This window comes from Lutra lutra, chromosome 5 (assembly GCF_902655055.1).
Source record: "Lutra lutra chromosome 5, mLutLut1.2, whole genome shotgun sequence".
Classification (NCBI taxonomy): Eukaryota; Metazoa; Chordata; class Mammalia; order Carnivora; family Mustelidae; genus Lutra; species Lutra lutra.
Window position 1 is genome coordinate 377,711 of NC_062282.1, and position 62,190 is coordinate 439,900.

The following is a 62,190-nucleotide window of genomic DNA, read 5'->3' on the forward strand; positions in this document are numbered from 1 at the left end:
TTGCTTTTTGAAAAGATTAATAAAAGTGATAAAGCCCTAACAAGACTGAGCAAAGGAAAAATAATCATAAGTTAGCGATATCAGAAATGTCTAAGAAGCTATCTCTATAAACTCTGCATATTTTAATAGGATAATATCAGAACATTATGAATAATTTTATACCGATAAATTTGACAACTTGTGTAATACATACTTTTAAAAACACAACTTACTTAAATTGACACAAGGTAAAATATAAAATTTGAAGAACTCTTTTTTTAGGTGAGGACTTTAAAGGACTGAGCACTATTCCCGACAGCCCTATGTCTAGGAAAGGAATTAAATTTGTTGCCAAATACCGTCCCCTAAAGACCACATCTGAGATAAATTCTATCAGAGTTAATGAAACATAATGCCAATATTTCACAAAAGCCTTCAAAAACTAGGGAGAAGAGAACCCTCCCCACTTGCTTTGTGACGCTAGCTCAATTCCGACATCAAAACCTGGCAAAGACATGGTAAGGAACGAAGAATTACAGAGGAACATCCTTCGTGACAAGAGACACAGCGGATGGGAATGACATCCTGGCACGTTGAACCCAGGAAGGTGACACCGTGACAAAGCAGGCTTTGTGGGAACACAGGGCTGGGTCAGCATTTGAAAGTCAAATCAATGGAATTCACCATATTGACAAAATAACGGAGAGAACCACGCAAATACCGCGACAGGGTCAGAAAGCGCTCGCCGGGACTCGAACCCGTGCGGAGGAAGGCTCCCAGTGCCCGGGTCTGCAGCCCGACACCCGCGCCGTCTCTGGGCCGCAGGACGTGAACCAACTTCGCATGTCTGAGCTGCCGCTCTGCCCTCTCGTCGCGGCCCTCCCGTTGGCGGGCGGCAGGTTCTTCTTTGATGGCCTCTGCCTGTTTGAATTTCAGCCGCTCGCTTTATGTGGTTGAAGATCCTTTTACATTTGTTCTGCCTTGTGGGGCCGTTAGGGTGACACCACACGCACGGTGCCCCCCTTGCTCTCACTTCTTCCATTTCTCCCGAGACTTCGCGTCCCCGATTCCCAAACCTTCACACGGGGTCGCGCTCCTGTTTGCTGCAGAGCTGGAGAGCAGGAGGAGGATGGACACGGCAAGGCCTTTCGTGGGGGAGCTCCGGAGGTCCTTGCCTTCAGCGCTCCGGCTCAGGGAGCTTCCTCGTGCCCAGGCCCCCCGAGCAGCGTGAGGTGTGCAGGCTCGGGGCGCTTTGCACACACGGTGGAGGAGCCGAGTGGGTGGGCGAGCTGCTGGGGTCGGAGGAAAGGCAGATACTCAGCGTGTCACTGCGCTCTTAGCCGGTTTACCACCCAAAGTCACTGCGACTTAGTAACATTGCGTGTTACCTCTTGGAATGATGCGTTTGTCCTTTTAGTTTTTAAAAAAGGATTTATTGATTTATTTATTTGAGAGAGAGAGGCAGAGAGAGCGCTGGGCATGGGGTGGGGAGACGGAGACAATCTCAGGCCGACCTGGGGCTCAGTCCCATGACCCCAAGATCATGACCTGAGCCGAAAGCAAGAGGCGGTGCTCCACCGACGGTGCCGCCCAGGCGCCCTGATGGGTTTGTTCTTTAAAGGTAAATTTTCAAGCTGCTGACAGAACTTACTTTGACACTCTGTGGTGGAGACCACGGGCAGAAACCCAGGATTGCTCCCTCTGCCACTGTGGATTTTCGAGGAAAGCCAGCTGCCGCAGAGGTGTGATGTCGGTGCGGAAGGAGGAGAAAACGCCACACACCAATGTGTGAGTCTTGCGCACATGTATTCTGGAGGGTGGACGACAAGATCTGCTCTGTGGGACTGGCCTTGTGAGAGGGCTGGGCCATGCCAGAGAGGGCCATGTCACTCCTCTGTGGTTTGAACGACTTGTCTAACACATGATCATTTTTATTACTTTCCAAAAATAAAAATAGGAGTTTCTGGACAGGGAGATCATGGTCTGCTCTTATTTTCTCCTTATGAGTCTCTGGATAAAAGTAGCTGAACCTCTGTCTCCACAAATGGCAAATGTACTACATGCCTTGACTGGAGAGTGGAAGCCATGGGCACATGACACAGTTCCTGGGACGAGTGGCAGATGTGGACATGGGCTGGACGCTGGATGACCTGAGGGATTGTATTTATTTGGTCGAGGGTGACCACGGCGCTGGGTTCCACAGGAAACTGGCTTAATTCTCTAGAAACGGCTGTTGAAGTACTGTGGGGTAAAACTCCAAGATCTCCGTGAGTTGACCAAAATCCTTCGACCAGAAGAGTAGATGAAGCAAATATAACAAAATGTTAAATTGTTAAATTGTAATACTCTTCTCTCTACCTTTGTGTATGTTAAAAACATTCATAATTAACCTTTTTTATTTTAGAAAGAGTTCCAAGCACACTGCTCCTCCCAGGGTTCAGGGGTGCCACCCGGACAGAAAGGTCGTTCCCCGCTTGGTGGTGGCGAGGCCCTGGCAGGATTGTGCAGAACCCTGTCCACTTCTCAGGCCATCTTGGAAGGGCCTCATCCCAGGAGGTGACATCTGTCCCACCGTCGGACTCAATCTCACAGTTCCCAGTTTCCCCTCCAGGGGTGAAGGTGGGGGAAACCCCCTGCGGGAGAAGACTCCTCCCCACTTCCTGACCACTCGTCCCACTCAGGCTTGTCCCCTGGTTCTTTCCGGTGTTTCCTTTCACCTTCATCTCCTCTCACATTTCTTGTTCAATGTGTAATTCTCTGTTGACTCACGTGCTGGACGCACCTTGTTTTCTTGGGTCTTCCCTGACAGGGCTTCCCTGACACCCCGCGGGGAGCATTTGCTGTCCCTGTTTCTGCAGAGGCCCGGGCGAGGGTGTCACCCAGACGAGGTGTGAGACCCCGGGCTGGGCTCTGCCCGTCGTGCCGGGGAGGGACGCCAGCTCGAGGCAGGGCAGGAAGCACTACCTCCGAGCCAGCCGGCCCAGGACGGTCTCACTGAGCCACACGCCTTCGGAGAGAGGGCTGAAACAGCGTGGGGACGTTACATTCGGGTAATTTGCCCAAGATCAGAGCTGGGGAGCAGCCAGGCTCAAGTCCCAGTGTGAGGGCTCCCTTTTGGCCTTCTAGAAGGTGCCTAGCATGGTCTCACTGTTTTGTCAGCCCCCAAAATTACCACCTTGTCGTGGGACCAGTGACTCGCACAAGTGTCCGGGCACACCATCTCACGGAACACAGCCTGCCAGTTGTCAGCGTGTGACACAGCAGGGGACCCTCCACCTCCCAGGCACCGAGCGCCTTTCAGCCCCACACACGGCTGCAGACACAAGCGTCCACGTCCATCCGGGCTCCCAAATACAGGTGCTCAGGGATCCTGGCCACAACGGAGAGCGGGCTGGCCGCCTATGCCGCAGGGAGGGGTTTTCTCCCGGGACCCCCGCACCGGGGCCATGTGGCGCAGCAGGCGTGGGGGGACAGCGTCCACACGGCCGTTTCAGAGTTGATACGTGGGCGTTCTCTTCCATGACGGCCATTCTCTATTCTCAAAGCACGATTGCACGGGCGCCTGCAAACACAGTCGTACGTGCGGGGGAGCGGGGCCACGTCCTGCTTGCAAGTCTGTTCCCGGCCGGGACAGCCCTGCTCTGACACTTTGTCCTTTCCTTCGTTAGCATGCTCTCTGGAGACCATCCTCGGTTCCCGGTGCTGCTGTCAGCGTGTGGTGACCACCGGCTGCTCGGTCAACCACACAGAGAATGGGTGAGGAGGACAGGTGCCGTCTCCGAGGGGAGCCGAGGGCTACCCTTGCTCTATCCTCCGGAGGTGAACGTCACCCCGTGGGAGTGGCGCAGAGGGGGCCGCGCATAGCCACGCCAGCTGCGGATGCAAGGCTGTCCTGGCCGCCGGGTCTGCGCCGTCCTCAGGGGCCTATGCTCACATGTTGCTTTTGGGAAGGACGTAAATTGGAGCAAAGTTTAAGGAAACACACGACAGCCAGCATACTGCTAGGCGCTGTTTCTAGGGCTGGACACGGATTAGCTCATTGACTCCACACGAAACTGCACAAAGTACAAAAGCTCCCACGAGACGGGCCACCGCTAGGCCGACAGCCCGGCTGTGGTGCAGGACAGGAGGCCGTTCTCCCTGCGGGTGCCCCGGAGCTGACTGGTGGGTCCACCCCTGCCCCAAAGCCTCGGACCCTATAACAGCCTGGATGGTGGCCGGGAGCTGTAACCTGAGATGCCAACAAGCCTTGGTGTCCCCTGCTCTCCAAGAGGAAAAGTTAAAAGACAATGACAAGGTTGAGGTGCCTGGAACCCAGACTCTCTTCTTCCCGTCTCTGCCTTGATTGTTCCCCACCAAGGGAAACCACATCAAGCTCCTTTCTCTATCTGAGTTAAGCGGACGTCAGGAAAAACGTGGGCACAGAATCTTTTCCATGGCAACCATTTCCCCCAGTAATGCCTCCGGGTTGTGTCCTCTCTGGAACGAGTGGTCTTGGGCGTCAGCTCTGAGTGGACTCAGCAAAGTGAGGCTCGTCTGTCCTCCTTCAAGTTCCTGCGTCTTTCCAGAGGAGCCTTGCTTCCCAAGCTCCCCTGACCACAGAGCCCGGCCCACCTGCCCCCTGTCCTGCAGGGCCCCCGCCGCCATCCTGACCAGAGGATGGCTGCTCCAGGACCTACTTACTTTAGACATGCTGCGGATTGTTTGTGCAGAGTGGATTTGAAAATAACGATGATGCTGTCAGCCACACCTACGGTGAAAGACTGAGACACCACACCCGTTCCAGGCCCCCCACTCCCACCCTGGCGCCCAGAACATCCAGGCAGCTCGCCTGGGAGGAGCCGGGCTGAACCACCCGGGATTCAGTGTGCAGCCAGCGCCCACGCGAGTGGCAGGGACCCATGTCCCTCCCGGCTGGGACACCAGGGAAGGCGCTGGTCGTGGTGCCCACCTCCCAACGGCAGAACGTGCCGGGATTATCTCGTGCTTCCCCAGCGTGGAGGGTTTCCACCTTCGGGAAGAGAGTGTGATCCTGTGGCACCGGTCCTAGCCTTTGGGAAGCATCTTCAGAATGTCCAGCAAGGCAGGAAGTCGCTCTCTGCGCCCCTCCTGGAGACACTGAGGTCCACGTCCCTGTCTGGCAGTCAGGCCGCTGCTTCGCCGTGTCTGTGGCTGGGCAGGGGGCCGTGCGGCTGGGCAGTCTGGGTGCTCGGGGCTCCTGTGGGGTGGCCATCCCTCTCCCGGCTGCAGCAGTGACCTCATCTCAGTCAGGGCCCGGGAAGTCCTTCCAAGCCCACTAGCCTGACTTTGGCCGGAGGCACCAGCTCCTTCCAGATGCCTCGGGAGTGCCTCCCGGAGCCACAGTCGAGAGAGGGCCCCGGGGTGCAAGGAGGGTCTTGTCGGTCAGCTCAGGGGCGATGTCCCCTCACAGCTGCCACCCCTGCTGGCTGCGCAGTCATCACCCCGTCCAAGGACCAGGGACCGGGAGTGGGCCCACGGGGGCCGTCAGCTGCTGCTGCCGGAGAAGCAGGCACAGTCGGAGCGTCTCCTTCGCTCCGTACTGGCGGCCTGCTGTGTTTCTGATGCTGGAGCAGGAAGTCACACATCTGGCAAGTCGTCTCTCTAAGCAAGACCTTAATAATTGCCCTGTCAAATCTCCAGATTTTGTCGCACAGGACCTGGCCTTCCGGAGAGCGGCAGACGCTTGCCCAGACGTGAAGACACAGGGAGCGGCGGCAGGACTGCAATCAGAGCGCGTCTCTCGCTCACGCCCTTTTCATCCCGCATGGCTCCCGGGAGAACCGCACAACCTGTGTCTCCAGGGAGAAACCGGAAACTTTCTTGGGAAGATAAGTGCCGTCCCAAGGAGTGCCTGAAGAGTCAGAGCGTCGGTCTTTCCCATAAAGCCTAGAGGAGGTTTCTGCTCTGTGGTGGAGGCCAGGGAGGAGCAACGCGACCTCAGCCCAGGAGCAGGACGCTTGTGGCCACCTGTGGACGCCTGGTCGCATGCAGGGAGGTTTCCAAGCGTCTGTTACGTGATGGAGCCCTACTTCCCACTGCGTCCAGGAGGTGGCCGGTGGCAGGTGTCCAATAGAATGTTTGTAGAGCTTATTTAACTTAATTAATGTAATTAATTAAATGACACATCCCCGTGGGGCATGATAATTCAAACAGGGTGGGTTTCTCATTAGACACCATGGAGACTAGAATATAAGGAAGAACACGTTTAGAATACGGAAGAGCCGCCACGTCGGAGGTGTGCGTCCGCAGAAGCGTCCTTCGGCGACAGGGAAACACAGCACTCTCAGGAGGGAAGCAGCTTTACACTTCCCATGACACGCTTGCCTTGAAAGCCGTGCCAGGGCCACTCGGGCAGGAAGAGAGTCTCCGGAGGGGAGCTCAGACTTCCAGAAGGAAGAAGGAGAGAAGAAGTAGACCCCAGAGCGAGTGCTCGGCTCTTCCTCCCCTGCACTCCTGCTGATGTACCCCGTTGTGATGCTGCTCTGTGTGACATCGGTGGGGCCGCCTCGCGGTTGCCAGCATGTGTGGGTGCAGCACACAGACAGCAACCCACGCGGTGATGAAGCTTCGTGCCATCGGCAAAGAGCGACAGTGTTACTGCTTCTTCACCAATTTAGATGCCTTTTATTACTTTCTGCTATCAGACCGCTGTGGCCAGGACTGCCAGATTATAATGAACAGCCGTGGTAGGACGGGACATCCCCATCTTGTTCCTGACTTTAAGGGAAATCTCTTGGGTTTTCTCCATTGAGGATGATGTCTGCTGTGGGTGTTCATAGTTGGCCTTCATTGGACTGAGGGTTGTTCCCTCTACACCTACTTTTGCAGGGTTTTATCATGAATCGATGTTATACTTTCTCCAGTGCTTCCTCCACACCTGCTGAAAGGGTCATGGGGTTTTTATCCTTTCTCTTGTCGATGTCATGTACCCCCATCGATTGATTTGCAAATATTGAACCACCCTTGCTTCCCACAGACAAATCCCACTTGGTCCTGGTGAGTTAGTTTTTGGATGTATTGTTGGATTCGCTTTGCTGGTATGTTGTTGAGAACTACTGCGTCTATGTGCATCAGGGATATCGGCCTGTAGTTCTCTTCTTTAGTGGCTTCTTTATCTGGTTTTGGAACCAGGGTCATACTGGCCTCCTAGAATGGATTTTGAAGCTTTCCTTCCTCTTCTATTTTTGGGAATAGTTTGAGAAAAATAAGTATGAGGTCTTCTTTAATTATCTGGTACAATTCACCTCAGAGGTCATCTGGTCCTGGGCTTTTGTTTGTCAGGAGATTTTCTCTCACTGATTCAATGTCTCTGCTCATTACCAGTCTGTTCAGATTTTCTGTTTCTTCCTGTGGTGACAAGGTCTAACATCTCCCTTAAGCTGGTAAAATATTAAGTCTAAGTACACTGAATAGTGCAGTGGGAAGTGACATCTGTTGTAGTTTCTAGAGTAACCACAAAGAAACTATGGAAAGAGATAGAGTAAAACAAAAAAATATGTTAATCAAACCAAAATACTAAAAACTATTGTAGTAAAGCAAAAGAAGGCAAGAAAGGGAGGAAAAGGGGGAAACAAAGGCTATAAATAGGGAACAGACGATGGAACACATCAGTGGCAGATCCGAATTCAAATGCATCAGTAATGGAGAGAGGTGTAAATCATCTCGGTCTACCAACCAGACCGGAAATTGTGAGAGCGCGTAAAAGCAACACAACCTGCCTACGTGCATCTACAAAAGATATAAAAATACAGATAGATGAAAAATAAAAGGATAGAAAAAGATATGCCAAGTAAGCAGCAATTTAAAAACTGGAAGTTCCACAGCAGACTCTAGAGCAATAAGGAGAAACACCACACAGTGATGACACAGTGAGCTCACCAAGAAGACACAGTCGCCCCAAACTGCTGGGTCCTGACAGCAGCCTCGAGAAGGGGAGCAGTCAAGCCCCTGGCCCATCTTGCCCACTCAGGCCGTGGCACCAGAGCCCACAGGCCCATGGCTCGCACACTGTTTTATCTCTCTCGTCCTGGAGGCTGGAAGTCTGAGGTCAAGGTAAGAGGCCTGTCCTTGGCATGTAGTTGGCCGCCCTCCCACTCTGTCCTCACAGGGCCTTTCCTCTGGGCTTGCGTGGAGATATGGGGATGCAGAGAGGTATCTGGTGTCTGTTCCTTCGATTATAAACACATCAGTCCATCAGGTTAGGGCCCTGCCTCCTGACCTATTTTAATCTTAATTACCTCCTTAGAGGCCCATTTCTTAATACAACCACACTGAAGGCTCAGATTTCAACATATAAATTGGGGGAGGGAGACACAATTCAGTCCTAACAAGACTTCTTTCAGCAGCAGAGAGGAAAGTCGACAGAAAGTGAGCAAGGGTAGGGAAGGGCTGAGAACGCAGAAACCCACAGGGCCCAGCTGATATTTCCTGCGCACCATACTGAACAAGACCAATGCGCACACCCTTTTGAGCACTGGCGGACACTCACCCAGACAGACCAGACTGTGGGCCATAAAACACACCTTAATGAACTTAAAACAAAAATAAAGAGCTCATGGGGAATTAAACTAGGAAACAATAATAAAAAAAAACTAGAAATTTCCCCAAATATGTGGAAATGAGGCAGAACACAACTAGATAACTCACACTCTCTGGATGATCTCTTGGAAAAACGAGACTGTTTAAACTGAATGAAAACAGAAACACAACATATCAAACCCTCGTAGTGTTCAGAGGAAAATTTATATTATATTAACATTTAATTAGAAAGAAGAAATAAATGCTTGTATCTGAACCAGAGACAGTTAGAAATCAATAATCTAAGCATCAGCCTTAAAAACATGGGAAAAGAAGAGCCGTGTGACGAGAGCAAGTGGAAGGAAGGAGGTAACAAATAGGAGAGGAATCCCTGGAGTTAAGACCAGAAAGACCACGACGGAAAGTGTCTGTGACAGTAAAAACTGTTTTTGGAAAGACCAATAAGGTTGATAGACCTTTAACCAGACTGATGAGAGAGAGAGAGAGAGATGTTGAAATGACCAGTTCTGGTAAGAGGAAGGAGACATCATCCCTGTCCCCATGGACGCCACAGAGGCAGGAGGGGCCATTGCAAAGTACTCTGTGCGCACGCATTCGACAGCTTAGACAAAACAGACCAATTATTTGAACGCCCAAGCTACCAAAGTTCCTCCAAGAAGAAACAGAGGACCAGACAATCCTTGTTGTCTTAAAGTAATTGGCTTCATGGTGAAGAACCCAAGAATGAGAATTCCAGATAAGACAGGTTCCTTGGTACTTTTGCAAATATTTAAAGAATACTGACAATTCTACACATCTCTTACAGAAAACAGAGGAGGAGAAATGCTTTCCAAAGGACATCACGATGCCAGCTTTACCCTGACAGCAAAACCAGGCACTGACAACATAAGAAATAAAACAATATGCAAACGTCCCTCAGAACCCACGTGCAGAAACACTCAGCAATCGAGCAAACGGTGCCTGCAGGCAGTAACGCATCGTGACGACGTGGGGTACGCAGCTGAACTTTCGCAGTTCAGTCGGCACGATCCACCACATTAATATACAAAAGAGGAAACAATCCGTGGTCATTTCAAAAAATACAAAAAAGTGACAAAATTCCACACTCATTCGTGACAAGAACTCTCAGCAAACTAGAAGAAGGGAACTTCCGTAGTTAGATAGAGGATGTCTCTTAAAGACCTATAGCTAATATCATACTTAGTGGCAAAGAACTGAACACTTTCTCTCTAAGATCTGGAATAAAAGAGGACTCCCGCTTTTCCCACCCCTTTCTAACATCACACTGCAAGTCCTAGCTGGTGTGCGAGGGCAAGATAAGACGTAAAGTCTTACAGATGGGAAAGGAAGGCATAAGACCTATTTGTGGGTGTTATAACTGTTTGGGTAGAAAACCCAAGGAATTTAGAAAACAAAACAAGACACTCAGAACTGATAAACAAGATCAGCAAGGTCACAGAATACAAGATCGACACTCAGAAATCACAGTTTTCTACACTAACAGTGGGCATGAGGAGACCAAGATTTACAACTCAGTGCCATTCACAACCGATCCACAAAACATGAGACACACGCACTGAAGAAAACACGAATGGGGGGAGGAAGCGAGATGGCGGAGGAGTAGCAGACTGAAACAGCGTCAGGTCCCAGAAGTTCAGCTATGTAGTTATCAAATCAGTCCAAACACCTACAAACTCAACAGGAGATTGAAGAGAAGAAGAGCATCAATTCTAGGAACAGAAAATCGATCACTTTCTGGAAGGTAGGACGTGCAGAGAAGTGAATCCAAGACAACAGGAAGATAGACCACGGTGGGAGGGGCCGGCTCCCAGAAGTGGCAGAGCAGTGGAGCGCAAAATCAGAAGTTTTAGAAGTCTGCTCCACTGAGGGACGTTACTCCAGAGGCTAAGGGGGCATGGAGCCCTCACAGGGACAGTGTGGTCTCAGGTCCTGTGGAGTCAGAGAAAGACCAGGGGTGTCTGAGTGTGGCAGAGCCCCCAGGTATTAGAGCAAGGAAGCCGGCTGTAGGGACAGAGCCAAGGAGGGGGCTCTCATCTTGGGGTTACCTTAAACCATGATCTACAGCACAGACAGACCACTGCTCTTCAAGCAGGGACCTCACAAGAGGTAGAACTGGAGAGACCCCCTCCTTCCTCCTCCTGGAGGAGCAGCGCAGGAATGTGCAGGCAGGAATCTGCTGGGTTTGGAGACTCCAAACAGGGCTGTGCACTAGAGATAGAAATGCTCAGTCACAGGCCGGGTGAACACGGAGTGTGGCCGGAGACCAGGGAGATGGGAGGGATTGGCTGCTTATCTCCAAGGGCACACTGAGCAGTGGGGACTGGAGGTCTTGGCTCCTCCGGGTGAGAAACTGGGAGGCCACCATTTTCATTCCCATCCTCCAAAGCAGTATGTAAGCTTCAGGGAACAAAAGCTCGCCAGAGAGAACCCAAACAGATGACTTAGCCCGGTTCCTGGCAAGGGCAGTGCAATTCCACCTCAGGCAAAGACATTTGAGAATCTCTGCAACAGGTCCCTCCCCCAGAAGATCAGCAAGAACATCCAGCCAAGACCAAGTTCACTGAACAACGAGAACTGAGGAACTCCAGAGCTAGGGGAAAGCGATGCATAGAATTCATGGCTTTTTTCCCGTGATCCTTTAGTCTTGCAAAGTGAAAATTTTTTTAATTTTATTTTTTTCTTATTCTATTTTTTTAACTTTTCCTCTTTTAACATTTTTAACTATTTTATCTTATCAATACCTTTAAAAAATCTTTTTAAATTTTCATTGTTATAGTCATATTTTATCCCTTCATTGTATCTAACCTTATTTTTGGTATACATGTAGGTTTTTTTCCTTAAAATTTTGGGATACAATTTCTTCTAATAGATCAAAAGATTCCCTAAATCTAGCACATGGTTTTGTTCTAGTCTCCAGCCAGATCACATTCTCTCCTCTTTTTTTTTTTTCCAACCAACTTATATTATTGATTCCTTTTTTAGAATCTTCTTAAATTTTTCATATTTACAGTCATATTCCATCCCTTCATCATGTTTACCCTTATTTTTGAGTATATATATATATATATATATATGTATATATACATATATATATGTTTTTCTTTTCTTTTTTTAAAGATTTTTATTTATCTATTATTTAAGAGAGAGAGAGAATGAGAGAGAGAGAGAGCAAGAGAAGAGAGAGGTCAGTGGGAGAAGCAGACACCCTGTCAAGCAAGGAGCCCGATGTGGGACTCAATCTCAGGACTCCAGGATCCTGATCTGAGCCAAAGGCAGTCACTTAACCAACTGAACCACCCAGGTGCCCATATAACTTTTTCTTTCTTTAAAATTTTGGAAGGTAGTTTCTTCTAGGAGACCAGAATACACCCAAAGTCAAGTGGATGGCTCTGCTCTAGTCACCAGTCTAATATATATATTTTTTTAATTTTTAATTTTAATTTTTTATTTTTTATCCCTTTCTCCCCCCCCCCCCCCAGTTTTGGGTCTCTTCTGATTTGGTTAGTGTATATTTTTCTAGGGTCTTTGCCATCCTTTTAGTATTTTATTCTCACATTCATATATTCTTATCTGGATAAAAGGACAAGGTGGGAAAACTCACCACAAAGAAAAGAACAAGAGGCAGTACTGAAGGCTAGGGACCTAATCAATAGGGACATTAGCAAGATTTCAGAACTAGAGTTCAGAATGATGATTCACAAAGTGCTGGCTGGGCTCTAAAAAGGCATGGAAGATACTAGAGAAACCTTTTCTGGAGAAGTAAAAGAACTAAAATCTAACCAAGTTGAAATTTTTAAAAAGCTATTAATGAGCTGCAATCAAAAACGGAGGCTCTTACTGCTAGGATAAATGAGGCAGAAGAGAGAATTAGTGATATAGAAGACCAAATGACGGGGAATAAAGAAGCTGACCAAAAGAGAGACAAACAACTACTGGACCATGAGGGGAGAATTCGAGAGATAAGTGATATCATAAGATGAAATAATATTAGAATAATTGGGATTCCAGAAGAAGAAGAAAGAGAGAGAGGGGCAGAAGGTATATTGGAGCAAATTATAGTAGAGAATTTCCCTAATATGGCAAAGGGAACAAGCATCAAAATCCAAGAGGCACAGAGAACCCCCCTCAAAATCAATAAAAATAGATCCACAGCCCCTCACCTGATAGTAAAATTTACAAGTCTTAGTGACAAAGAGAAAATCCTGAGAGCAGCTTGGAAAAAGAAGTCTGTAACATATAATGTTAGAAATCTTAGATTGGCAGTGGACTTATCCACAGAGACCTGGAAGGCCAGAAAGAACTGGCATGATATATTCAGAGAACTAAATGAGAAAAATATGCAGCCAAGAATAGTTTATCCAGCTAGGTTGTCATTGAAAATAGAAGGAGAGATAAAAAGCTTCCAGGACAAACAAAAACTAAGAGAATTTGTCAACACAAAACCAATCCTATAGGAAATATTGAAAGGGGTCCTCTAAGCAAAGAGAGAGCCTAAAAGTAGTAGATCAGAAAGGAACAGAGACAATATACAGTAATAGTCACCTTGTAGGCAATAGAACAGCACTAAATTCATATCTCTCAATAGTTACCCTGAATGTAAATGGGCTAAATGCGCCAATCAAAAGACACAGGGTATCAGAATGCATTAAATAAACAAGACCCATCAATATGCCTTCTGCAAGAAACTCATTTTAGACCCAAAGACACCTACAGATTGAAAGTGAGGGGGTGGAAAACAATTTACCATGCTAATGGACATCAAAAGAAAGCTGGGGTGGCAATCCTTATTTCAGATAAATTAGATTTCAAGTCAAAGACTATAATAAGAGATGAGGACAGACACTATATCATAAATAAAGGGTCTGTCCAACAAGAAGATCTAACAATTTTAAATATCTATGCCCCTAACATAGGAGCAGCCAATTATATAAACCAATTAATAACACAATCAAAGAAATACATTGACAATAATACAATAATAGTAGGGGACTTTAATACACCCCCCACTGAAATGGACATCATCCAAGCAAAAGATCAACAAGGAAATAAAGGCCTTAAATGACATACTGGACCAGATGGACATCACAGATATATTCAAAATATTCCACCCCAAAGCAACAGAATACATTCTTCTCTAGTGCACATGGAACATTCTCCAGAATAGATCACATCCTGGGTCACAAATCAGGTCTCAACCAGTACCAAAAGATTGGGATCATTCCCTGCACATTTTCAGACCACAATGCTCTGAAGCTAAAATTCAATCACAAGAGGAAAGTTGAAAAGAACTCAAATACATGGAGGCTAAAGAGCATCCTACTAAAGAATGAATGAGTCAACCAGGAAATTAAAGAAGGATTGAAAAAATTCTTGGAAACAAATGAAAATGAAAACATAACTCTTCAAAATCTTTGGGACAGGTGGTCCTGAGAGGAAAGTACATAGCAATACAAGACTTTCTCAAGAAACCAGAAAGGTCTCAAGTACACAACCTAACCCTACACCTAAAGGAGCTGGAGAAAGAACAGCAAAGAAAGCCTAAACCCTGCAGGAGAAGAGAAATCATAAAGACCAGAGCAGAAATCAATGAAATAGAAACCAAAGGAACAGTAGAACAGATCAACGAAACTAAGAGCTGGTTCTTTGAGAGAATTAATAAGGTTGATAAACCCCTGGCCAGACTTACCCAAAAGAAAAGAGAAAGGACCTAAATTAATAAAATCATGAATGAAAGAGGAGAGATCACAACCAACACCAAAGAAATACAATTATAAGAACATATTATAAGCAACTATACACCAGCAAATTTGACAATCTGGAAGAAATACATACATTCCTGGAGACATATAAACTACCACAACTGAACCAGGAAGAAATAGAAAACCCAAACAGACCCATAACCAGTAAGGAGATTGAAGCAGTCATCAAAAATCTCCCAACAAACAAGAGCCCAGGGCCAGATGGCCTCCCAGGGGAATTCTACCAAACATTTAAAGAAGAATTAATTCCTAATCTCCTGAAACTGTTCCAAAAAATAGAAATGGAAGGAAAACTTCCAAACTCATTTGATGAGGCCACCATCACCTTGATCCCAAAGCCAGATAAAGACCCCACCAAAAAGGAGAATTACAGACCAATATCCTTGATGAACACAAATACAAAAATTCTCACCAAAATACTAGGCAGTAGGATCCAACAGTACATTCAAAGGATTATTCACCACGACCAAGTGGGATTTATTCCTGGGCTGCAAGGTGGGTTCAACATCTGCAAAGCAATCAATGTGATACCATACATTAACAAAGGAAAGAGCAAGAACCATGTGATACTCTCAAGAGATGCTGAAAAACCATTTGAGAAAGTACAGCCTCCTTTTTTAATCAAAACTCTTCAAAGTGTAGGCATAGAGGGTACATACCTCAATATTATCAAAGCCATCTATGAAAAACCCACTGTGAATATCATTCTCAATGGGGAAAAACAGAGCTTTTCCCCTAAGGTCAGGAACATGGCAGTGATGTCCACTATCACCACTGCTATTCAACATAGTACTAGAAGTCCTAGCCTCAGCAATCAGACAACAAAAAGAAATAATAGGCATCCAAATCGGCAAAGAAGAAGTCAAACTCTCACTCTTTGCAGGTGATATGATACTTTCTGTGGAAAACCCAAAAGACTCCACTCCAAAACTGCTAGAACTCATACTGGAATTCAGTAGAGTGTCAGGATATAAAATCAATGCACAGAAATCGGCTGCATTTCTATACACCAACAACAAGACAGAAGAAAGAGAAATTAAAGAGTTAATGCCATTTACAGTTGCACCCAAAACCATAAGATACCTAGGAATAAATCTAACCAACAAGGCAAAGAATCTGTACTCAGAAGCCATAAGGTACTCATGAAAGAAATTGAGGAAGACACAAAAGAAATGGAAAAACATTCCATGCTCATGGATTGGAAGAACAAATATTGGGGAAATGTCTGTGCTACCTGGAGTGATCTACACATTTAATGCAATCCCTATCAAAATACCATCAACTTCTGTCACAGAAAAGGAACTAATAATCCTAAAATTTATATGGAACCAGAAAAGACCCTGAATAGCCAGAGGAATGTTAAAAAAGAAAAGTTAAGTTGGTGGCATCACAATTCCAGACTTCAAGCTCTATTACAAAGCTGTCATCATCAAGACAGCATGGTACTGGCACAAAAACAGACACATAGATCAATGGAACAGAATAGAGAGCCCAGAAATAGACCCTCAACTCTATGGTCAACTAATCTTTGACAAAGCAGGAAAGAATGTCCAATGGAAAAAGACAGCCTCTTCAACAAATGGTGTTGGGAAAATTGGACAGCCACATGCAGAAAAATGAAATTGGACCATTTTCTTACACCACACATGAAAATAGACTCAAAATGGATGAAGGACCTCAATGTGAGAAAGGAATCCATCAAAATCCTTGAGGAGAACACAGGCAGCAACCTCTTCGACCTCAGCTGCAGCAACATCTTCCTAGGAACATCGCCAAAGGAAGCAAGGGAAAAAATGAACTATTGGGATTTCATCAAGATCAAAAGCTTTTGCACAGCAAAGGAAACAGTCAACAACACCAAGAGATAACTGACAGACTGGGAAAAGATATTCACAAATGACATATCAGATAAAGGGCTAGTGTCCAAAATCTATAAAGAGCTTAGCAAACTCAACACCCAAAGAACAAAGAATCCAATCACGAAATGGGCAGAGGACATGAACAGACATTTCTGCAAAGAAGACATCCAGATGGCCAACAGACACATGAAAGAGTGCTCCATATCACTCGGCATCAGGGAAATACAAATCAAAACCACAATGAGATATCACCTCACACCAGTCAGAATGGCTAAAATTAACAAGTCAGGAAATGACAGATGCTGGCGAGGATGCGGAGAAAGGGGAACCCTCCTACACTGTTGGTGGGAATGCAAGCTGGTATAGCCACTCTGGAAAACAGCATGGAGGTTCCTCATAAAGTTGAAACTAGAGCTTCCCTATGACCCAGGAATCACACTACTGGGTATTTACCCTAAAGATACAAATGTAGTGATCTGAAGAGGCACGTGCACCCGAATGTTTATAGCAGCAATGTCCGCAAGCCAAAGTATAGAAAGACCCCAGATGTCCATCAATGGATGAATGGATAAAGATGATGTGGTGTATATACACAATGGAATACTTGCCATTTGAATGAATGAATGAATGAATGAATGAATGAAATCTTGCCACTTGCAATGACGTGGATGGAACTAGAGGGTATTATGCTGAGCGAAATAAGTCAATCAGAGAAAGACAATTATCATATAATCTCCCTGATATGAGGAAATTGAGAGGCAATGTGGGGGGTTTGGGGGGTAGGAAAGGAATAAATGAAACAAGATGGGATCAGGAGGGAGACAAACCATAAGAGACTCTTAATCTCAGGAAACAAGCTGAGGGTTGTTGGGGGAGGCAGGTAGGGAGAGGGTGGTTGGATGATGGACATTGGAGAGGTATGTGCTACAGGGAGTGCTGTGAAGTGTGTAAGCCTGATGGTTCATAGACCTGTACCCCTGGGGCAAATAATACATTACATGTTAATAAAAATAATTTAAAAAGAAAAAATATGTATTAAAAAAGAAAACATGAACAGGATCTTTATGCTGAAAACACAATATGCTGATGGACGCATGAACAAATGGAATAAGTAAAGAGCTATAGCGTGCTCATTGACCGGAAGACTTAACACGGGCAAAAGGTGAATAATGCCCCCAGTGGGTGTCTAGGCATAATGCAATTCCAATACAAATCACGGAAGGTTTTTTTTTAATAGATAAAAAGGAGCATGTTCTAAAACTTATGTGGCAAGACAAAGGACTAGATCAGCTAAATCAGTTTTGAAAAAGGTGAGCAAGTTTAGAGGGCTCCCATTACCTGATTTCAGGACTTACCGGGAAGGTAATAAAGACAGCGTGGTGTTAGCAAACGGACAGACGTATAAATCACTGGGAAGAAGGAGAGGTTCTAGAAATAGACCCACACAAATACGGCCCAGTGACTTTTACAGTGAGTGCAAAGGAACCCAGTGGAGAAAGGATAGTCTTTCCACCAAACAGAGCAGAAAGCGCCGGAGCGCCACATGCGCGAAGGTCAACATTGATGACCGCATCTGCCCTGATCAAGAACAATGAACTCAGAATGGATCCTAAATGTAAACGCAGAATGTAAAACTACAACAGTTTAGAGGAAAACAAAGGAGAATACTTTTTTACTTTGGGTTAGAAATCGAAGTCTTGGACATGGCACTGAGAGCTCACAACATCAAAGAGAAGATGGGGGAGCCGGACCCGGACCCCATGAGAGTCAGAGCTAAGCTTTGCAAATACACCATCAGGAGCTGAAAAGACAAGGAAGAGGCTAAAGGGAAATCTCCTGGAGCCGGGCGTCGGCACAGCCTTCGTATCGGGAACACCCAAACCACCCCCAGACACCCAGTGAACAAAGGCAAGAGATGTGAGCAGGCACTTCCCCGGAGAATTCTGGACAGCAGATATTCACACACACGTCTGCACGACAGGATCATCACAACGTGGTTTCACTCTGCGTCCGTCAGAATCGCACAGGGGAGAAGACAAGACGGGAAGGAAGAAGTAGAAAACGCCTGACAGTATCAAGCTCGGGTGAGCGCGCTGTGCATCCGGAACCCTCTCCCACTGTCACGGAGCGGAAAGGTGGTGCAGCTGCTCGCGAAGAGCGGCAGTTTCTTTGAAAAGTAAACCCTCACTTACTTTGTGATTCAGCAGTCCTGTCCCTACACATTTACCCTAGAGAAATGAGAACTCAGCTCACAGAAAATTCCGTATGCAACTATTTATAACAGCTTTATTTATAGTCGCCCAAAAATGGAAACAACTGACTTTCTCTCAGTCGGTGAACAGGGCGAGCTGCACATCCATGCCACGGGGTACTAGGAGAAGAGCAGGAAGTAGCCGACCATAAGCGCAAAAACTGGGACGGAGCCGAAGACACCGGACACGCGCGAGCAAAGGGGGCGGGTCCAGAAAGGTTCATTGTATGTGACATTTCACAAAAGACAGAGATGGAGAAACTGATGAGAGTCCCCAGGAGTTTGGGGCGCAAAGACGTTTGACCCCACAAGGAAAGTTTCTGGAGTGATTAAATTGATCGTTTCTTTTAATTAAGAAAAAAGTAAACTTTATGGTGTGTATGTAAATTAGTTAACCAAAATAAAAGGAAAGGGAAAGACTATAACTTCTTAAAGTTTCACAAATGTTGCTAATGTTGGCAACTAACAGCTCAGCCTATACTTTCTCTTTTTTTAAGATTTTATTTATTTCTTTTTGAGAGAGTGAAAGAAAGAGAACACAAGTGCGGGGAGGGGCAGAAGGAGAAGCAGACTCCCAGCCAAGAGGGCGTCCAATGCAGGACTCGATCCCAGGACCTTGGGATCACAACCCAAGCAGAAGGCAGAGACACCCAGTGACTGAGCCCGCCAGGCGCCCAGGCACCCCACCTGTACTTTCAGTCTGCATCCAGCTTCTCAGATGTCAGTTTAGGTTCTGGGTTCAGATTCTGAATCCCACGTCCTATGTTTAGAATCGCGAATCCAAAACCAGAGTCCGGATTCTGCAGTGGATGCCGGCCCCGCCATTTTGATCGTCTGTGGTGAGCTCTTCAGTGCAGAGCCCCACGAACCGTGACTCACAGCAAAACCAAGCCCAGCGCCTAGCTTTCCGAGTCCCTGAGAAGAAGTTTATTTTATTTTATTTTATCTTTTTAAAGATTTTATTTATTTGTCAGAGACAGAGAGCACTCAAGCGGGGGGGTAGCAGAGGGAGGAACAGACCCCACACTGAGCAGGGAGCCCGATGCGGGGCTCGATCCCAGGACCCTGAGATCGTGACCTGAGCCGAAGGCGGATGCTTCACAGCCTGAGCCACCCAGGAGCCCCCAGTTTTTATCATTTAAATGGTGACCTAAGCGTCTTTATAACATCTTCAACGTGCCTCTCGCCCACTGGGCTGAAGACAGCTCATCTAGCCCTTAAGGCGACCTTGGCTGACGCTGGCAGGGAGTCCCCGAGGTCACAGGGGTTCCGCGTGGGCCTGCAGTCCTTCTGCTGATACCTGAGGTCGGTCTGGCAGGATAGAAATTCCCTGGCCTATGTGCTCTTTCCTTGAGTATCTTAATATGTCAGTCCATTATTTTCTGGCAAAAAGAAAGAGGATGCTCTGGTTTTCTTTCCTTTAGAAGTGACTTGGTTTTGTCTTATGACCAAATCATGTCTCTTTTTCTGTAAAGTTAACCCGTTTTGTTAAAAGCCTCAGTGCTGGTCACTCTGGGTCGTGCGCCCACTGTTGGATGTCCTCTCTCACTGCGCACCTTCAAGGGCTGTTTCTCCTCCAGCAGAGTCTTCTGGAAGTGCCCGTCGTGCTTCCGCTCGCTGGCGGGCTGTGGCGGCTGCGCGGGGGGCGGACGTGCCCGCGGGCGGGCAGTCCTGCTGGCCCCGCTGTCCCACCACCTCGTCTTCCCGCATCATTGGGCCTCCCAAGGTGGCATCTGCTGTGACCTCCCGTCATCCCGCCTCCACAGCAGCTTCTCTGAGGATGAGGAGTAGTTCCCATTCTTTCCTGAGTTCAGCGGTCCGACCTCCCAGATAGGAGTCTTCCGCAGGCCTTCCCTCCTCGGCTGTTCTGGTTCTAAACTGGCTCTAAACTGGTTCTTTTGCAGCTGCCAGAACCAGTGGATTTCCTGGGGGTCAGCGGAGGAATGCTTCCAGGTAAGAAGTCAGGGGTAGGCAGGGTGAGGGTGAGTTCTCATCTGGCACTTCGGTTTCAGGAGGTGGTTGTGCTGGTCGCCGGGGGCCGGGTTGGTGAGGGAGAGACCGCACGCATGGGCCCGGCCGGCCCACCTGACCCCAGAGCACCTGCGCAGGCCCTCACCTGACTCATCCCTGTGCTTGGACCCTGTCCTGTGCAGCTAACCCCGGTGTGGACAGGTCTTTGCACAAACACCAGCTTCTGGGTCAGGTCTATTCTGGGCATACTGAAAACCGCTCCGTGCCCGGCACCCATGTTCCCGTCCTGTTCCACTCTCTTGTTTCCATAGCACAGTTCACCTTGTGGCATACTGCAGCGTTCCTTCCCGCTCCTGCCTCTGCTCTCTGGAAACAAAGGGCCACTGCGCACCCAGCACCTAGGACAGGCCCTGGAGTGAGCAGGCCTCAATAAACATCTGTGGAATGGGTGAACGAAGGTGTCTTCCACAGAAGGAAGGCTTGGCCTCTCTCACCTGCCATCCATGGGTACCAGCAGCTGCGAAATGGAGAGACGCTGGCAAGCAAGGTGAGTCAGGGCCGGCTGGAACTGCCAGGAAGTGTCCGCGGGCAGACCTTTCCTGGGGCTTCTGTCCCTCATGTCACGTCTGCACGGCATGTCGTGCTGCACAGCTCTCCCTGGTTCCGAGAAGAGGGCTGGGCTAGCAGATCCACAGCCAATTTCTAGACACCCAGGAAATGGGTGAGAATTCATGTGTATGTCTGCCGGACAGGGCCAGGCCCCACCCACGGGCCAGGTGCAGCTGCCTTGTGGGGACTTCAAAGTTCCAGGGGGGAAAGGGGCCACGGGGCTACATACAGGTGACTCACTGTTCTGTGCCTGAAAAATCGAATGGGTCCAGAGTCAAAATATTTATTTAATGAGCAAAAGCGTGCTCCTACTTGATTTTTAAAAGTGTGTTGCTTTTCGCTCCTTGAGACTGAAAAGGGACCTTTGAGTTCTGAAACTGGTTGTTGGAGGTTAAATGAGGATAGAGAACAGCGTATAAGCCGCAGGAGACAATGCAGCCTTTCCCTTGGGGTCCTGAGGCAGGTGGCCCTTGGGCTCCAATGGGACGCTCACTGCCCTCCAGGGGTCTCTCTGTCCACCGAAGAGCTGGGTCCCTTTGGGAAGTGTCTCCATTCGCGGCAAAGAGCTGAGGTCTTGGGGCAGAAATGGGTGTGGATCTTGGCAAGTTTCGCTGCCTGTTTGAGACTCGGTTCACTCCCCTGTAAAATGGGCGTGGAAGAGTGGGGGCTTCTGCCCCGTGGGCTCCTGGTGGGATCCTCACGGCTACTGACCAAGACAATGTGTGCCCCGGCCGGCTGTGGCACGGGGAGTCTGGCCCTGTCAGGGCCTCTTCTCTGCCATGTGGGTGAGGCTTTCCTCTGAGGACTCCATCCCAAGGTTGGTCCCGTCACCCCTTGTCCTGGGACACCCGCCTGGGTGTGTGGTGTCCCCATCCTGCCCTGGCTCTCCTGACCCGTGGGAGGGTGCAGCGCCCTGGGACAGCGTCTGAGCAGCTCACCTGGACAAGAGCCCTGCAGAGCAGTGTCCTTGAAAACAAAGACGACTGGCCGCCCTGGGAGCTTAGGTAAAATGTTTCACATCTGTGAACATCAATCTCTACATATGAGAGGCCTCATCAAGGTGATTGCTAAGGCTGTTTTGTGTTTGAACTTGATGCTGAGTTTGCCGTGTGTGTCTGTGAGGTCCCCGTGGCTGCTGGGACGGGTCAGCACGCGCCGAGGGGCTCAACACAACACACATCTCCTCTCACGCTCAGGGCCTGAGGTCTGAGCTCAAGTCTCCGGCAGGACTGAGCCCCCTCTGGAGGGGTGGGAGGGTCCCTCCTGCCTCCTCCAGCCGCTGGGGTCCCAGGGGTCCCTCATCATGTGGGGTGCGGGGGGTGTCTCTCTGTGTGTCTTCTTTTCTGCTTCTGTGTGATTGCATTTGGGCCCCTGGAGAACCCGGAGAAATTCCTCTCAGGAGCCTTAGACTCTGTTCGCCGTAGACGGCCGGGGGTTCTGTCAGGGGGACAGGGGAGAGGGCGTCTAGTTCCGTAAAAGTGTTCCCTAAAGGCCCTTTCAGGTGCACACTCTGAGGTACACGGTAAGACCTTGCACTTCTGTCGTATTTTCTTTTTTTCTTTTTTAAAGATTTTTATTTATTTATTTGACAGAGAGAGAGATCACATGTAGGCAGAGAGGCAGGCAGAGAGAGAGGAATGGAAGCAGGCTCCCCGCTGAGCAGAGAGCCTGATGCGGGACTCAATCCCAGGACCCTGAGATCACGACCCGAGCCGAAGGCAGCGGCCCAACCCACTGAGCCACCCAGGCGCCCCTCTGTCGTATTTTCTGTACAGTCCGTGCGGCGGTGAGCGTAGGCCCAGTCAGTCCTCGGCGTTTGCTTTAACTGGTAGTGGCGCACCAGGACCCAGGACGGGCAGGAGGCCTGGCTCTTGGAATGTCCCCACTCAGCAGCTGGGAAACCAGTCAATCCAGTTCCAAGCTTCTGTTTGTACTTTGCCCTCATCTGCTCCATCGTCTACACAAGCCTCTGGGTTGTGGCCAGGCTGGACCCACACTTGACACGCCTGTAGCGGGAGGGACTGCCCACCCCATCGGACCCTCCCTCTGACTGAGCCTTGGGACACAGGAGGTCCTCTCACTCCCCACCCCTCTGCTGGCGGTGCGCACCTCTGCGCCCCCTCCGCTGGGAGCGTGTCCCCCCCAGGCAGGAAGGGAGCACCTCCACCAGGAGCACACGGGGGCACAGCCTGGGCCGCACGCGGGTCCTCTGCGACGGCAGGTGGGGATGCCCGGGGCGGCAGCAAGTCACTGAGCACCCGTTCTCCCCAGTAGCCAGGAGGCTGGAGCCTAGGTCGGACACCTCCGCCACGTCATTTGCTCTCCTCATTGTCCCAACTCCAGGCACCACAACTGTGTTCCAGGCAGGAGAAGGGGGGCATGGCGTCTGCCACCCACATTTATTCTTTTATCTAGAAAATCAAAACTTTACCCCCAAATGCCCCAGAAAGTCAGTGTCCTGCTGACTTCTCGGCCGCCGGAAGTGTCCTGTCATAGCTGTAAGACATGGAGAGAGCTTCTCTGCCGTCAGCGATGGAGAGAGGCGAACTGAAGACGCAGGGACCACCGATTCCCTCAAAACCCGGCTGAATATTTTAGAGCCGGGAAATCTGGGGTTCAGCTGGCAGCTTTCCCTGGCCACACAAGCTCATGGGCCTGCCACAGCACCTTGCTGGTACACAGGCTGGCCGACCCGCTGCTCAGCAAAGGGGATGGTCCCCACAGCTGCGTTGCGCAGCAGGAACGCCTTTCTCTCACAGCAGCGCTCCTGCTCTCTGTGCTGCCCATGTCCCGGCACACGTGACTCACGGGCCACAAAAAGGGGAAGCACCTGACTTTGCTCCTTGGGTCTGCTAAGCTCTGCCGTGTGATGGCTCTGAACCCAACAGGGACCCGTGTCCTGCATCGGGCAGTGTGGTGCAGGGATCTGCCTGCCCCTGCAGGCCGGGGTGGCTGATGCCTGGAGCAGATAGGGCTGGCTGACCTCGGCTCCTGGGTGAAGGACCAGGATGGCAGGGGTGCTCTGTGTGGCCAACACCCGCCTGGTCCAGAGGGACCCTGAACCGTGTGCTCGCTAGAGCCTCAGAGGCAGGCAGCAGGCTGCAGGTCCCCAGACCTGATGCAGGGGGTTATACCTGAGGTCTGTCCCTCACTCGGCCCCGCACCTCTTCCTGGCTGTTAAGCAGGAGAGCAGGAAGTGGGGGGGAGGCAGGGGTGGGCTCGGGGGCAGCTCCCACTTGGAAGACGCTAGGTGCACGGCAAGACAAAGGCGTGGTGGTTGTGGGGTGCAGTGTCCCGGGAGTGGACATGGCTGTCCCAGAAGGTGGGCAGGGCCCCTGGCCTCCAGGTGAGGGTCATGGCTCAGAAGCCTGAGGGGCTCGCGGGCCTTCTCTATGGGGTGACTGCTGCTTTGCCCCACACTGTGCCAGTGCACATAGGCCCTGTTGTCTCGGGTCCCCACTTCCAGAACGAACTGGAAGGCCCCTCTTTCTGAGAAATCTTGGTTTTTAGGTGTTGGCAACTGTAGTGAATGGTGGCTCCTCTTCCTCTCTCTCTCTGACCGGTGCAGGGGTGGCTCGGGGACATGGGGCACCCACCCCATGGATGGTGATGGGGGTTGGGGGACACTTGCTGGGCTCCGGGGGTGGAGCGTGGAAGCAGGTGTCTCGGGCAGGACACAGACAGGAACCAATCCCGCCCGGGCTCACGGGACCTGAGCCACAGCTGAGTGTCAGGACAGAGGTCTGGGTGCTGACCAGCTGTGCTGAGCTCGCCTGCCTCAGGATTCCCGTCGTGTGTCCTGTCGTGTGTCCTGCAGGCCTTGCATCTTACCTGACCCTGATCAGATCAACTCTTTACCAATGTTCACATGCTCCCAGGTGAGACAGAGCCCTGCCTCCACCTCCCCAGCGTGGACCCGCCTGCCCCTTCCAGCTTCCTTTACGTTCCGTACAGATGCTGGTGTCCTGACCCCGGGGTCTGGAGAAACCCAGGGTCCTTACAGCCCACGAGGGGCGGTCTCTAGCTGAGTGCCGTCGGGGACTCCTGCCACAGGACCAGAACCCCACGGTCCCGGGAGAGGTACCCTAGAGCTGCGGGTCCTGCCAGCAGGGGCCTGGCACTACCCATTCTGAACTCTCACCTTCCCAGAAACGAGGGGCAGAATCACTTACCAAAGACACGCGGAGTCCGCACAGTTGGACTTGCTCCTGGCCCAGGGCTGACGCCGCCCCGAGCCTGTCCCCCTAGCCTGCCTGGAGACCCCCCCACTCCTCGTCCGCACTGCTGGCGATGCTGCACCAGACAGAGAAGGGGCGGCACCAGCCCATTCTCTGCATTAAGATTTGCTAGGTAAGAGGTCAGGGTGCTCTCATGAGCCCCCAAACCACCCCTGAAAACCATGACTGTTGACCTGACAACAGTGGAAGTAATGGGGTGCAGGCTGAACGGAGAGGACACACCCCACAGCAGCTGACAGAACGCCCCAAGAGCACACAGGGAGCATCTCCCAGCCCCTCTGGCTCCCAGGGCTGAGCTGAGCTCCCCTCTTGGGGTAAATGGGAAACTGCCCCGTTTTCCCCTGGAGCACATTGTAGGCCCGCTTCAGCCCCCACCCCTGCCCGGGCAAGGACTGCCATAGTTTAGGTCTCGGGCTACCAGCACCCCGTGGGAATCCTCAAGCTGCCCAGTCCCCCGGACGTGGGCCCACCCTCCAGTTACTCTGTCTCCTTCTCTGGCCTCCTCCCTAGGGATGAATGACACTTCAGTTGCTGCATGTAGTTTGGAGATTGAGGCCAAGAGGTCTGGAAGCCTTCCTGGAATGTTCTAGAAAGCTGTGGAAGGCTGCATGCAGTGGGGAGCTTGGTGTGCAGCGGGGGCTCTCCACTGCTATGTCCAGTGCATGGCCTCCCAGGCGTCCCCAAAGCTTCTCCATGAAACCCCCTGCACCAGCCACAAGCACCTCTCCAAATTTTAAGCTCCCAGGGCGGTTGGGACCACAGGAGGAGCTGGATAAAGGCACCCGCAGGGTTGAAAGGCAGTACCTGGGGGTCATCTGGGTGGGCAGGTACTGAGCCAGGCAGGGGTGTGCTCCCTCGGTGGGTCTCACATACCTGTCGAAGACCCAGTCCAATCAATCAGTTGTAACAGGACCCAGGAGAGGATGCCATGGGGCTTTGGGCTGTCCCCTCGGGGTGGGGTGGGGCTGTCTGAGTCAGGGGCTGAGACCTTTCCCGGATCCCGATTCCCCTTCAGTGCTTTCTTCCTGCTCCGTGGTTGCCTGGGGCCAGCTCCCAGCGCCAACATTCCTGGCTTGCTTCAAAGCAGTTCAAAAGGAACTCCAAAATAATACCCCACTAGACTTATCCCCGTAAACAAGAGGCAGGTGGAAGGTCCAGAACAGAAGATGGGTCAAATAAACCTGGGTTTAATTCAGTATCTGTATGACCATTAAAAATGATGTTTGATAAATGATGGTGAAGAATATTTAGTCACATAAGGAGTTCATACAGAGTAAAAAATAGATATGTATCTGCATAAGAGAGCGGTCAGCACGATCTCACTTCATTGCATATATACAGGCTGGGAAACACACTTGGGGGATCCATGTTAAAGGGTTAACCTTGGCGGTTTCAATGTGGTGGAATAGTCAATCTTTGTTCTCCGGTATTTTGCATCTTTTCTGCAATGAATATGCAATACCTTAAGAAGCAGAAAACGTGATTTTTGAAGTTTTATTGGCACTTCTATCGTAACAGAAACATTGACTGTGTGGTGCTGTCCCACGGGGCAAATGCAGAGGTCCCCGCCCACCCGAACTGACCGCTGGGGGAGCAGGAAGCGCTGGGTGTCCTGGCTGTGCCCTGACCAGCTACTTCCCTCTGCTGGGGGCCAACGGAAGCCTTTTGCTTGCCTCTATAAGCTTCTGAAGCCAGGCTGTCGGGTCAGTTTCTAAGTTTCTTGCCTGCACAAACTTCCACTCAGCAGACCTGGTGGGGGGGCCCCCGCGGGGCCCAGGACATGCCCAAGTCCGTGGAAAGGGAAGCACGGGCAGCACTGGAGTGCCATCTTGGTCACTCCCAAAGTGTGGGACACTCCCAAAGCAGGCTTACCAGTCCCTGAGCAGCACAAGGGCCCAGGGAGGCCAGGCTTGAAGCCCCACACCGCCTAGCAGAGTTGGGGTACCCTGCACCCCTTCCTACTGTGAGCACCCCCCACCCCTCCCCTATACCTCCTTCCTCTAACCCTGCTGTAAGCCTCCAGTGCCCACACACCCCGCTTACCTCCACCCTCCACCCCCTATGCTACCACCCAGCAGGGACATGCCAGGTGACTTTGCCGATAGGCTGGTCACATCTGGGGTGATGGGCAGCAGGGGTGTCCCCAGACAGCAGGAGATGGGGAGGCAGGGGTGACCCCACCGTTCCGGCTGGTTGAGGCACATTCGGACACGGACGGGGTCTTCCCTGAACCCTGCAGACCTCAAGTGCTGCTCACAATGCTCCATAAAGGTCCTAGAGGGACGCCCCTGCCACCAAACTGTCGGTCAGCGGACGAGCGCCAAGCTCGGGCCCCAGACTTCACTGGCCGCCTCCTAGTGACCCCACGTGTGGGGTCCCGGGTGAGGCAGGGAACCCACGGGCTGGCGGGCTTTCCCAGGTGACAGCACCCCTCCCACTGAGGGCAGAGGACCGCTTGAGTCCCGCAGGCCCACTCGAAAGCCAACACCGGCTTCGACTCGCCCCGCCCACCGGCCCGGACCCCGCCCACCAGACCCCCGGAACCCGCCCACCAGGCCTCCGGACCCCGCCCCTCGGCCCCGGACCCCGCCCCTCGCGGCTCTGCCGCGGCCCCACTGCGCAGGCGCCAGCGCAGGTGCTTGTCGTTTGAAAGTATGGCGCCCGCGGGTCCGCGGCTGGTGCTGTGTGAGGAGAAGATCCGGGAGAAGAGCGGCCTGGCGCCTCACCACGATCTGGGTGCGCGGCGGTGACGGGCCGGCGGAGGGTGCGAGCTTCCCGCCGTGGCGTCCGCAGACGGGGTCGGGCCAGAGCGCGCCGTCCTGACCGCGCTCTTCCCGAACCGTCGAAGGCGGGGGCGGGGAAGAAGGGCGTCCGCGGGGCACCGGGGGCCCGAGTGGGGCCGGGATGCCGGGGGCGGGGCAGGGGGCCCGAGTGGGGCCGGGGGGCCGCGGGGCACCTGGAACCCGAGTGGGGCCGGGGAAGTCGGGGGGCGGGGGCCCCTCGCGGGGGCGGGGCGCCGGGGCGGGCCGAGAGAGTCAGTGGGTTTTCTTTTATTTAAAGATGTTTTCAAGATACACTGATTTGTTTGATTTGCTCTGTGGGGGGGACAGAAGGGGAGCGGAGACGAGCGGAGTCCTCCGAGCCCCCGGGGCGTGCCCACGCGGGACTCCACCCCGGACCCTGAGGACCCGCAGGACCCGCACGCGCTCCACCCCCGAGAGGCGGTTTCGGTCGGCGCCTCCAGTGGTGCGGCCGCCCGCGGTCGCGGTCGCGGGGCTCCTGGGTCGCGGGGCTCGGGGCGTTCCGGGACCCTGCGGTGTGTGCACGGCGGACGCGGGCCGCGGGCGTGCCCTGTGCCCCGGGTTCCTCCCGGCTCGGCGCGCGCGGGAAGCGGTGAGACTGCCCTGGCGGACTCTCCCCGGAAGCCGCCTGGCCTGGAGAGGCCTGTCCCTGCGGCGCCCCGACGGCCCCGTGTCGCTTGTCCGTCGGGAGACGCGCTCGTAGCGCTTCCTTCTGGGATGGGCGGGTTGTGGCGGGGGCTGGGACGACCCTCGGGAGAAGGCGTCGAGCTGGCGGGTCCGGAGCGGGTCGCGCCGTCCGAGGAGGCCTGGGAGACGCCGGTGACCGGCCCGGTGGGTGCGGTTGTGTCCCCGTGTCAGTAGATGGAAATGCGCGGGTTCTGCGACTTGTTTCCTTCTTCCCGCTCTCTCCGCACGGATTTGACTCTTGCTCTAGATGCGCTTCTTTTTAGCGAGGCGGACGCGGGGAGAGGTGGGGAGCGCCCAGCGCAGAGCCTGGGGGGCTCGACCCGCCAACCTGAGATCGCGCCCCGGGCGAAGCCGGGGGTCCGAGGCTGCGCCCGCCCACCCACGCGGGCGCCCCTGCTCTTGTAGGGTCGGGCGCTGAGAGTTGGGACAGCGACGCAGGACCCTGCGGTTTCCTGTATGAACAGTGGGTGCCGTGACGTCAGCCGCATTCACACATTTTGTTACCTTTTCATTAAGTTCAGGGTATGTTTAGCCCCTTCCTCTCTGACCTGGGGACTCTTTGGGAGTGTGTTTTCCCACTGTGTGTTTGGAGATTTTCTTTTTTCTTTTTTTTCTTGTTCCGGATTCTGGTGTGATTCTGTCTGGTTTTAGTTCTTTTAAGTTTGTCGGGGTGTGTTTTTGGTTCACCGTCGGGTCTGTGTTGGTCAGTGCTCCAGGTGCGCTCCCGCGCCTGGCGTGTCCCGCGGATTTCGATGGGGTCCTGTTGGCTGGTAATGACCTGGATTCGTCTGTCCTTGATTTCCCTCTGGCAGTTGTACTGATTGACGGCAGGGGAGGGTGGCGGCCCCTAACCCAAGCGACTCTGTCCGTTTCTCCCGCTCGACGGCCCGGGCTTCGGAGCTGTGTTGTCTGAAGCCCGGCGTACACATTTGGGGTTTGGAGAGAGCCCCGCAAGGCGTGTGTTGTTCCTCTTTCCCGCGGGTGATTTTCTTGGTCGCGGCGTCTGCTCGTGTGGCTGCTGTGACGTTCTTTTGGTTCCTGTTTTCAGGGCACCTCTTTCCCCATCTGTGTCTCTTTAATCTCAGCTTGACCCGTATCCTTGCACTTGAAATGAGGTTCCTGTAGGCAGTGGTAGTGGGTTCATTTTTACTTACTCTGCCCGTCTGTTTTATACGGTGTATTTAAACCTTTTACATCAAATGTAATTGTTAATACGGAGCGCGGAAGCTCGCCATTGTATTATTTGCTTCCTACTGTCTTTCTCTTCTGTTTCCTGTTTCCCGCCTTCCTGTGCTTTGACTATTTTCTTAGTTTTCCGTTTTGAGTTATCTATTCTATTTTTGAGCTTATCTCTTTGTACGGTGTTTGTAATGGTTGTTTTACAGATTGCGGTGTGTTTGTATAATTTAACAGTCTGCTTGTGTGGACATTTTACCCTTTTAAGCAAAATGTAGAAACTTTATAAGCAATGTTTCCTTTTTTTTTTTTACCTTTTATAATTTAGTTGTCTTAAGTATTTTCTCTGTATACCTTGAAAACCACATTAGTTGTTTTTCCTTTTCTTTTACAGTCATCCAACATTTTAAATAACTCTAGAGGAAACATTTTTACTGTGTTTACCTGTTTCATTATTCCTTCTTCATTTCTGATGCTCCTGGTTTTCTTCTTTTCTCCTTCCTGTATGCTGGAAGAGTTTTCTGTAGCAGTTGCCTTAGGACGGCTGTGCTGGTGGAACAGTCTCTGCTTCTTCATTTGAAAACACCGTATTTCACCTCAGTCCCTAAGACTGGTTTTGGTGGATACAGAGTTCTGGGTTGAAAGTTCTTTTCTTTCAGCACTTGGGGAATGCGGTGCCCCTTCCTTCAGGCCTCTTGGTTCTGAAGCATAGTCCCCTGTCCTGTCAGTAGTTTCTCGACCAGTAATGCCTTTTCTGGTTGCTTTCGAGATTCTTCCACTGTTCTTAGTTTTCAGAAGTTCGTTTCTGATGTATCTGGGCTTTCTTTTGGTCTTTACTCTGTTCGGGGTTTTCTCAGATACTTGAATATGTACCTGTGTGTCCTTTGCCAAATTTGACAAGTTTCGTTTCTTTAATTGTTAAAATTTTTTTTCTTTGTCATACTTTCTCTTCTTCTTGGAACTCTAATTGGAACTGCACTGGGACCGGTTGTGACAGGAATGGTAGATCTTTTTCTGTGGACCCTTGAGGCTCTGCTCTTTTTTTAAGTCTGTTTTCTCTGTGCTGGTCAAATAAGACCATTTCGATCAATACGTTGCTGCATTTACTCCGGATTCGGGCTCCTGTCGTCTCCTTCCTGTTACCGAGCTGCTTCTGCACAGTGTTGTTTATTCAGTTATTGTGTTTCACGTTTCTGAAATGGCTGTTTGTTTCTTCTTTATGTCTTCTGCTTTTTAGCCAAGACTTCCTATTTATCATTTGTTTCAGGAGTGTTGATAATTGTTCATTGAACTATTGCTTTAAAATTCTTTTTTTTTCAAGATCTTATTTATTTATTTGACACAAAGAGACAGAGATCACACGCAGGCAGAGAGGCAGAGAGAGGGGGAAGCAGGCTCCCCGCAAGAGCCCGACGCGGGGCTCGATCCCAGGACCCCGAGATCATGACCTGAGCCGAAGGCAGAGGCTTTAACCCACTGAGCCACCCAGGCGCCCCTGCTTTAAAATTCTTTTTTTTTTTTTTTAAAGTATTTATTTATTTATTTCCCAGAGAGAGAGAGAGAGAGAGAGAGCACAAGCAGGCAGAGAGGCAGGCAGAGGCAGAGAGAGAAACAGGCTCCCCCTGAGCAGAGAGCCCAATGCGGGACTTGATCCCAAAACCCTGGGATCATGACCTGAGCCAAAGGCGAGGCTTTAACCCACGGAGCCCCCCCAGGCGTTCCTTTAAAATTCTTGTTAAAAAGTTCTGACTCTTGTCATTTCTGTGTTGGTGTCTGTTGACTGTTTTTCCTCATTCAAATTGAGTTTTTTTTTCAATTTTTGATCATTTTGTATTGAGTCGTGGACATCTGGGGTATTAAGAGGCTGTTTCTTATGTAAACCTCATTGCACAGTGTTGGCACTGAGAGGGTGCTGCCTCACTGCTGAGGTGGCGGCCAGCTTCCTGTCACATACACACTCCGTGCACGCCTGTGGGCCACCTGGGGTAGGCGTCGGGGTCCACTCATGCTTTCTCGGTGCCATCCACGGAGTGAGGCCGATGTACGGTGCATTTTTTTTACCGGGTGTTGAGCTAGTGTGGGGCTCATGTCAGGATCCTTTGCTGCAAGGCGCCCATCTTTGTCCTTCTCCCATGGCCCAAAGGCTTACCCTCCTGTGCTAGTCAGAGTCCATTGGCCGTTCTGGGTTGCCAGCTTCGTTGGCCCTCAGATTGGGATGCGTGGAAGACAAAATAGACCAGCCCCGGGCCCTCACTGCTCGATGGCTTTCTTGAGGTCCCTAGACAGTGGGCCTCCCGTTCCCCGCCCTCCCGAGGGGTCCCGTGCTTGTTTCGTACCTTGTTTTCCAGGGAGTTAGGCACAGTACGTGAGTAGAAGTAGGATGAAACGGGTCTATTCCGTCGTGTGTGGAACTGGAGGCCCACAAACCAATTTTAAATTTGACTGAGGTGTGTTTTAAAACATAAATATTCCTGGGGAAGCATTGGTGTGCCTAGACCCAAACTGTCCTTCCGATTACAGAAACAGTATTGTAGCAACATTGACTTACTGGCTGCTCGTTGAGTGTGCCGCGCAGAGGACGACTGTGCCCTCGTGTGTAAGTGGCACGGACTAGGCAGGCTAGCTAACCAGTGGGCTTCTGATTGTGACCCCTGAGTGGAGGCTACGCAGGCGCTGGGCTGAGCAGCCAGGAGTCAAAGTAAGAGCCCGGCGAGGAGGGCCTTGCTGGTGGGGGGTGGGGTCTGACAGGGGAAGCAGGGGCGTGGGGGGCAGGGCAAGGGCGCGGAGACAATTTGGGCATAAACAAGCTGAAACCTTGAGTGCGATTCTTTAATATCACTGTCCAGTTAAAAGTAATTTTCTGTTCTTAGCTGAGCTCCAGTCATTGTCTATTCCTGGAACTTACCAAGAGAAGATTACTCACCTGGGAACTTCTCTGGTGAACCTAACGGGTCTGAAGTCTCTAGACCTCTCACGCAACTCCTTGGTGAGTCTAGAGGTAAGTTTTAGGTTTGTTTCTTCAAAGACAACTTATTGCTGTCAGGAGCAGTGCAAAGTACGTTTATAGTAAAAACAATACCATCTGTAGGGCGCCTGCGGGGCTCAGTGGGTTAAGCCTCTGCCTTCGGCTCAGGTCGTGGTCCCAGGGTCCTGGGATCGAGCCCCGCGTCGGGCTCTCTGCTCGGCGGGGAGCCTGCTTCCCCCTCTCTCTCTGCCTGCTGCTTGTGATGTCTGTCTGTCAGATAAATAAAATCTTAAAAAAAAACACAACAATCGGTCTTACACCTGCGCTTACATGTGGGCTGTATACTTGGCCCTCTCTGCAGGTGGTGTTTTTCTTGTGCATCTCACGACGTCTTTAAACTACTTGGACAACCAGAAGTCCTGTCTCTGATGAAGACGATTGTATCTTTAAGGGAACTAAAATAAGGCCCAAAAGACTGTTGTGTGTGTCAGTCAGTCTGTCCCTGTCTGCGCTGCGTTTTTCTTCATCCACATTCTACGCTCACATCTGTTTATCGTCTGCCTGCTGGTGGCCTCAAACCCTGGAGTGGCAGAGCCACGGGCGCAGGGCTTCCCGCAGCGCTCCTGACGCGGCGGGCGCTGGATCTGCTGAGCAAGGAAGAAGCCGCCAGCTGATGGCAGCGCGGGACGTTGTGTGAACGCTGCCCGTGACTTCACGGGGAAGAGGCTCCTGCCGCCCTTGGTAGAGAGAGCCTCCCCGGCACGGGGCTGGGAACCTGCCCAGAGTGCCCCCCCTCCAGGCACCGGCTGTCCCGGTCTGTGCGGTGTGAGCGCCGACTGCAGGAGACGGTGACAAGCCGGTGGAAACGGGCCGTCCCCGGCGCTGTCAGGGCTCTGCGCACGTGACCTTCCGCAGCCGCTGGCCGCTCCCTGTGTGGGAGCCGTGGGCCGCCTCCCTGGAGCACGCCCGTCTCTGTGCTCTTCCCGCCAGCCGCCCATGGCCGTGGCCGGGGCCGGTGCGTACCACGCCTGGCTCACTGCCGGCCGAGCGTGAGCTCACCGTGCCTTCGTCCCGTTGGCAGGGCGTCCAGTACCTGACCGCGCTGGAGAGCCTGAACCTCTACTACAACAGCATCTCCTCGCTAGCGGAGGTGCTGTGGCTCCACTCCCTGCCGGAGCTCGCCGCTGTGGACTTCCGGCTGAACCCCGTGGTGAGAAACGAGGCCGACTACCGCCTCTTCGTCGTGCACATGCTTCCGAAGCTCAGGCAGCTGGGTAGGTGCCGCGGCCTCGCTCACGGCAGCGCTGAGCGGCGACCTGTGCTCTCTGCTCCCTGGTTGCGCCCCTGTGTCTCACCGGCTGGGTGTTGTGGGGGCGCTGCCTGGGAGCGGGCGGGGAGCTCTGGCCACAGACACCCGCCCGGGGCGGCCAGGAGCGCGGTTGGGGGGAGGGGCGGGCAGGCTGCTCTGTCACTTTCTGGCCCTCCGCACTGTAGCTGACTGGCCTGGACATACTCTCTGGAATCCGGTGGCGTTTCTTGGCCGGGCTGCCCGGGCTTCATCTGAGGCTGTTGGATTCTTCCTTCCTCCTGGTTTCACGTCCACTTGGAAGGGCGGATGCAGGAAGAGAAGTTTGTGTGTCACACCGTCCCCAGATGGTAGGGACGGGAGAGTGAGGTTCTGTTGGCAGGTGTAGCTGCCCACTGGCTTAGTCACCCGTGTCCCTCAAAGAAACAGGTCTTTGTGTCAGGCCGCAGGACAAGCTTCCAGGGTGCCTGCCGGCCACGCCCGGGGGAAGGTCATGCTTACAGAAGCCATCGTGGTGCCTCCCCAAGCCCTTCCTGGTTACCGGGAGTTGTTTTTGTCACGAGCATTGTGGCTGTTGGCGCTGCCAGTGCCCACCTTGTGCCGCCGCACCTGTGCGTGCGGAGTGTGAGCCCAAGGGCACGCTGAGCACGGAGAAGGGGCTGGCTTAGAGCCTTGGCCCCTCAGTCCGCCGTGTGAACGGGGGTATTAAGTGCCGAGCAGGGGCGGAGTGGGCACGTCCCCGTGAAGGGCAGTGTTGCTCCGTGTCCTCAGTGATCAGTGTGTCCTCAAGCCTGAGGGCCAGTTCATGCTTGGTGAGGCTGGGGGCGTTCGGCGTCTCCGTCTTCTGGGAGCTGACCTAACGAAACCAAAGTCAAGCCGGATCACAGCAGCGCTTGTCAGGGAAGACGGTCCACTGTCCCCGCACGTGGTAGGTCCTGAGCTGGGGCCGTACTGTGGCTACTGGCCTGGCAGCGCCCAGGGGGTATCGGTGGAGACCCCCGTGTTTTGCGTCTCTCAGCTGTGGCAGGTTCTCTCGCGAACGCTTTCTGCAGCAGCGCGCCGGCTCGCCTCCCGGTGCCCCGTCCCCCGTGCTGGTGGGCCGTCAGCTCTGGGAGCCCGCCGCTCTGTCGGGCCGCGCCTGCCCGGGGGTAGGGGTGGGCTGTGGGCATCCGTGACCAACCCCCATCGGCACATGTTTAGTTTGGATTTTCAGGTGTTTGGGGGGAGTAAGCGCTGGTGCTCTCACTCACTTGACTGCTTACCAGCAGTTGAAGTTGGCGCTTTCCCAAGCGTTATGGGCCACGTTATTGGAAAATGTTTCCGTCTTCAGTCTTAAATCTTTACTTTTCTCTTCATTATAAAGGTTTTAGATTTAGCGTCTTATAGTGTGCAGAAGGGACATAATGAAGAGGGGCAGAGGGAGGGGAGAAGCCGGCTCCCCACTGAGCAGGGAGCCCCACGCGGGGCTCTATCCCAGGAACCCGGGATCATGACCCGAGCTGAGGGCAGACAACGACTGAACCACCCAGGTGCCCCCAGAGCATTGACTTTTGATGTTGGGGACCATCTTAACCCTCAGATATGCTGAGGAACACCCAGGAGGAAGAACTGGTTCGAGGCCTTCTGGGGCCCCGGGCACTCAGGCAGGGGCGGTTGATCCTGCGGATCTGACGGTGCAAATCCTAGGCCCAAACACAAGGCCGTGACTGACGTCCTCTCTTTAGCGAGTTCAGGGTTCTTATCCACAGAGACGTCTCCGACGTGCTCAGTGAGGTTCGAGAACGTCACAGGGCGCGCAGGACATGCGTTACGAGAAGACCGTGCTGAGAAGGAAGTGCGCGCGTGTGCCGCCTGAGTCTCTTCCCGCGCAGCAGGCTGCCGGCCCGTGGTACCTGCGGCTGCGCCCTGTGGGAGCCAGCCAGCCCTCCTGGAGTCCGCACTCGGCCTCTCTGGGAAGCCTAGTGTAGCTACCACAGCCCAGAATTCCTTTCCTGGGGCTGCGCAGTGCTTAAGGGGGACTCCTGGGGCAGTGCCAGCCCTGGGGGGATGGAAGGTCCCTGAAAAGTGGTGGCAGTCCTGGTCATGTGCGGTTGGCTGCAGGGTGGGCGACGGGGGCGCCTTCATTTCCACAGGGAAGTGGATGTGCTTTGGGGGCTAGAGGTACCCCTGTGGGGCTTGGTCACCGGGGCCTGTCACCTGCTTCGTGATTTGCTCATTTCTCTGGCGTTTTCTCCCTAGATGACCGTCCTGTGAGAGAGAGCGAGCGGAAGGCGTCCCGGCTGCGTTTTGCGTCAGAGGAGCCACTCGGCTCGCAGCAGAGCTTCCGCACTGGTCCCAGAGCCGGAGGGTAAGCGCAGAAGTGGTACCTACCGCGGACAGGAGCTGCTCAGACTCGCCTATGGCTAGAACGTTTCCCGGAAAGATACAGACGTCCGTGTGCCGCCGCCGCTTGGAGGGCAGCTGTGCGGAGGAGGAGAGGGGCTCTCGGGCCCGGTAGTCCCTGTTTCCCGTAGTTACTTTTCTTTTTTTTTTTTTTTTAAAGATTTTATTTATTTATTTGACAGACAGAGATCACAAGTAGGCAGAGAGGCAGGCAGAGGCGAGGGGGGAAGCAGGCTCCCCGCAGAGCCCAGAGCCCAATGTGGGGCTCGATCCCAGGACACTGGGACCATGACCTGAGCCGAAGGCAGAGGCTTTAACCCACTGAGCCACCCAGGCGCCCTGGGTAGTTACTTTTCAATGCTAGAAAGTTTATTGAAGTAACACGTGTAAAGTCAAATAGCGTGAGCGGCTTGTGATGGCAAAGCACGGCCCCTCGTCCCTCCTCAGCCTCGGAGGCAGCCCCCGCCCCTTCTGCCGCCGCGTCTGCTGGCGCGTTGTTTGCGCCCCGTCTCCTCTCCGGACCGGGCCAGCGCGCCGCCGGTCGTGCGTGCGAGCGCTTTACGCGGGAGCTGACGGCCGCACGGGCCCTCGCTCTGCAGCCCGGCGTCCGTCCGTGCGGTGTGGCCCTTCCTGCGCGCTCTGCTCGGCGGCGGCCGTGGTGCTGGCCCTGCCGTGTGCAGCCGGGCGGTGGGATGGGCCTGTCCGGCCTGCCTGTGCCCCACCTCACGCCCCCGCCCGGCTCTTAACTGCTCTGTGAAGGTTGACCGCGTTTCAGTGTGTTCTGGAGCCACAAAGTGTCTTCATGGTTTGCAGGTTGATTTTAGTTAGTGAGTGAGTTAGTTTCTAAGATTTTATTTATTCGTCAGAGAGAGAGAGGGAATGAGCGCACAAGCAAAGGGGGCAACGGGAGGAGGAAGCAGGCCCCCTGCCCCTCCCGATGCGGGGCTCCAGCCCAGAACCCTGGGATCATGACCTGAGCTGAAGGCAGACGCTGGACTGAGCCCCTGGGCGTCCATGCAGGTGGATTTTAAAGGGCAGCGTCTGCCTTCCTTGTGCCAGGGTCATAGACTGTACGCCGCGCCGCTCTGTCTAAAGCCTTCCGTGGTCTCCTTGCACCGTATGCCTTAGCTTGCCTTTCGGCTCCTCAGCGCACAGGTTGACCTGCTCTTTCCCGAAGAGGGCTGGAGAGCGAATACTTCTGGTTCTGCGGACCATACGATCTCTTTCTCAGCTCTGGAACTCTGCCTCTGTCGCGGGAAGGCACCCGTCGGTGATGCTTCAGCAAAGGCTGCTGCGTTCCAGTACAACTTCATTTACGGGGATAGGCAGGGCGCTGGGTTTGAGCTGTGGCCTCGCTTAGCCCGTTTCTGTTCTGATGTCTCAGGATCGATTCCAAATCCTTGGGGTCTCTTGTTCATCAGGTCCCCTTTATCTCTCCCACCCCCCTTACTTCCCCATTTCAAACCAGACTAATTACTGTGTAGACAGCTGTTCTCAGTACTGTGTGCAACGGTCTGGATGTTTGTGGCCCCCAAATTCCTATGTCGAACCCTAACCCGCTAGGTGATGGTGTCAGGAGGTGGGGCCTCCGGGACGCAATGAAGTCATAAAGGCAGAGCCCCATGGATGGGCGTGGCGGCTTGTACAGAGACAAAGCCCCCCGAATTCCCTAGCCCCTTCCTCCACGTGAGATTCTGAGTCAGGCGGTGTCGACTTCGGACTTTGCCTTTCTTCGGTATTTTCTTGGGTCTTCCGGGGCCTTCGCTGCTGTGTACGTGTCAGTTTGTTGGTATCCGTGAAAGACCTTGCTGGGACTCACTGCGACCGCGGTGACTCTTACAGATCGAATTGGGAGGATCTGACACGGTGACCGTCTTGAGTCTTCGGGTGTCTGTGCGTGTGTTGGTTCTTGATCTGACTTAGCAGAGGCGTGTGCTTTTCCTCAAACAGACCTTGCACACGTGCTGTTCGGTTATACCTGATCTGTCGTCTTGGGAGGCCTCCGTAAACGGCGCTCTCCTGATTCATTCTGCACGCCATACCTTATTGGTGTCTAGGACAAGCCTGGCTTTCGTATGTTCACCTTGCGTGTGTGTTTCCTAGAGCTGATGTCGCAAAGTGCCGCAGACTAGGTGACTTAAAGTAACAGAAATCTGTCGCCTCACCGTTGTCAAGAAAGTCTGGAATCAAGAGGTTGGGGCGTTGATTCTTCGTGGAGGCTGTGAGGGAGAACCCGTTCCCTTACTCTTCTCGTGCTGTGCTGGGAATCTTTGGTGCTCTTGGCTGGCAGGTGTCTCTTACCAGTGCTGTGTCTTCACGTGGCTGTCTTCCTTCTCCCTGTGTCTTCACAGAATCTCTCCTTTTACATGCTTGTTTCTGTATCCCAGGTTCTCCAAAAGGTGCCAGTCAGGTTGGATTAGGGGCTGAGCCTAATCTCTTATTAACTTGATTACCTATGTGAAGACCCCATTTCCAAATAAGGTCACGTTCTGAGGTACAGGGTGTTGGGACTTGTATCTTTTGAGAGGGACACAATGCAAATCATAACTCCTTGTGTTTTGCAGCCTTATTTATTTATTTATTTATTCATTTGACAGAGACCACAAGCAGGCAGAGAGGCAGGCAGAGAGAGGAGGAAGCAGGCTCCCCGCTGAGCAGAGAGCCCGATGCGGGGCTCCATCCCAGGACCCGGGGATCATGTTCTGAGCCGAAGGCCGAGGCTTTAACCCGCTGAGCCACCCAGGCACCCCTTGCAGCCTTATTTTACGGGAGGTTTTTTCCCCCTTGTTTTTGGTTCATTCTTGAGGATTTTCTGCATAGACAATCATGTATCTGTGACAAAGACAACTTGATCTCTTCCTTCCCAATCTGTATACCTTTTATTTCCTGTTCTTGTCTTACTGCGTTAGCTGAGACTTCCAGTATGATGCGTACAAGAAGGAATGAGAGGGGCCGCCCTTGCCTTGCCCTACTTACAGGGACGTGTCTTTCTCATCGCTAAGTGGGATGTTAGCTACAGGTTTTCGTAGATGTTCTTTATCTAGTTGAGGAGTTCCCCTCTGTTCTTAGTTTGCTGATCAGTGTTATCACGAAGGGATGTTTGGTTTTGTCAAATGCTTTCTCTGTCATGGTATGAGCATGAGTTTTCTTCTTTGGTCTTTTCATGTGATGATTGCATTGATTGATTTTCAAATGTGGAACCAGCCTTGCATACCTGGAATAAATCCCACTTGGTTGTGGTGTGTAATTCTTTTTGTACGTCGTTGGATACCATTTGCTGGTATTTTATTGAGGATTTTTGCTTCTATGCTCATGGGAGCTATTGGTCTGTAGTTTTCTTGCATGTTGAAATAAGGCTGACCACGTAGAACAAGTTAGGAGATATCGTCTCTGCTTCTGTTTTCTAGAAGAGATTATAGAGAATTGGTATAATTTTTTTCTTTAAATATTTCATAGAATTTACCAGTGAGCCATCTGGACCTGGTATTTTAGAGGGTTATTAATTATTGATTCAATGTCTTTAATATATATAAATCTAATCAGATTATCCATTTCTCTTGTGTGAATTTCGATAGAATGTTTCCAGGAACTGGTCTGTTTGATTATATTATCAAATTGTGGGCTTAGGGTTGTTCATAGTTTTATTATCCTTTTCGTGTTCATGGGAGCTGTCATCACAATTCCTCTTTCACTTCTGATACTAGTAATTTGTGTCTTTTTGTTCTAATTAACCTGGCATGGAAGTTTTTCAATTTTATTTTTAAAGAACTAGCTTTTGTTTTTGTTTTTTTTTTTATTTTTCTGTTGATTTCCTGTTTTCAGTGTCACTGATTGCTGCTCTAATTTTATTTCTTTTCTTCTGCTTACTTTGGATTTAATTTGCTCTTCCTTTTCTAAATTCCTAAGATGGAAGCTTAGAGCTTGGATTATTGTTTGTGTAGATTTTACTATTTTCCTAATGTATGAATTCAATGCTATGAATTACATTCTAAATAGTGATTTCACCGTATCCCGCAATTGTGTTTTCATTTTCATTTAATTCAAAATATTTGTAAATTTCTCGGTAGATTTCTTCATTGACTCATGCCGTGTGTTATCCAGGAATTTGCTCTTTAATCTCCCGAGTATCTGGGATTTTCCAGTTCTCTTTCTGTTCCTGATTACTAGGTTAATTCCACTGTGGTTGGAGAGCAGACACTCTGTGAATTCTCCTCTTTTCAGTTTGCGGGTATATGTCTGATGGCTCCTGGTGTGACTCGTAAGCCCGAGGAGAACGAGTAACGTGCGGTGTTGGGTGCAGTGGCCTGCAGACGTCAGGACCTCCGGCAGACCGATGTGCTGTTGAGTTCAGCTGTGTCCTTACTGACGTTCTGCCAGCCGGGTCCGTACAGGTCCCAGATGTTACAGTCTTCTTGGAGAACTGAGCCCCATCTTCATGTAACGCCTCTTTTATTCCTGAAAACATTCCTTGTCTAAAATCTGCTCCGTCTGAAATTACTGTAGATACTCTTGCTTTCTTTTGAATAGTGTCAGCGCGATATATTTGTTTTTAATACTTTCCTCTTTTTTTAAAGATTTTATTTATTTGAGGGAGAGAGAGCGAGAGAACACGAATGAGAGAGCACGAGCAGAGAACCAGCGGAGGGAGAGGGAGAAGCAGACTTCCCACTAAGCCGGGAACCCGATGTGGGGCTCCATGTCAGGACCCCAAGATCATGGCCTGAGCCGAGGGCAGCTGCTTAACCGAGTGAGCCCCCCAGGCGTCCCCAACCCTTGACTTTTTATCATATAGTTCTTTATATTTAAAATGGGTTTCTCGTGGGGGACTTGTAGGTGGATCTTGACTTTGATCCATGTTGAATCTCTTTGCGTTGGAACGTTTAGACCATTGATAGGGTTATTGATAGGTTGGATTTATATCTACCACGTTCGTTTCTGTTTTCTTTGTTCCTATTCTTGTCTTCTGCTCTATTTCGTCCTTTTGTGGTTCTGAATGAGTGTGTTATACCATCCCATTTTCTCTCCTTGGTTAGCATATCAGTGACACTTAGATTTTTACTTTTTTTATTTTTTTTATTTATTTATTTGACAGAGAGAGATCACAAGTAGATGGAGAGGCAGGCAGAGAGAGAGAGAGAGAGGGAAGCAGGATCTCCGCCGAGCAGAGAGCCCGATGTGGGACTCGATCCCAGGACCCTGAGATCATGACCTGAGCTGAAGGCAGCGGCTTAACCCACTGAGCCACCCAGGCGCCCCAGATTTTTACTTTTTTTAGTGCTTACCCTAGAGTAGGAAGTAGACTTTTACAACTAATCCAAGTCCACTTTCAAATACCATTGCACTGCTTCCCTGGTAGTGGCAATACCTCATACTCACAAAACATTCCTAATTCCACCCTCCTGTCCCTCGTATTACAGGCGTCGTCATTCGTTTCATCGATGCATAAGCTATAATCGTATGGGTAATGTGTGGGTACCCGTAATCAAATATATTGTTGCTGTCATCTATTAGATCAGTTAAGAATAAAATAAAATAAAAATTTTTATTTTATTCCTTCTCCGTGCTCTTCCTTTCTGTGTAGATCTGTTTCTAGCCTGTATCATTCTTCTCTCTAAAGAACTTCTTTTAACGTTACTTACTGGCGACACATTCTACTATCTGTTTGTCTGAGAAAGTCTTCTTTTCTCCTTCGCTTTTTTTTTAAGGTTCTACTTACTTATTTGGCAGAATAGGAGAGCGAGCGCAGGGGGGGAGCGGAGGGAGAAGCACGCTTCTTGCTGAGCAGGGAGCCTGAGGTGGGGCGGGATCGCAGAACCCTGGGATCATGACCAGAGGCGAAGGCAGACGCTTCAGCGACTGAGCCCCCCAGGCGCCCTCTCGACTTTTGAAGGATGGTCTTGCAGGATACCAAGTTCTAGGGTGGTGGTTTTTCTCTCAGCAGTTTTAATACTTGGCTCTTGCGTTGCTTGTGTGATTTCTGAGGGGGAGTCTGATGTAATTCTTGTGTTTGTTCCTCTACACATAAAGTGTTTTTTCCCTTTGCCTTATTTCAGCATTTTTTTTCATTTTCTTTTATTTTCTCCAGTTTAGTTATGATCTTCCTTGATGCAGATTTTAGGTGTTTGTTCTGGCAGGGCTCTCTGAGCTTCCTGGGCCTGTGATTTGGTGTCTGACACTAAGGAAATTTTTAGACTTTAAATATTTTTCGTGTTTCTTTTTCTCTTTCTGACGTTCTCATTAAGCATGTGTTATACCTTGTGGTTGTCCACTGTCCTTCAACTCTTGCGTGTTCTCTTGTGGGTTTTTCCGGTCTTCTTCTCTCCCTGTTTTTCGGTTTTGGACGATCGTATTGAGCTGTCCTGAGGCCCAGAGATTCGTCCCTCGGCTGTGTCCAGGCCACTGACGAGCCCATCGGACACTTTCTTCATTTCTCTTAGGGTGCGTGTGATCCCTGGCATTCCTTTTTCAGTCTCTGTTAGAATTTCATCTCTCTGCTTCAGTTTCCCCTGTCGTCTTGTGTACTGTTGGTTTGCTTTTTCCATTAGACGTCTTGACATCATCACTTATCATTGTCTTAAACCCTCGTCTGCCAACGCCGGCGTTCCTGCCGTACCTGAGTTCTGACACTTGCTCTTTCTGTTCACAATTGTTCGGCCGCTTGGAGTCCCTTGAGACTCCAGATGCATTTTAGGGTGTGTTTCTCTGCTTCTGCCAAAGACGCCATCGGGATTTTGACATGTATTGTGCTGATTCCATAGGTTGCTTTGGGAAGTACTGACACTTTAAAGTGTAAAGTCTTCCCGTCCATGAAGATGGGACATGTTTCTATTTATTTAGGTCTTCTTTAATTTCTTCCAGCAATATTTTGTAGTTCACTTGTCCTTAACAGTCTCAAGACTGAACTGTCACAGAGTTCAGAACTCAGAGAGCCTCATCATGACCGGGCGCAGCCTCGTGATCCAGAGGTGACTGGGAGACCCGTGAGACAGGAGCATGTCAGGTTTCTGTGGGCAGACCTAGAAAGAGAACCCAAGTCCCCTTCCCTTTGCCGTGGGCCGGAAAACTCTCAGAGGTAGAAAATAGTAAATAGTATCGATTTCTTAAAGTCCCATCAGATATCATAACACCAGCACTCATAGTATGTGACTGAGTATTATCGTTTAAGAGATTTTGTAAGCTGCCTGTGTTGGAAGTGAACTGCCCTTGGTGTATGTCCGTCTCCGTGCTGAGGGCCGCCATTGGTAGGGATGTCATGTGGTAGAGCACCTCATGCTCAGTGTGGAGAGATTTTCACTTAATGTGAAGATAGAACTTCAGAACATCATACCCTTTAACTTTCTTGACACCTGGCACGTTGTGGATATGCTAGGAAGAGCACACACTAGCGGATGTCAGAACAGGAGCTTTCTGGACCTTTCGTTCTTGAGCGGACCCTCCTGGGGTTCCGTGCCCTGTTCAGACGGCGTGGCGACGTCACATGACCTTCTTTTCATGAGCGCTTGTCCTGTGGATGTCTAGCCCTGGCTTCTTTAATAGAGCACTGGGAGCCATTTTCTGCCACGCACCAGGTCCTTCCTGGAGACCCCGTGGCCGTGCTGGGGCCCTTGTCTTCCTTCACAGGGTCTGCGTGCTCTGGTACGGGACTCTGGCTTGAGCCGCAGCACTGAGTTTGCTTTTCCTTGCAGACCGTGCCACTCTAGGGCCCTGCGCGCGGACCCCTCGGCCAAGAAGTGCTTGGTCATGGACGCAGATGACGAGGCAGTCCTGAACCTCATTGCTGAGTGCGAGTGGGACTTGAGCAACCCTCCTGGGAGCACAAGTTCCAGCCAGAGGGAGCGAGAGGCCGACCTCCGTAGTTCTCAAGGTAGGCTGCTACTCCACCGCGAAGGCCCAGTGGGCCCAGCTTGTGCTGGGAGCTGGTCGTCTCTGGCCTCCTGATACACAGCTGTGCTTTCCAGAAAACGGACCTTTACCTGGCGAATCCCCGTGACGTCTCTGTGAACTTGAAAATACTAGTGGTTTGGATTCTAGAATTGTGACAGATGATGTCACCGTAATTGAGTATATAGTTCTGCATGCATGGCTGTTCAAACTGTCCTTCCTCAGGTAGACCACGATTTTACTTACAGGGAGACTCGGAAGTTCAGAGTAGATGGGGGAAGTGTCCTGTGGTTGGTGACACTGGTGTCCGTCCCCACCGCGAGGGGGTATTCACTTGGCTTAAGAGACGCGTGGTGCTCAGCCGGCCAGGTTCAGAGCTTTAGACCGGACACGGACGTCGGGTTTCTTTGTGGCGTGTGGGCTTCTCCACAGGCTTTGCTCGGGGCCTCCGTTTTCCACCAGGACTTGTGTATGTGCGCCAGCTCCATTCCTTCTGTTTCGAGTTTCTGAGAAATCTTCCTGAAGACAACAGGTTTAGGCATTCACTTGGGCTAGAAGCCCAGGACTCGCCCGCTGGCACAAGGACATCTGCCCGGTGGGTGTCCTCGCCAGCTCGTCGCGGTCAGTCTTTTCAGGTGTGGCTCCTCTGGGCGCGTGGTCGGGCTTCCTCGTGGTTCTCACGCACACTTCCCTGAAGACCGCTGGTGGGACGCTTCTGCTCCCGTCTGTTCCCCTCCCGGGTTTCTCTTCTTAGTCTTGGGTCAGAAGAGTTCTTTCTCTGTGGTTCTCTTCGTGCAAGGCCTTTCTCAGCTGTAAGTGCCGCAGCCTCCCCTTCTCCGGCTTGCCTTGCGTGTGCCCGACCGCTCTCGAAGAGGAGAGGCTCTCGCCGTCCAGCTTGTGAGTTCTGTTCTCTCCGTGGTTTGTGCTTTCTGTTGCGCTTGGTTTACAGGAAATCTCCGTCTGCCCCACGCCTGTGAAGAGGCTGCCTTCTCAGTCGGTAACTGTGGCGCATCTGTTGATTGAGCTGACGAGCCTCTCTCTGCGCTCGGCCGGCGTTGGGTCGCTTGTCGCGTCTGCGTGCTGGCGTGGTGCCGTCCCCCGCCCCCGCAGCCGCGCCATCCGTGCTAAGGCCAGGCGGGGCGAGTCCACCTGCACTGTCCCCTTTTCCTTGTTTAGTTGTGTCCCAGATAGCTGTCACACGCTGTCAGAAGGTAAAGATGGAATTTCTGATGAAATAAAACTTTTCAAATGTTTTTTAATAAAATAGAATCCAGACATCTGTTGAGCCCTCGGTCAGCACAGCCTCAGTGTGGGGACTCCATCAAGACGGGCCATGAGAAGAGGAAGGGCAGCTCTCGAGGCTGTGGTCCAGAAAAGAGTCTTCAGGACCAGTACTGGGGGGAGCCGCCCCTGCAGTGTGGACAGCACGTGCACTTCACCCCACACCCGGGTGAGCAGTCTCACGCTTACAGTCCCTTTCCTTCTCCTACAATCCTTTGTAATTCCCAAATGCTAGATTTTTCCTCACTTTTTTGTTGTGCGTGTTAAGGTACTTTCGGGTGGGTGTCCGTGCGTGTGTGCACGTACGCACGCGTGCACCCTGGCGCACACGCACGCACGATCGCCTTTTTCCCTGCAGGCACTGGTCGCTGCAGCCAGAGAACTCGGTCTGCTGAGGGCTGCGTTCTGCCCTCCCTTACAGATTCCGCAGACATTGAGGACTCGACCCTTTCTCAGAAGTCAACTTTGTCAGCACAAAAGGTGTTAAATCCATTGCCCGCTCCTGAAAAGTACAGAAAGCGAAGAACGCCTGGCAGGAGATCCCAGGCTCCTGCGGACCAGGAGGGTCTGAGACGCCTGGAGAGACCGACCATGTCGTCGAGCCCCGAGGAGACTCTGAGCAGGCAGAGTGGCTCAGAGGGCCGGAGTGAAAGGACCTTGTCTCGCTCAGAGGTGTCGGAGCCTGAGGACGAGGAGCCCTGCGGCAGGAGTGGCACCAGAGAGGTGAGTGCGAGAGCCAACGGGACTAGGTGGTGAGGCGGGGCTGCTGAGCCTTCCGTGCTCCCTCTCCCACCCCTGCCCTCGCTGGCCCCCAGCGGGAGAAGCTTGTGTACGGGTTTCCCCGCAGCACGGCGACCTCATGGTCGGTCGGTGTGTGCCTCTGGGCTCCACGCCCCCTCCCGCCGCTCTCCGCGCTTTGAGGCGAGAGTGTAGGCACAGGCAAGGGGCGGTTGATCTGTGCTTGTCTCGGAGGCGGAATCTGTCCTCTTGGCCAGGGAGCCATCAGGGGTCCTGGTGTGGCGGTGTCCTGCACGTGCATCCTGTGGTTTTCCAAAGGCCTCATCCTCTGTAAGGACAGAGAGTCCTCCCAGCCTCTCAGTGACCCAGAGCCACATGGGCAATGACTCGGTTGCCGTTGTCCCTGGGTTTGTTGGAGATGGAGGCACGAAGTGGTGGGAATTGGGGCCGACCGCAGGCACAGGCAGAGCAGACTGTGGCAAGGCGGCCTGGCCCGTCGCGGCTTTGGCAGACAGGAGCTGGCCTCCCACGGGGTTGGTTAGGGGCGGTTTTGCTTCCTGTGGTCGGTCCTGAGTTGCGAACAGGGAGAAAAGTCAGGACAGCTATCGCTTAACTGATCGAGTTCTGGCCACTGGGCCAGTTGTTACGGGGGTCATGGTTTGGCCCCCTGGCTGGTTGCTGTAGATCGAGGGTCAGAAGGCTGCTCTCCTAGAGGGTCTGGTCATGGCCTGTACGGTCAGTCTCTCACTGTCTGGATTGAGGAAAAGAGAAAAATGAGGCTCTCTATGAGATAGGAACATGCCTGGGCCCTTCCCGTGCCCCAGAGGTCTGGCCTCACTCTCCACCCAGCGCAGAGCTTCGCCCAGAGAACTCACACAGGTGCTGTGGGGGCTGGGACTTTGCATTTGCAGGAGGAGCCCACAAGGCCTTTGCGGCCTCGTGGAGACCATCCTCACAGCCGGCACTGCCCTTAGCTCCTCGGGTGCAGACGGAAGCTTAAGTGAGCACACTGAGGACCCTGGCTCTGTCACCCGCGCCTGAGGACAAGTGTCCAGACACGACTTCCGATGGAGATGTTAGTGCCCGGTGCTCCCTGGGACACTCAGCCTTAGCTTGTTGGGGCGAGTGCCAGGCTTTCGTGTCTTCATGCTCCCCCCACCCGCCGTGGGACCTTGGGCAGAGCGGTGCTTGCTTGCTTGGCTGCTTCTGGGGGGCGTGGGGTGGGCGGTGGTGGCAGGCGCTGAGGAGCTGTCCCCGCTGGGGTGGCTTTACCTGCCTCCTTGCTGGGCCTCTGCCCTTCAGAGTTCCTTAAGTGGAAAAGCCCTCTGGAGGTTAGCTCACTGCAGAGCCCTCAGTGGGGCTCTCCCCGGCCTTCTGCTTGGAGCTGCTCCCTGGGGACCTGGGACTAACCTGTGTCCCAGCTCTGGTGGTCGGTCCAGAGACACATGTGAGCTTCTGTGCCCTCCCTTGCTAAATCCCCAGACTCTTAGGAAGTGGGCAGGAGAGCAGAGGCCATCCCCCTTTCTTTGATAATTTTTCTATATTATCAAATTTAATAATTTATCTAAATTTCTAATTTATCTAAATAATTTCTAAAAGGAGGAAAAGAGAGAAATGATGTGCACGCTGACATAGCCCTGGTGGGATGGGCCCTGGATGGAGTTGTGATGGTCTCTCCGGGCAGCCCTTCTGCCCACATCGTCCTGGCCTGACCACCATCTGGGCCAGTGTGTGACGTCATTACATTCAGGGCTTTCCGGGTGCCCGTGACCGTTGAGGCCAAGACTGGCTCTGATGGGTCTCCAGCCTCCAGGGGTCCCTGTGGAGTGGTTCGAGAGGGCCCAGAACAGGCCATTGTGAGAGCTGTCACAGCCTTAGAGCTTAAACCATGATGTGGATTTCATGACCATCATCTCGGTATGACTCCTTCTCATGCACCCTTTAGTTCCTCCTGGAACAGGGATGTCACCGGAGATGCACATCCTCGTGCTACCTCTGCAGCCTGTGGCCTCTGGATGGCCCTGTGCTCCACCTGTCTGTGGGATGCAGGTGTCAGCATGAGGCACGGAGGGTACCGGGCAGGCCTGTGTCGGGGCTTCGCGTCAGGCAGTAGCTCCTGGTCTCAGCGTCACGGCTCTCTCCATTGCAGGAGGTTCCCAAACTGTACTCTGCTGTGCCACCCGGGAAGAAGGCTGCGCTGGAGGTGGCACTTCTGGAGGCGCTCCTTGACCTGGTGGACAGGTACTGGAGCGGCTGCAAGTCCCTGCATGGCAATGAGGTGTTCCGGGGTGAGTCGTGAGGGGTGGTCCACTCAGACCCTCACTCGGGGCCCCTCCGGGCAGCATTCCCGTTTGCACGTGCTGGTCTCCTGCTGCGTTCTGTGTGGGGCCCACACTTTGTTCGCTCCTCCCCACTGGCTGTCACTGTCCCCACTGCACTGCACGGAGCATCTGGACAGCCTCCCACAAAAGCAGCTGGTGGCTTCCGTGGGGTGTGGGACATGAGGGGTGTTGTGCAAGCCTCTGGCTGTTGGCTTTCCCACCTACTGGCACCCTGGGGTTTAACGGAGATGCCTGGTCACCTGGTTTTGTTGGAGATGCTGTTCACAGAGGATTGACCCTTGTTGTTCTGTTTTATGGGAAGGTTTAGAAAGATCGAAAAGCTACTGCTATTTCCTTCGCACCCTCTGAACATGTGATCCTGTGTAGGGCCCTGGTTTGCTGACTTTTCACTGGGAATGAGGCACGGGGGGTGGTCCCTTCCCAGGGAGGACTTGGCTTTGCTTCTGCCTGTGCCGGGTGCAGGAGTGCACTGCGCACCCTTCTTCCGGAATGTGAGATGCTGCACCCCGGGGTGGCAGCTGTCTCTTTCTCCCGAAGCCCAGAGTTCAGCCTTCAGTGTCCCAGTGGGAGCAGGAGCTTGCCGACAGGTCTTTCCTGTCCACAGACCGTGGGCCCTGCCCGGAGCTGAGCTGTCGTGGCCCTTTAGCTTCTCCTCCTGCAGTCAGGACTCCCCAAAGAGCCGGAGCCCGCGGCTCCTCATCCCGTAAACCGCACCCTTTCTCCCGGTCGTGCAGCTGCCAGACTGGGTTTGGGGTCCAGGCCAGGAGCAGGCGGTGCGGTGGAGGAGAGCATGGCAGACCGCTAGGTCATCCAGCCAAACAGTCTGGTCATGGCCTTCTCTTCAGGGACACCTTTGCTGTCAAAACTGTTTTCCTGTCTCTCCATCTCCCATCCGTGATTGGGCGAGTGGACACAGAGGCCTGAGTGAGGTGCTGTCGGAGGTGCGTGTGCCTTTGCCAGACTCCTTGCTGGTCAGTGTTTTCGAGGCTTGTCGTTTGTGTCGCTCAAGACGCATGAAAGGACCTCGTTTATACTTCGTCCCTTCAGCATAAACGCCGTCCAACGTCTGGTTTTTACTCCTAGCCCAGGCAAGACATATTTTGTCCTCGGTGCAAGCATTTACAGCAACTCAGGAGAGTTCAACAAGTGCGAGTGAGGAAATGAGCTTCCTTACGCTGGAGAATAAGCCTCTGCAGCAGCGCCTTGCTGAGCCGCAACGGTACCGCGTGAAGATGGGCGAGCTGGCGTCGGACCTCAGCGAGGCGCGGAAGCAGGTGGTAAGGATGCGCCTTCGTGCTACTTCCGTCCGTGCGTGTGTAGGGTAGGGGCACTGTTTCGACTCCATGGGTAAGAGGAACACTTCCAGGGCGCCTGGGGGTTCAGCAGGTTGAGCCTCTGCCTTCCGCTCAGGTCATGATCCTGGGGTCCTGGGGTCGAGCCCTGCATCGGGCTCTCTGCTCAGTGGGGAGCCCGCTTCCCCTCTCTCTCTGCCTGCGTATGATCTCTGTCTGTCAAATAAATAAAATCTTTTTAAAAGGTCAGGGGGACGCTTCCCCTTAGCTGCCATCAGGCCGTAACAGCAGGGCTCCCCACCCCCTGCCCCCGGGCACTGCCTCCTGCTACCTCCCAAACCCTACACGACAGGGGTTTGAAGATCACAGCGGCCCTGCTTGTCCGAGCCCTGCCTCTCCTGTGTGAGAGGCCGAGTGGGGGTGAGAGCATAGATGAAGCTGGGCTTGAGGTAGAGATTTTGTGGCCCCGGTGCTCACTGGCCCAGGCTGCCTAGACCACTGGTGAGAAAGTTCCAGTTAGCTGGGTGATCCTGGGGTCCCCGCCGCTGTCCTGCCTGCACCAGCCAGCACAGGCCGTGATGTGCTGTTGGACCGGAGGGACTTCCTCCACCAGGTGGTGCCCAAGGGCTGCCAGAGCCAGCTCAGCCAAGAGCCTAGCTGGGCCGGCGTCCTTGTCCTTCCTAACCTCATGATAAGACCATTACGTCTAAATGCCTATGTTAAAAAAATGGAAAGATCTCGAACAACCTAATTTATACCTCAAGGAACTGGAAAAAGAAAAGCCAACTAAACCCCAAAGTTAGCAGGAGGTAGGAAGGAAATTGTAAACATCAGAGCAGAAATAAATCAAATAGAGAATTAGAAAAATAATGGGGGAAAAAAACTAAGTTGAGTTTCTGAAAAAAATACACAAAATCCACAAACCCTTAGCTAGACTAAGAAAAAAAAGACTTAAAATCACAAATGAAAGAGGAGACATCGGGGCGCCCGGGTGGCTCAGTGGGTTAAAGCCTCTGCCTTTGGCTCAGGTCATGATCCCAGGGTCCTGGGATCGAGCCCCGCATCGGGCTCTCTGCTCAGCAGGGAACCTGCTTCCTCCTCTCTCTCTCCCTGCCTCTCTGCCTGCTTGTGATCTCTGTCAGTCAGATAAATGAATACAAATCTTAAAAAAAAAAAAGAGGAGACATCCCAGTGGATGCCTCAGAAATAGAAAGGGTCATAAGGGAGTGTTACAAGTGCTTGTAAGGGGGCACACTGGACAACCTAGGAAAAAATGGGTAAATTCCTAGAGACGTACATCCTGCCAAGACCACATCAAGAAAATAAAGGGTGCACCTGGGTGGCTCAGTTGGTTAAGTGTCGGACTCTTGATTCTGGCTCAGGTCATGATCTCAGGGTCATGAGGTCAAGCCCCATCTTGGGCTCCATTTGGGATTCTCTCTGTCCCTCTGCCTCTTTCCACTGCTCCTGTCTGTGTACCACCACCCACCCCCCAAAGAAGAAAGAAAGTCTGAACAGACCAATAACAAGAAAGGAAATTGAGCAATAATAAAACCTCCCAAAAAAGAAGAGCCCAGAACCAAATGGCTTCGTGGCATAATGCTATTGCATATTTTAGGAAAAATTAATACTCTTTCATAAACGCTCCCAGAAAACAGAAGTAGAGGGAACACTTCCATACCCATTTACGAAGCCAGCTTCACCCTGATAGCAAAAAAGGAAAAACACCGCAAGAAATCTAGAGGCTAATATCTCCGATGAACATAATCTAATATGTTCCACAATAAAGTACTAGGAAATCAAATTCAAGAACACATCAAAAAAAGTATATACTATTACCAAGTGGGATTTCCTCCTGGAGTGCAAGGTTCAAAAATGCTCTTTAACGCACCACATAAACAGAAGGAAAGAGCAGAACTATACAATCATCTCAATAGAAGGGGAAAAGCATTCAACAAAGCTCATCATTCCATCCATCATCAAACGTTTCAAGAAAATAGGTACATAAGGTTTCCTCAACACCCTAAAGGCCACTTAAGACAAGGCCACAGCTATCCTGTGATCGGTGGGGGAAAACCAAACCTTGCTTTCTGAGCTGAGAGCCACCACTGGACACACACAAGCACTCCTGTGGGGCCTGCTCAGCACAGCCCTGGCAGTGGTAGCAAGAGCACGCGGGAGATTGGAGAGGAAGAAGGAAGATCATCTGTTAGCGGAGGACAGGATTGCGTGTATAAAAATATCTTTTTAATTTTGAAGATTTTATTTATTTGACAGAGATCACAAGTAGGCGGGGGGGGGGGGGGGAGCAGGGAGCCTGACGTGGGGCTCGATCCCAGGACCCTGAGATCACAACCTGAGCCAAAGGCAGAGCCTTAACCTGCTGAGCCACGCAAGCTCATATAAAAAATCTGTATAAAAAAATCTTAAAGACTCACAACAACAACCACAAAAATGCCTTAGAACTAATAAATGTAGTGACGTTACGGGACACAATATAATAGAGATCAGTTGTTTCTTAATGCCCACAATTTATCTGAAAAGAAAACAACCCTATTGATGATAGCATCAAAAAGAATAAAGTACTTGGGAATATATTTAACCAAGGAAGTTAAAGATTCTAACGCTGAGGACTGTAAGACGTGGATGAAAGAGGTCAAGGACACAAATGGGAGAATATCCCATGTTCATAGATTGAAAAATTCATAGTGTTTGAAAATCCACACAACTGTAGGTAATCTACAGATTCCGAGCAATCCCCGTAAAGATTCCAGTGGCATTTTTTGCAGAAATTAAAAAGAAATGTAAAATTTAAATAACTGCTTTTCTTAAAATTTGCATTCTCCTTTTTCTATTTTTGTGAAAGGTCTCCAGTGGCCAAAGCTGTCTCGAAAAAAAAAAACAAACAGAGTTGGAGATCTCACACTCCCTTGTTTCAAATTCTGTTATGAGGGAAGCTCTGCTGACTGAAGCAGGACGGTGCTGGCGTAAGAACAGGCGGTGGGTGGCGGGACAGGGTGGAGACCCAGAAATCACCCCATAGACTGGGCGTGATCTGGGCACCAAGAATACACAGCAGGGAGAGGACAGTTTCTTCAATAAGTGGTGCTGGGGAGACTGGGCCCTTAGCGCCATCCACAGACGTCAACTCAGAATGGATTAAAGATTTAAATGTAAAACTTGAAACTATAGAATTTCTAGGAAAAAAAAAACCCGCAAAGGCTCCTTGATAGGGTCTTGGTGATGATTTTTGGATTTGACACCAGAAGTATAGGCAGCAAAAGCAACGATGCCTTAACAGGTGAGGCTCCGTCAAATGAGCTTGTGCCCAGCAGAGGACGGTGTCCCCCACCTGAAACGGCGGCCTGCGGGCTGGGAGGACGCGGCTGCCCAGGGCGGGGAGGTGTTGGGGACGGGCTGCGCCGTGGCCGCGGGGGACTGACTAGGTCCAGGACCGTAGCTGCTCGAGCCGGAGCAGGTCTGCGAGTTTGCTGTGACAGTAGCTTCGCGGTGCTGTCCTCACGGGAGAACTGCTCGCTCTGCACGCGAAGGGACGCTCACCTGCCGGACCGTGTGGACGTGGCCGGTGCCCGCGCGTCTCTGGCCACTTTAGTTTTGCGGTCGGTCTGGCCTCGTGCCAGAGGAAGCCCCGTTTGCCTGGCCGACCGTCCTGGCTGAGGTCTCGTGTGTGCCATCTGTTTGGTGGGCTCCTCCTTTAAAAGGTTGGTCCTGGCCGGTTGTGTCCTGTGGGCTGGGACGTCGCCACCAGCTGGGTCTGAGCGTCCACTGAGCCTCGGGGCGTGTGGGGTCGCTGCCCGGCCCGTGACCCCGGAGTGCGGCCCCTGGGCAGCCGCACGTACTACCTGCCGCTCTCGTGGTCGGGCGTCCCAGCGCAGCCAGGCTGTGCGTGCGGCTCAGGCTCTGGCCGTCCCGGGCCAAGGGGGTGGCGGTCCCCTTTGGAGGCTTGATGGAGGCAGGCGACCCCCGAGGCTCACATGCAGGCAGCCGTGGCTCTGCGCACGGGGCCTCTCTTCAGGCCACCAGCTGCCGGTCAAAGCCCGAGAGCACCCGCTCCCGAGAGGGACGGGTCATCGCTGGTGCGTGCTGTGAGGGATAGGTTCTGGTGGGCCCACCCACGTGAGGGGAGGACACCAGGTGACGGCCGGAGCACCCTCGGGCCATCTCGGGAGCCACCCGCCCCAGCCTCTGCGACGGCCCTGTCCGCAGAAGGAGGGAGTGAGAACAGTGCAGGGTTGCTACGGTCCGTGCCTCCGGCACATCTGAGGTTGTCTGTATTTTATGACAACTGCCATCTCCGAGATCCCCCACAAAGCTTTGCTTTTACAGAAAAAGATGAAAAATAAAAACAGTGAAGTGATCTGGGCGGCCTCGCCTGGTCTGTAGACACGCGGCGTGCTCGCACACACCCGAGTGGTGAGTGCACGTAGAAAGGACCAGAGCCCCGTGAGCGCCCCGTAATCGCTGTGCAGAACGTCATTTTCGTGGGCAGTGTTGACCCATGGGACACAGCATGGCCTGTTAACCATGAGAACAAAGGACCACGGCTTTGGGGTTTGGCACAGATGTGTGGGTTACCCCCCGTTTCCCTGAGTTTGGGACTGGTGGAATCCGGGCAGACAGGCCCCAGGTGTCTGCTCCGAGTGGTGCCGTGTGACATGGAGGACGCAGCTCCTTGCCTCCGACGGCGGGCTAACCGACCCTGAACCCCCAGGCTGCCCCAGAGCCCTATTCCGTGCCCGTCTGAGAGCCGCCCCAGGAACGCCGTCGGGAGCTGCTCCTCGCGGTTCTGAAGGGCCCGTTGCCGATCTTGCTTTCCTTCCTGCTGTGAAGACGTGGGTTCTGCAGTCGCTTCTCCTCAGGTCCTGATGTCCAGGGCACTGGCCTTAGCAGAGGCCTTGCTCCTGAGCCTTCCCAGCGCGGCTCCTGGCAGTGGTGCGGTGCATGCTGGAGTGTGACCGGTCCGTGCTCCTGCCCAGCCTCCACGGAGACCTTCATCCGGCCCAGGCCCCAGCCCCTGCCCTCTAGGAACTCAGCACATTCTGGGGAGACCGGCCATGAGACTCAGCTGGCCAGGCAGGAGTCCTGTACACCCAAGAGTGTGTGTGCACACAGAGGGGCCGGTGCACGGGGTGGGCTCTCAGCAGAGAGAGAGAGCGTTGGTTTCCTGAAAACAAGGGCCCCTGTCACCCTGAGACTGAGATGCTCGCTCCCCTAGTGGGATACGCCTGCTGGTTTCTGCTCTGGGCAGCAGGCAGCTTGGATGGCCTGTGTCCCACCAGCTCTCACAGTGGTCTCCGTGACCTGCCCTCCCCTTTGGTCTCCACGGCGTGCTGGGCATGGCCACCATCTCCGAGGGTGGGAAAGGCGGCCACAGCCGGCAGCTCCCGCCTGTGCTGAGGATGGCAGGTAGGATCGCACGTGCTTGCGTGCTGAGGACAAGAGCAGAACGGGGCTCCTGCGGGCGGTGCCTGCCTTGGGGAGCACAAAGCCCTGGACAGGACTGCGCAGGGCTGGTGTACCGCCTGGCTCCTGCTCCTGCTCCTTGAGCAGGGACGGGGACCTGGGTTGTGGTGGCCACAGGACCTTCCTAGAGGATCCAGGGCTCCAGCAGCTCGTCTCCCTCACCAGAGATGCTGGGCACACAGCGTGCCCCCGTGGGACCTGTGTCCCCCCTGAGCGACACTGAGCTACTCAGCCGGGGGCCACTGTGAGTTCTGTTGTTCGCGTCGCGATTTATCGGTTATGACGCGTAAAGGCGAACTGATGTCTGGGGTCCAAAAGGTTTCCCGTGATTTTGTGTTTGCCTTTCACTGGGTCCGACTCCTCAGTTTCCTTGTGCTGTTCTGTGTCCTTAGGGTGACCTGAGACAACGTTTAGACAGATCTTTGGAGGAGAATAGCAGCTTAAAGGCTCTTTTGTTCAGCATGAGAAAAGAAGCAAAAAACACAGACACGGCAACTGCGTTAAACGTGCAGATCACCGGTGAGTCTGTAGTTTCCTCGCTAAGTTATTTGGCGGAAGCGGAGTGTGCAGACCCTTGCTGATAGACCCCATTCGCAGCTGCAGGACTCAGAACTCGGGTCCAGCAGGTGCTGGAAGTGCGGCAAGACCCTCTGGCTCCTGAGAGCCGCTCCCGCAGGCCCCGAGCAGGGGCTCCGCCGAGCCTCCGGGGTGGGCCGGGGGGCGGTGGTGTGGCGGACGTGGGGGCCCCCGCCTGCCGCTCAGGGTACCGATGGCCACACCTCTGCCGCCTGGCCCTCCGGAGTGGGGCAGTGGTTCTCTGCGGCCACTGCTCCCGCCAGGCCCACGCCACTTCCCCTCCACTGTCTTCACTTCTGTTCCGACGTTTCTCCCAAGGAGCGCGCGGAGGTTCCGACTCGGGGGTTTCGAGCGAGGAGCTGCTCGTGCCCGTCTGGCTGTGAACCGCACGGTCCTTCGGAGGCTTTCTCTTCCCTAAGGACCGGCCGCTGAGTGGTGTCTGGTTCTTCCCTCCCAGGGGTCCGAAAACTGCTCACGAAGGGCCTCAGGGCAGGTCTCGCCAGGTGTCCCGCTGGGCTCGGTCACACGGGCACAGCTGCTGTCAGGACCATCGCCCCAGCTGGTCGTCTTGGCGACACGACCGACTCCGCGCTCCTGTCACGCTCGCTCTCCAGGGTTGAGTTGGGCACCGAGTTCTTTGTCGCCTTTGCTCTAACTTCCAAGCAGACACTTCTCCCTTCTCGCGTGTCTGGAGACACATGGTCCTGCTCTCTGGCTCCCGGGCTCCCCCTCGCTCGGCCTTCGTTTCCGGGAAGCTCCGCTCAGCGGCAAGCCCGGGCCTTGCGCGGGCAGCTCCGCTCCTCTCCGGCACTCGCGGCACAGACTCGCTCTTCAGCTGGTTCTGAAGCGGCCGTCCCTGGTGTCGGCCTCCGGGTGTGGCTTCTGCGCTGCGAGGACAGTCGCTCTGTGCAGGGTCTGCCCTCTGCGGTTGGCCCTGCTCCTGCGACTTGCCCTCTGCGCTTCCAGGAGCGGCCCAGGCGGGGCTGCGACCCACGCGCAGGCCCTGTCCAGCCGCCCGCTTCTCTCTGGCAACCCGACCTGCCTGAGCGGGGCCCCTCACCAGCCTTTCCTCTGCAGTGCAAGCCTCTCTTGGGGGCACTGGATGGGTCAGCCTCAAGCGGTCTGGGTGGCAGGGAGCCCCTGGTGTGACTTCTTGGAGGCCGAGCCCCTCTCATGTCGGCCACGGGTCCCTGGTTGCCCAGCAGGGGCTTCTTCTAAAAATGAGGGACACTTCGTGGCTGCCCTGTTGCTGACCGCCCCTTCCCTCCCACAGATGCGGCCGCCATGCCAGGCTGACAGCACTCTCGTGCCTAGGTCTTGAGGCTGCCTCACCCCGGGGGCGGGAACGTGGCCTACGTGGCTCTGGTTCTGTCATCTAGTGTTGGTGTTGGACTGGGGGCAGGGGCCACTGCGGGATGTCAAAACCACGCCATCGCTGCCGTCTTCCCAGAATCCCACGGCCCTGTGCTAGGGGCGCCGGCGGTAGAGAGGCCGAGGACGGTGGCCTCATCCTAGCACTTTTAGGGCCCTCGGCCTCTGCCCTTGGAGCCTCCCAGTGTCCCTGCTGTCCCTCCGCCCACACCTCCCGCTCTGGCTCTCCTGGACTCTCGTGTAGTTTCCTGCGGATTTATTTGGATCCTGGTTTTGGGTTTCAGAGCCAATAAAGAATAGATTTCTTTCCCTGTCGAGCTGGAAACTCAGAGACAGGAGTCATGTGGATGGAATCCAGACACACTGTGTCACTGATGGTCGTGGGACCAGAGTACACATCAGAGACGTGGCCACTGCGGGCCACTTGTTGCTTGTCCCCAGAGCTGCAGGCCCTCCCCTCGGGCAAAGCCCGCTGCCTGGTGGAAGAGAGGGGCTGGAGGCCCTTTCCTGCTGGGAGCGGGTCCCGGAGTGGGGGTCTCCAGCTGGCACCAGACCCACGTCTGTCCCTACTCTGTGCCCTCCATAGGACGCTTGGTTCCTCGGATCCGGAGGGGCAGAGGCCCACGGTTGTCCTCGAGCGGCTCACAGGAACGGACCTTTTCCAAACGGCACTTTTCCTCGCCACCCTTGATCCGGCTTCAACTCTTGAGCCGTTGTAGGTTTCAGAACCTGCGGCTGAAGCTCGCTCAGTGATGTTCCGGCGTCTTCCTTCCAGGACTCCAGACGAGCGTGAAGAGGCTGGCCGGTGAGATCGTGGAGCTGAAGCAGCATCTGGAGCACTACGACAAGGTCCAGGAGCTCACGCAGATGCTGCAGGAGAGCCACAGGTGCCCACGCGGGGGGTGCGGGGGGGGGCCGGGCCAGCCCTGGGCGCGGTGGGGCTCTGAGGAGCCCGGCTGGTGTCACCGCGGGAGGGGTCCTGGGCCGCGTGGGTCTCTGCATTCCCTGGGAACTTCCTGAGCTTCCCCTTCTTAAGGAAAAGCGAGCCCCTTGTTGCCGCAGTATTCTGGGAGGTGTGACCTGAGGGTGTGACCGTGAAGTGTGGCCAGGAGAGGTGAGGGGCACAGGAGGCTTGGGGAGATACCTGGGCGTCCTGGTCTGCCCAGAGTGGTTCCTGTGGGTCCTAGAACATGGGGACTCCCTCTTTAGCCGGGTCGTGTGCTGCGTGGGGAGAAGAAAGTTGCTGGTGGTGTGGGGATGGTCAAGGCAGAAGCCCAGCTTTTATCCAGACAGTCGTGGGCTGGGAAGCGGGTAGAGGCTGGGTGCAGGGAGGAGGTTGGCTCCGGGGGCAGGTGGGCCGCTGGGTGGGGTGAGGCGAGGACAGGTCTCCTGCGCTCAGCACAGGCGCAGAGCCTGAGCCCGACGCACCCCTGCTCTCCCGCCTCTGGCTGAGGCCACCACGCCTCCCCCGGGCTTGAGTGCAGGGTGGCCATTGGTGGAGCCAGGCCGTGACCTCTCAAGGAGTCAGCCCAGGTTACAGAGGGGAAGGGGCTTCCAAGAGTGGAGCCACAGCAGAGAGAAGGGAAAGGTGGCCGTCACGGGTGCAGGGAGGGGGTAGTCGAGGCAGAATCGCTCCTAGAACCAGACGGCCCCCAGCTGCACTGTGGTGGGCTCCCCGTGGACGGAGCCAGCGGGCCAGGGACTGTTTCCTGGTGCCTCCACAGGACTTCTGTCCGTGGGGGTGAGCGTCTGTGGGAAGACGGTCCCTTGTCCCTGCTCACTGGGGCCGAGGGCAGTTTGCCGACGGCCGAGGGGGTACGTACAGTGCCGCTTCCTTCCTAAGGTGCTTGTCGTGGTAGAAGTGGCCGAAAGCACCACAAGCCCAAGACTGAGTTACACTGTGACACGTTGAATGAGTAGGGGGGCCCTTTACATTGGACCAGGAGCTACAGATACGCCAGACCAGGGTCTGTCTCTGGAGTTAGAACGTTGTTTGCTGACGTTACAGACTCGGGCAGTTTTCTCCCGGACAGGGTGGCCGCAGTGGAGGGGTGGTCCCCCATCGTGGGCTCTGTTCCTCCGCGCGGCACGGGGGTCCGGGGGCGGGGGTGCGGGTCGGACCCGGCGCCGCCCTCGCCAGAGGGCACAAGCCCATAGGAGGAGGCAGGGAGGTGTCCACGGGTCCGGCCAGGTGAGCAAGGACGCTGCCGGCCGGGGAGCAGCAGGCCGGACTTGGGGAGGGGCTCAGGTGTCGTCCCCACCCCTATGCTTTCCTCCAGCTCCCTGGTCAGCACCAATGAGCACCTCCTTCAGGAGCTGAGCCGGGTGCGGGCGCAGCACGAGGTCGAGGTGGAGCAGCTGCACTGGAGCTACCAGGAGCTCAAGAAGACGCTGGCCTTGTTCCCACACAGCCGCGTGGGCCGCTAGCCCCGGCGCTGCGCGTGCCCTGCCCCGCCCGGTACAGCGGCGCCACTTGTGCACCCGGTGTGCTTGCTGGCGAGGGCCGCTCTCCTGCTCGTCATCACCTCGTGCACTGAGACGTATTCGGGGCCCATCGCTCAGGTTTCTGACACGTCCGAAGTCAGGACGGGTCGGTCTGTGGGGAGTCCGCCCGCGGCCGTGCGTGGTGTGGCCTCTGCAAAGGCCGGCGACTGGGAGTGTCACTCCCCAGACTCCAGCAGCTGCTCACGTTTCCTGAAGCACAGCTGAGATTTTACCCAAAAAGATAACCTAAGCCCTTCACATGTTTTGAGACAAGAAACACTGATACATTTTGAGATCAACATTATTAATTTTTCATAAAATACTTGGAGACAAAGAAAACAGTATTTTTCTCCCTGATGTAGAAGAGAATGGCGTCTGATCACTAAGAGATTTTGTGTGACACTCAGTCTTTGTTTAATAAACACATAGATTGTTTTAAAAAGTGGCTCTTTATAAATTATAACTGAGTTTTTCTCATTGAATCCTTTCCTAAAAGAAGCTATGCACCAAGTAAGCAGGAGCAAGTACGTTCCAAGACTAATAGAAGGGACGCTTGGAGGCCAGGGCAACAGGAGCAGCACTGTTTGCCGACACGAACGTCCACACAGAAGTATCTCTGTCGGCCCCTCCCGCCCCGTGTTGCCCTCTTGCTTACGGTGCGTTTCTGAAAATTCGAGCAGAACAGGGCAAAATAGTAGCTTCTTAGTTTGGAAGCTTCATATCTTGTGTAAATAAATACTTGCTTTCTTTGGTAAAACAGAGTAATGTTTTAAAATAGCGCTAAGCTGATTTAGGAAGAAGACTGGGCAGGCCTAGAAGTTCGTGCTCGGTGGTGGCCATGCGTGCATCAGGCTCTGCTGCTGGAGCTTGGGGGTCCTGCATGTCCCTTGGGAGGGGACCTCCTCAGCACCCACCCTATCTGGTCCTGGCCGTGTCCTTCAGCGCCAGTTTCTGTAACTCAGCAGGGAAGTACGGCACACCAGATGTGGCTTTGTGCGGGGTGGGCTTTCTTTCATTATCAGATCTTTTTAAAATTTATTTAAAAGATTGTTCTGTTTTGTTTTGGTTTGGTTTTTTTTTTTTTTTTTTTTTTTTTTTTTAGATTTTTTAATTATTTGACAGAGATCACAAGTAGGCAGAGAGGCAGGCAGAGAGAGAGGAGGAGGAGGCAGGCTCCCCGCTGAGCAGAGAGCCCGATGCAAGGCTCGATCCCAGGACCCCGAGACCATGACCCGAGCCGAAGGCAGAGGCTTCAACCACTCAGCCACCCAGGCGCCCCAAATTTATTTAAAAGATTTTAGTATTAATCTATTTTAAGGTTAATTATGTTCCTCTTGTTTGAGTTTCATTGAGCTTCTTAGACCTGTGAGTTCATTTTCATCAAATATGGAGAAGTTTTGGCCATTTCTCTAACACTGTTATTTGGCCCAGGCTCCCTCCCTCCCAGGACACCAGTGACACGCAGCCAGACCGCTTGTGGAGGCCTCATGCATGCCCAGACGCAGGTCTCTTTTCCCATCTTTGGTTCCTGGCTTCAGTTTAGTCGTCTCTACTGCCCTAATCTGCATCTAGACCTGTAAATACAGCGGATTCCTAATTCCAGAAGTTATGAATGTTTTTAGTTCTAAAATGTCACTTGGTTCTTTGCTATTAACTTTCTATGTCCTGTTACATTCATGTGTCGCCTAACTCCTACCTTCGCTGCGGTGACTGCGGATGGCTCCCGCCGCCGCAGGTCACGCCGGTGCTCCACTCCGTTGGAAGCGGGTTAGTATCTGTCGGTCTGTGTCTTCAGCACTTTGCTGTGCTCGTTCTCAAGGGTGTGTGACCTGTAGTGCTTCTGTAGATGGCCTTTACCAGGTTAAAGCAGCCCCTCCTGTTGCTAACCTGCTGACATGTTTTCATCGTGAATGGGCGAACCACAACATAGTAATGGTGAGTTTCCCATGCAAACCTACTTTTGGATTTGGTTAGTATTTTGTATAGAATTTTATGTTGTGGGTACACCACTCCATGTCTAACTTTTCATTATTTTAGTTCTCTGGGTCTCCACTTGCTCATTTGTAGGGTGAGGACACAATACCAGAGTGTTGGGAGAGGGACGGGACAATTACTGTCAGGTCCGCGGACTGGCCTGTCACGGCGAGCACAGAGCAGTTGTGGGCCCCAACAGTGCTA

The 62,190-nt window shown here is 52.9% G+C and overlaps 1 protein-coding gene across 6 annotated transcripts; it reads left to right on the top strand.

Annotated features, from left to right (window-relative positions):
• Positions 1-27,860: 27,860 nt before the first annotated feature.
• Positions 27,861-60,678, top strand: CEP72 (centrosomal protein 72). Of its 6 annotated transcripts, XM_047730749.1 has the most exons (13): positions 27,870-27,982; positions 32,781-32,908; positions 33,957-34,149; positions 36,420-36,528; positions 44,249-44,427; positions 45,712-45,894; positions 46,147-46,448; positions 48,613-48,751; positions 49,889-50,082; positions 55,974-56,100; positions 58,304-58,415; positions 58,591-58,642; positions 59,808-59,941. In XM_047730749.1, exons 1-12 carry the CDS (start codon positions 27,901-27,903, stop codon positions 58,610-58,612), a joined length of 1,770 nt encoding a protein of 589 aa, XP_047586705.1. In that variant the 5' UTR covers positions 27,870-27,900; the 3' UTR covers positions 58,613-58,642; positions 59,808-59,941. The 6 variants fall into 6 exon arrangements, with proteins under 6 accessions (XP_047586701.1, XP_047586705.1, XP_047586703.1 ...); XM_047730745.1 differs by lacking the exon at positions 58,591-58,642 and having other exon boundaries at positions 27,861-27,982; positions 59,808-60,674; XM_047730747.1 differs by lacking the exon at positions 58,591-58,642 and having other exon boundaries at positions 32,781-32,896; positions 59,808-60,678.
• Positions 60,679-62,190: the final 1,512 nt, after the last annotated feature.

Excerpts from the sequence above, each read along its gene's own strand:
- CEP72 (XM_047730745.1), top strand. The coding sequence starts at position 27,901 with ATGGCGCCCGCGGGTCCGCGGCTGGTGCTGTGTGAGGAGAAGATCCGG. Across the intron at positions 27,983-32,780 it reads GGCGCCTCACCACGATCTGG|CTGAGCTCCAGTCATTGTCT; the intron begins GTGCGCGGCGGT and ends TTCTGTTCTTAG. Across the intron at positions 44,428-45,711 it reads CGACCTCCGTAGTTCTCAAG|AATCCAGACATCTGTTGAGC; the intron begins GTAGGCTGCTAC and ends TTAATAAAATAG.